The sequence below is a fragment of the Aegilops tauschii genome, chromosome 3 (genome assembly GCF_002575655.3).
Source record: "Aegilops tauschii subsp. strangulata cultivar AL8/78 chromosome 3, Aet v6.0, whole genome shotgun sequence".
Classification (NCBI taxonomy): domain Eukaryota; kingdom Viridiplantae; phylum Streptophyta; class Magnoliopsida; order Poales; family Poaceae; genus Aegilops; species Aegilops tauschii.
This window is the reverse complement of record NC_053037.3, coordinates 356,990,116-357,062,023: the sequence shown is the minus strand read 5'-3', so window position 1 is coordinate 357,062,023 and position 71,908 is coordinate 356,990,116. Positions and strand designations below refer to the sequence as shown.

General features: G+C 44.1%; 3 protein-coding genes across 4 annotated transcripts; 1 reads left to right on the top strand and 2 right to left on the bottom strand.

Annotated features, from left to right (window-relative positions):
- Positions 1-33,741: 33,741 nt before the first annotated feature.
- Positions 33,742-45,188, top strand: LOC109739046 (alpha-amylase 3, chloroplastic). Its single transcript, XM_020298124.4, has 13 exons — positions 33,742-34,335; positions 34,446-34,579; positions 35,099-35,153; positions 35,329-35,448; positions 37,751-37,850; positions 38,809-39,131; positions 39,781-40,412; positions 40,978-41,167; positions 41,766-41,872; positions 42,830-43,079; positions 43,474-43,596; positions 44,432-44,599; positions 44,704-45,188. Exons 1-13 carry the CDS (start codon positions 34,081-34,083, stop codon positions 44,860-44,862), a joined length of 2,616 nt encoding a protein of 871 aa, XP_020153713.1. The 5' UTR covers positions 33,742-34,080; the 3' UTR covers positions 44,863-45,188.
- Positions 45,189-45,363: 175 nt separating this feature from the next.
- Positions 45,364-49,182, bottom strand: LOC109739047 (mitochondrial outer membrane protein porin 2-like). The gene is made up of 6 exons (XM_073511856.1): positions 48,795-49,182; positions 48,571-48,642; positions 46,478-46,554; positions 46,291-46,380; positions 45,997-46,205; positions 45,364-45,893 (listed from the first exon to the last, which is right to left on the bottom strand). Exons 1-6 carry the CDS (start codon positions 48,979-48,981, stop codon positions 45,590-45,592), a joined length of 939 nt encoding a protein of 312 aa, XP_073367957.1. The 5' UTR covers positions 48,982-49,182; the 3' UTR covers positions 45,364-45,589.
- Positions 49,183-61,601: 12,419 nt separating this feature from the next.
- Positions 61,602-66,666, bottom strand: LOC109737939 (DEAD-box ATP-dependent RNA helicase 1). Of its 2 annotated transcripts, none has more exons than XM_020297055.4 (10): positions 66,277-66,666; positions 65,786-65,973; positions 65,463-65,515; positions 65,073-65,320; positions 64,378-64,529; positions 64,101-64,278; positions 63,781-63,968; positions 63,306-63,510; positions 62,822-62,927; positions 61,602-62,700 (listed from the first exon to the last, which is right to left on the bottom strand). In XM_020297055.4, the coding sequence occupies exons 2-10, from the start codon at positions 65,923-65,925 to the stop codon at positions 62,591-62,593; spliced, it is 1,380 nt and encodes a 459-aa protein (XP_020152644.1). In that variant the 5' UTR covers positions 65,926-65,973; positions 66,277-66,666; the 3' UTR covers positions 61,602-62,590. The 2 variants fall into 2 exon arrangements, with proteins under 2 accessions (XP_020152644.1, XP_020152645.1); XM_020297056.4 differs by having other exon boundaries at positions 64,378-64,430.
- Positions 66,667-71,908: the final 5,242 nt, after the last annotated feature.

The window sequence follows — 71,908 nt, the reverse complement described above, 5'->3', positions numbered from 1 at the left end:
AATTTCAGAGAGAAGGATTCATCACGTTTTACGATACGGAGCCGCCGCCAAGCCCTAAAACCTCTCGGGAGGGCTGATCTGGAGTCCGTTCGGGGCTCCGGAGAGGGGAATCCGTCGTCGTCGTCATCATCAACCATCCTCCATCACCAATTTCACGATGCTCACCGTCGTGCGTGAGTAATTCCATCGTAGGCTTGCTGGACGATGATGGGTTGGATGAGATCTATCATGTAATCGAGTTAGTTTTGTTAGGGTTTGATCCCTAGTATCCACTATGTTCTGAGATTGATGTTGCTATGACTTTGCTATGCTTAATGCTTGTCACTAGGGCCCGAGTGCCATGATTTCAGATCTGAACCTATTATGTTTTCATGAATATATGTGAGTTCTTGATCCTATCTTGCAAGTCTATAGTCACCTACTATGTGTTATGATCCGACAACCCCGAAGTGACAATAATCGGGACCACTCCCGGTGATGACCATAGTTTGAGGAGTTCATGTATTCACTATGTGTTAATGCTTTGTTCCGGTACTCTATTAAAAGGAGGCCTTAATATCCCTTAGTTTCCATTAGGACCCCGCTGCCACGGGAGGGTAGGACAAAAGATTTCATGCAAGTTCTTTTCCATAAGCACGTATGACTATATTCGGAATACATGCCTACATTACATTGAGGAATTGGAGCTAGTTATGTGTCACCCTATGTTATGACTGTTACATGATGAACCGCATCCGGCATAATTCTCCATCACCGATCCAATGCCTACGAGCTTTTCACATATTGTTATTCGCTTATTTACTTTTTCGTTGCTACTGTTACAATTACTACAAAACCCAAAAATATTACTTTTGCTACCGCTACCGTTACTTCCATATTACTTTGCTACTAAATACTTTGCTGCAGATATTAAGTTATCCAGGTGTGGTTGAATTGACAACTCAGCTGATAATACTTGAGAATATTCTTTGGCTCCCCTTGTGTCGAATCAATAAATTTGGGTTGAATACTCTACCCTCGAAAACTGTTGCGATCCCCTATACTTGTGGGTTATCACGTATCACCGATTTGCACTGCCAGCGGGACATGGAGCAGCAGCGCACCGACGCTCTGAGTCACGAGTAGAGCGCGCGCAACTGGGCCGACTACGTGGAGGCCGGCACCTGGCAAATAGCCCTGGAGGCTGTCGGGCACACACGTGTTCGCGATGCCGATTTTTACTACCAGCTCGTCAAGTGGGTTTCCCACTTAGAAGCCGAAGCTTCGGTGGACCACGCCGGCAAGGAAACGGCCAACGCGCGTGAGCACCGCGCCCTATCGCACCTCTGGCAAGTCCGAGGCGAGGCGGAGGACGCCAGTGCCGGCGTTTAGCGTGTACCACAGATGGCGGCCGGCATCGTCTAGTTAGCTAAGAGTAAGTTAGTACTTGTACGCTACTAGAGTATTAGTGGGAGTAGATAGTTAACTTGGCTATGATGGTTTTCAACGTGGAAGTTCAGTACTCTATATGTGGATCAGACCTGTTACTTTGCTCTGAATGTTGAACTTTCCGTTTGAACGTATGGAATGGGTTGTTATTTTTTAAAAATGGGTTGTATTTGTCCTCCATGGATTTAGAGGCTGACTTGTGGGCCTACCAAGTTGACGCATACACAATCAGGAGATGATTTTACATGGAGAGGATGACAGCAGGGACCCGCCAAGGTCATGGCAGTATGCAAGCAAGTGCCTCCTTATTTCAAGCCAATAAAAAATGACTCCTCCTAATGGATTTCTGACATCTGGGTCCCATGCCATTGTCAACGTAGTCAATAAACGAGAGAATTGCACAACGAGCGGCTGACACCAGGGACCCAGCAGCTCGCCCAGTTATTTTTGTTTTGGGTTAATTTGATAAATGCCACTCCAAATCTGGTGTTTTTGAGAAATGTCACTGCAATTTCCAAACTTTGAAAAATGCCATTTCATGCCATTTCCAGTGGCATTTTTCGAAGTCTGGAGTGGCGTTTTTCAAAGTTTGCAAATTGTAGTGGCATTTTCCAAAGTTTGCAAAAATTGCAGTGGCATTTTTCAAAGTTTGGAAATTGCAGAGGCATTTTTATGAATCGCCATAATTGGAGTGGCATTTATCTAATTTGTTTTTGAGACGGAAGCAGGGTGTCAACTGGGCTGTGCGGGGCACCCTGGCCTGTCTAGACAGCCTTCTCTTTTATGTTTACCACAGACCAGCCCAGTAGTTTTTTTTTCATTCCGAAAATGGCTAGCCCAGTTTTTTTGTGATTTGCCAAGTAAGTCGCTTTGTCAGGCTTGTTGGGCTGCAAATCTTTCAAGACGAGGAGAGCTTCATTTGGCTGGCCGAGAAAATGGCCTATCAGTAATGAGGAATGGGTTGTACATTTTTAAAACACATCAAACCGGCAATTAGTTTCAAATTTCTTTTTTTCATTTCGAGATTTTAAATTGCATTGATTTTTATGCGTGGACAATTTGTTGGATTTTATATTCATAAAAATTTATTTTTAAAATCAATTTGAATGTGACTCGAAATTTTGGGATTAAAAACAGTTCGGACCACACCGAAATATGCAAAATTTCGTATAATTTTTTAACCGTGGCCACAATATGGGTTGTAATGCTAACAAAAAGAATATGGGCTCCAAAAAAACCTTAAGAATTAGCAAATGGGCTATAAATTATTAGAAATAATGGCAGATGGGTTGTGTGCTGTTTTCCACAGATTTGAGGCTTTCCTAAAAAAAGGTTGACACACAAGCAGTGACTGTTGGATGTCCATCCAACGGTCGGCGTGCTTCTTCAATCTCTGCTCTTCCTGCTCCAGTCGCTCAAACAAGCGCCGGCGGGACTGCCTGCTCCCTCCTCCCCGCGGCCGGCTGTGCTGCCGCGCAGGTCTCACCGCCCCACCGTACTCTCATCGCTGGCCTAGCCATCCCTCTACTCACCCACACCTGCTGTTATTCTCCGGCGACGGCAGATGAACCAGTAAACCCTCGTACAGTCGTACTCCCCTCCGTGTGGGAAACAACTGCCGAGTCTTCCCTGGCTCCGTGTCGTTCCCTTCCTAGGCCTCGCCGTCGTCCACCGCCCTGGTGCTCTCGGCGCGGCCTGGTCAACGTGGTCAACGACCGACATGCATCTGAAGTGGACTGTACGTGGAGAGGCTGACAGCTGGGTCCACGGCTGCACGCAAGGAAATGCTTCCTTATTACGCGCAAAATAATGATTCCTCCACATGACATCTGGGACCCACCGAAAGGGCCTCTGTATTTCGTGAAAAAAAAGTTACCGCCGCTGACAGCTCGGACCCACCAGCTATATCTTCGCACGCAAGGAAGTGCCACCTTATTATGCACACAAAAATGAATACTCCCCCTGCTAGCGGGGACCCAGTATAGTGGCAGGCTAACTTGTGGGCCTACTAAGTTGACGGGGACGGAGGGCTTTGTCAACTTAGTCGATATGCACGATTCTAGATCCAGTGACCGTACGATGTCCATCAAACGGCCGTAGTGCTTCTTCAACCTCTGGTCTTCTTGCTCCAGCCGCCCAAACCAGCGCCGGTCGTGCCTCGTGCTCCTGCCTCCCGTGGCCGGCTGCGATGCCGCGGAGGCCTCACCGCCCCCTACTACTCCCACCGCTGGCCAGGCCATCCCTCTACTCACCCACACCCCCTGTTATTCTGCGGCGACGACAGCCTCACAATGCAGCGAACCAGTGAACCATCATACTCCTCTACGCGTGGGCATCCACTGCCGCGTCTTCCTCGGCTCCGTGTTGTCCCCTTCCTAGGCCTTGCCGTCGTCCACCGCCCTGGTGCTCTCGGCGCGGCGTGGTCAACATGGTCAAGGAACGGCTTCCATCGGACGTGGACTGTACTCTGAGAGGCTGACAGCTGGGTCCACGGCCGCAGCAAGGAAGTGCCTCCTTATTACGTGCAAAATAATTATTCCTCCACCTGACAGCGGGGACCCACCGGACGGACCACCGTATTTGTGAAAAAAAATGTTTCCCCCTGACTGCCGGGACCCACCAGCTACATCTTCGCACGCAAGGAAGTGCGTCCGGGCAAAAAAAAAACAATTCGCCCCCCTGACTGCTGGGACCCACCAGCTACATCTTCGCACACAAGGAAGTGCCTGACAGTCGGGACCCACCTGGTCGAACCGTACATAGCGTTGTCATTCTGGTCGCGAACGTGTACGTACATACATGTCGATGTAGAGGCGCGCATGTAGCTTGTACACGTACGTACAGCGGCCAGTGTGCAAGAAAGAAAATACGGCCACGTACGTACATACGGGCGAGGTCTCGAACGCCTACTCGTGCATACGTATGGCCAGGGCTCGTGTACATGGCTGGGTCGGAACGGATAAACAACGTCGTCGTCGTGTTCATGGGGAGCCAACCGGCTGGGTCAGAACGGAATGCGTCGTCGTGTTCATCGGGAGGGCTTGGACGGAACAGCCGATGGAAACGAGGCATGGCGTACTGCAGAACGGAGGGAACGGCCTTGTGTTCGACCGGCCACGTTCGAAACGGGGTCCTGTTCATTGGAAGGGGTCTGGCATACCGCAAAACAGAGGAAACAGACTTGTGTTGGACCTCCTACGGTCGAAACGGGGTCCTGTTGATCGGGAGGGGTGTGGCGTACCGCAAAACGGAGGAAACGGACTTGTGTTGGAGCGCTACGGTCGAAACGGGGGTCCTGTTCATCGAGAGGGGTGTGGCGTACCGCAAAACGGGACTCCACGGGATATTGTTCATCTCCACCGTCGACCCCCTCCAGCCTCCACGGGCTACTGTTCATCCACCGTTGACCTCCTCCAGCCTCCACCGGCGATTGTTCATCCACGGGCTCCTGTTCATCCAGCCTCCACCGCGCGCTACTCCACCGGCTACTGTTCAACCAGCCCTCTCCACGGGCTACTGTTCATCCAGCCCTCCACCATCTACTGTTCATCCAGCCCTCCACGGGGTCGTCCTGTTCATCCAGCCCCAACCGGCTCGATCGATCGGGGTCCTGTTCATCCAGAGGCAACACCACGGGGTCCTGTTCATCCACCCCCACCGGGAACTGTTCATCCAAACCCCCCCAGCAACGCTCACTATTCATCCAGAGGCAGCATTGATCGGCTTCAGTTAGCAGCAGTAGTGAAGGAATCACTCGGGTTCAGTAACGTAGCTAGTGCAATCGCTCGGGTTCCGTTAGAGCCCAGCGCCTCGCTCGCGTTCAGTTAGAGCCCAACACCTTGCACATGTGCGCGTACGTGTACGAGGGAAACGCGTCTCGCTCGGTCCCCAACCACTCAACGTAACCGGGAACTCCCAGAAATTTTGCTCGCCCTCGCTTCTACCATGGTTTTTTCCATCATGGACGGCCCAAAGAATGTCATGCAGCTGCGTCTCCGGCCCGCCCAGGACGAAAAGCCCATTTTCTGTCATGATTTTTTGTCATAGAAGTAGGAGCCCACCACATCTATGATGATACCGGGTTTTGTCACAATTATCGTCATAGAAGTGTCATAAGTATGACAGGAAAAAAATTCGTTCGGCCCAAAATGTCACGAATGTGTCTTTTTTTTGTAGTGGTGCCCAGAGTCTGGGTGAAGCTTCGCTGGATGACAGACGAACATACATCTTCAAAACTAGAAATAACGTTGATATCAAGAAGGAGAGGTATATAAGGCGACTGTTGTACCTGAAAGTTGTAGTATTTGACAGATGAGTAGCCCATCACTTTCAATTTCGGCGCAGAAATGACATTGATTCTTGTTGGACCTTGTTGATCAACTACAAGTAATCTCTCAAGTGAAGGTGTGTCCTGGATGACCATATTGTGGTCCACCTTTTGTGATCTCTCGTTGCAGCACCAGCAACACACATAAATAGTGCGGAGAGTCCTGGAGGTGATGTGCAAGGTACTCGACCAATTCATCGCCTGAAGACGAAGGAACTCGAGTGCAGTACAGCCGCGGAGCAGGCGCTCCATGTCATCCTTTGGGATGCGGACGGCGCCGAGCTCGAGGTGCTTAAGTCATGGTAGAAAAAGAGCGGGCGCGTCATTAAGCGGGGGGAATGGCAGTTCATGAACTTGGCAAGGCGCAGCATGGGCGCGAAGCGGAGCACGGACGTTGGCAACAAGCGCATATGCCATCATTATAACTTAGTTTCTCGAGCTGATCTATGGCGCGGGATCGAAACCACTCGTCAAGCTTGGCTCGGTCCTTGCCATTGGAACGGAACTTGCCCGCGATAAGGCCTTTGATTGGGCCATGGTGACTGCCGAGGATCTGGGAGAACGCATCCAAGCTTTGGCGATAGCCATGGCAGAGCTTGTGGGCGTGGAGGAGGTCGACAGGGGTGTGGAGCCATAGGGTGCGCCAGCGCCGGGAAAGGGCGGCTGTCCTCGCCCGATATTTTATTGGGAGGAGGGATATGATGACTATCAACATATCATCGGCGAGGTTGTTGATGAAGTCTAGGCCTGCTGGAGTCACTTGCAGTTCTTTCTCGACCCGCCTCCGCTTGTTGGCAGCCTCGTTCTCCACCTCGTCGGCGGGGACGAAAACCTCTGTCTCCATATTCACGCCGTGCTCCGGTGCTTCAGCAGCCCCGGCGTCGCCACTCCCTCCGATGGGGCGCTTTAGCGGCATCCTCGTACACTGACGGCTTTGAGGACTCAAAGTGGCGTCGAGGATGCGGGCGGAGAGAGAGGAATTGTGTGTGTGGCGAGGATGGGGGGTGCAGCCACTCGGCGGCGCCATTAATATAGACCAGTGGGAGCGAGGCGGGCGGCGGTCCAAGGTTGTCTCGCTTCCCGGTGAGAACGACTGCTTAATCTCTAGTATGAATGAAATCTATGCTTAATTACTGAATTTTAGTTGCAAAAAATAGATAGTGCTATTGATTTTTAGCTGCATATTTTGACAAATCGCAGTGTCTCTTGGCTTAGCGCCGAAGTCTGGCTTTAATTTGCATACCGTAATCTGAACCGTTTGCGTTGAAGAGATGCACAGATCCTGCGTTGAACAGCTTGTACGCTTCCCGGTGAGCCTGCGCACCGGACTGCGCTCGCACGCCTCCCGTTCAGTCAAGCAACTATCCACATGGCACCTCCTATAGCCATTAAAACCAAGACACGTGGCGTCACGTGAATGGTTAACCGAACGCACACGGTTTGAATTATACAAACGTTTGAGATATTAAAGTGGCAGCTATTTTTTTCAAAATGCCTTTGTTGGCTGTCATTATTCGAGTGCGCCTTCTCTCAAAATGGACACGAACAATACCACAGCATGTCGGGTGCCCTTCCATGATAGCATGCCAAGTTTCATGAATTTCAGACGAGTTTTTGATTTACTAGAATTTAAAAACAAACTATCTCAACGTTTTGCCGGCAATCAATGGTGCCCTGGTGTTTGAAATTCATTCCCATTTCTTGCATGGGACCTAAGCATGCACCCAATGACACAGATTTGATTTTTCAACCAATTTATATGCACTGGAGCATGTGCGTGTAGTTCAAATTTGAATTATGCACATAAATGCATTGAAAACTCAGTTAATGCATAAAAATGTCCAAACGAACCCCGACAAATCACAAAAATTCACACAACACTCCTGTTGTTCTATGTTGACACAAGAAAAAACAAATTGAAAGCAATAAGAGGCAATGGATATCGTTTCGTCCCCAAAGATGAGACGTTCCCTACCGAAAACCATCATGCTTGTTGTGAGAAGCTCCGGTTTGTGAGAAGCATATACCCAAACCTGCCCCAAATGGGACAAAAAAATTACCACGGCATGTTGATGCCGCTCCATGATAGCATGCTAAGTTTCATGAATTTCAGACGAGTTTTGGATTTACTAGAATTTAAAAACCAGGCATCTCAATGTTTTGCCGGCAATCAGCGGTGCCATGGTGTTTGAAATTCATTCCCATTTCTTGCATGGGACCTAAGCATGCACCCAAGGACACAGATTTGATTTTTCAACCAATTATATGCACTGGAGCATGTGCGTGTAGTCCAAATTTGAATTATGCACATAAATGCATTGAAAACTCAGTTAATGCATAAAAATGTCCAAACGAACCCCAAAAAATCACAAAAATTCACACAACACTCCTGTTGTTCTATGTTGACACGAGAAAAAAAATTGAAAGCAATAAGAGGCAATGGATATCGTCTCGTCCCCAAAGGTGGGACGTTCCCTACCGAAAACCATCATGCTTGTTGTGAGAAGCTCCGGTTTGTGAGAAGCATATACCCAAACCTGCCCCAAATGGGACAAAAAAATTACCACGGCATGTTGATGCCGCTCCATGATAGCATGCTAAGTTTCATGAATTTCAGACGAGTTTTGGATTTACTAGAATTTAAAAACCAGGCATCTCAATGTTTTGCCGGCAATCAGCGGTGCCATGGTGTTTGAAATTCATTCCCATTTCTTGCATGGGACCTAAGCATGCACCCAAGGACACAGATTTGATTTTTCAACCAATTATATGCACTGGAGCATGTGCGTGTAGTCCAAATTTGAATTATGCACATAAATGCATTGAAAACTCAGTTAATGCATAAAAATGTCCAAACGAACCCCAAAAAATCACAAAAATTCACACAACACTCCTGTTGTTCTATGTTGACACGAGAAAAAAAATTGAAAGCAATAAGAGGCAATGGATATCGTTTCGTCCCCAAAGGTGGGACGTTCCCTACCGAAAACCATCATGCTTGTCGTGAGAAGCTCCGGTTTGTGAGAAGCATATACCCAAACCTGCCCCAAATGGGACAAAAAAATTACCACGGCATGTTGATGCTGCTCCATGATAGCATGCCAAGTTTCATGAATTTCACACGAGTTTTGGATTTACTACAATTTAAAAACCAGGCATCTCAATGTTTTGCCGGCAATCAACAGTGCCATGGTGTTTGAAATTCATTCCCATTTCTTGCATGGGACCTAAGCATGCACCCAAGGACACAGATTTGATTTTTCAACCAATTTATATGCACTGGAGCATGTGCATGTAGTTCAAATTTGAATTATGCACATAAATGCATTGAAAACTCTGTTAGTGCAAAAAAAGTCCAAACGAACCCCGAAAAAACACAAAAATTGACACAACACTCCTGTTGTTCTATGTTGACACAAGAAAAAAATTGAAAGCAATAAGAGGCAATGGATATCATTTCGTCCCCAAAGGTGGGATGTTCCCTATCGAAACCATCATGCTTGTTGTGAGAAGCTCTGGTTTGTGAGGAGCATATACCCAAACCTGCCCCAAATGGGACAAAAAAATTACCACGGCATGTTGATGCCGCTCCATGATAGCATGCCAAGTTTCATGAATTTCTGACGAGTTTTGGATTTACTAGAATTTAAAACCAGGCATCTCAATGTTTTGCCGGCAATCAATGGTGCCATGGTGTTTGAAATTCATTCCCATTTCTTGCATGGGACATAAGCATGCACCTAAGGACACAGATTTGATTTTTCAACCAATTTATATGCACTGGAGCATGTGCATGTAGTTCAAATTTGGATTATGCACATAAATGCATTGAAAACTCAGTTAATGCATAAAAATGTCCAAACGAACCCCGAAAAATCACAAAAATTCACACAACACTCCTGTTGTTCTATGTTGACACGAGAATTTTTTTGAAAGCAATAAGAGGCAATGGATATCGTTTAGTCCCCAAAGGTGGGGCGTTCCCTACCTAAACCATCATGCTTGTTGTGAGAAGCTCTGGTTTGTGAGAAGCATATACCCAAACTTGCCCCAAATGGGACAAAAAATGTACCACGACATGTTGATGCCGCTCCATGATAGCATGCCAAGTTTCATGAATTTCAGATGAGTTTTGGATTTACTAGAATTTAAAAACCAGGTATCTCAATGTTTGCGGCCGAGTGACGGTGGTAGGGTGTTTGACATTCATTCTCGTTTCTTGCATGGGACCTAAGAATGCACCCAAGGACAAAGATATGATTTTTCAACCAAATTATATGCACTGGAGCATGTGCGTGTAGTTCAAATTTGAATTATGCACGTAAATGCATTGAAAACTCAGTTAATGCATAAAAATGTCCAAACAAACCCTGAATAATTCCAATTCTTTTATGATCACTGCAGATAAAAGGTCTAGCAATTCAAACACCGTCCATGGCCGCTGTGACCCCATTATGTAATTCAAATCAAGACGAAAAATCAAGTAGATCCCACACAGTTTATTATAACCAACCATGTGAGATGCAGCACAAAATATCTTTGGACCGTGTCTGAATAACGGACCGTGTGTGATGACACTTTGCGCGCCAGTTTTTTGGCTGAAGCTATTCCAAATTTTCGGCTTCCGCGGAAATATCTACCTCCTTGCTCCCTCCCCCTTACCAAAAGCCACATTTCCCCCCTTTCCGCCTTCCTTTCCAAGTTGAAACCTTCACTCCTTGCTTGCAGCGCCGCCTCCTCGCCGGCGACCCTCCTTCGTGCTGCTCGGCCTCGCCTATCCAGGCAGGTAATCCACACCCGACCCCCATACTCCTCCTCCTTCCACATCCCACATGCCCCGACTGCCGGCACGAGCGCGACACCTTCCACCCAAATGACCGACCCCTCCACCAAATAAGCGTCGGCCTAAGCCATGGTGCACGCAGTATAGCCAGGACCTCAAGGAGCATTGTGTGACGCCCTCGATTCAATCGTACACTAATCATACACGCAAATGTGTACGATCAAGATCAAGGACTCACGGGGAGATATCACAACACAACTCTAGACACAAATTTAAAAAATACAAGCTTTATATTACAAGCCAGGGGCCTCGAGGGCTCGAATACATAAGCTCGATTACACAACAGTCAGCGGAAGCAACAATATCTGAGTACAGACATAAGTTGAACAGGGATGCCTTAAGAAGGCTAGCACAAAAGCAACACGATCGAAGAGGCACGGCCTCCTGCCTGGGAGCCTCGTAAATACTCCTGGTCGTCGTCGGTCTCCACGTAGTAGTAGGCATCGGCGGTGGCATCTGGCTCCTGGGATCCGACATCTGGTTGCATCAACCGGAAAGAAGAAGAAAGGGGCAAAGGGGGAGCAAAGCAACCGTGAGTACTCATCCAAAGTACTCGCAAGCAAGGATCTACACTACATATGCAACATTATCAAAGGAAGGTTGTATATGTGGACTGGGCTGCAGAAATGCCAGAATAGAGAGAAGGCCTAGTCCTATCGAAGACTAGCATCTTCTGGAAACCACCATCTTGCAGCAACAGGAGGGAGTAGAGTAGCATAACTAAAGTAGTAGTAGTGTTATCAACCTCGGCCAGAGATCCTTTCTCGACTCCCTGCGAGAAAGCAATCCCAGAGCCATACTATCCAGTTATCATATCATATCCAAGTCTCATCTCAAGTATCCAGTTCTAGTTGTATCGATCGGGATACAACTCCAAGTGTCCGTTACCGTAGGACAGGCTATCGATAGATGTTTTCTTCCCTGCAGGGGTGCACCAACTTACCCACCACGCTCAATTAACTCCGGCCGGACACACTTTCCTGGGTCATGCCCGGCCTCGGCCAAACAATACGCCGCAACCCGACCTAGGCTTAATAGAGAGGTCAGCACGCCAGACTAAACCTATGCCCCCAGGGGTCATGGGCCATCGCCCCGGGAACTCTTGCATGTTGCGTGGGCGGCCGGTGAGCAGACCTAGCTACCTCCTTAAAAAGGTAGGAGCTTACCAGTCCAACCCGGCGCGCGCCACTCAGTCGCTGACGTCTATTAAGCTTCGGCTGATGCATACGACGTAGAACGCCCATACTATGCCCACGTGATGGTTAGTGCTATCAGGCCAGAGGCCCCTCGGATCAAATATCCAAATCGTAGTGGATTAGGAGCACGCGGTAACAAGCAGAGACTCGCGAAAGATGTGACCCCGTTGCCCCGTCTCGAGGACTTGCGGCAAGGGCTAGGAATGCCCGGCCACGCCTCGTAATTATCTCGCGGGCACCCTCCAGGTCAACCCGTCTCCACATCACTTGCAATTAAGCTCGCGCGGGTACCCTTCAGGGCCGACCCGTCTTTAGTAACATGGTTCAGTGTAAAGTCATAGTAACCATAGTAATGGTGTGTCCAAACATCAAGGGGAAAACCCGAGGAATCACCCCCGATGAATTCCACTCGATGTAATCATCAAGGTGAACGTAAGAGGAATCACCCCCGAGGTTCACACTTGAGGGGTTGCACGACAGAGTCGTATCGGAAGTGGTTAAGGCGGAATCACCCTCGATGACCACGACCGAATAGCTACACTACAGGGTTAACATCAGAAGTGCTGTAGAGGTCTCACCCTCGGCACTCAATAGTAACACAGTAGTGTCGAGCAACTAAGGGGAAAGTGATGCGCGGTGCCGGGGCCTGGTCTTCGATCCCGTTGATCGGGTCTTCAATGATGAAGCCGGGGCAACAAGGACAAGGTGGGGGTCACTGATGGATCACTAACCAACCTATAGTAAGCAGTTTAGGATAAGCAGGTAGGGTACAATGAGCAGGTTACAAAAGCAGGCTATGCATCAGAATAGGAGCAAACAATAACAGTAGCAAAATCTAATGCAAGCATGAGAGAATGGAATGGGCGATATCGGGATGATCAAAGGGGGGGCTTGCCTGGTTGCTCGGCTGAAAAGGAAGAGGTGTCGTCGTCGACGTAGTCGATCACAAGGGCGACATCGGTCTCGGGGTCTACCGGAGAGAAGAGGGGGAAGAAACAATAAATATAAACCAAACATAGCATCACAAAGCATAACATGGCAATATGCAGCGCTAGGAGTGTTCTAACGTAGTGCTGCACGATACAGGTGAAGGGGGAATTCAACCGGGAAGGTATTCCCGGTTCCGGACCTGTGTCAGGCAGATGACCGGAGGGGGAATGTTCCATATTCAGATAGTTAGAGGCATCTGACAGGTAAACGGACCGTGTATTCGGATTCGTCTCGTTTTTCTGAGCAACTTTCATATAGAAAACTTTTTCATCCGAGTTACGGTTTATTTTCTATGAATTTCTAAAGGTTTAAACATTTTCTGGAATTAAATAAATTATCAGAAAAGAAATACTACGTCAGCATGACATCACTGTGACATCAGCAGTCAACAGGATGACTGACCAGGTCAAACTGACCAGTGGGTCCCACCTGTCATAGACAGTGGACTAACAGTGGGTTATTTTAATTAAACGTGGTTAATTAGCAGCTGGGCCCCACATGTCAGTGACTATTTAGTTTAACTATTGATTTTAATTAGAAAACGTTTTAGGTAAATTAATTATGCGGTGGGGCCCGCACGTCACCGCCACTGGGCTGCCCAGTCAGCATGTTGACTGGGTCAACCCAGTCAACGGGGCCCCTAGGACCCACTGGTCAGCGACCCAGGGGCGGGGCCCATCGAGCCACGTCGGCATCGGCGCCGGAGAGAGCTCCGGCGACTAAAACCGCGGCGGCGCGTCGCCGAAGTCGTTCGGAAAATCGCCATAGGGGGTCGTTTCGTACGCGGCTACCCGCGTTCGAACGGGCGCACGCTTGCGCGTCGAACTGTGGGGGTGGCTTGGCCGGAAACGGCCGAAGACGGTGGTGGCGAGCGGCGGAGCGGACGCCGGAGTTCGGGCGTCGACGGATCTAGAGCTAGGGGGTACGGGGAAGCACGGGCTCATGCTCGTTAGGCTCCTGGGAGCACCAGGAGTTCGACCATGGCCTCAGGCAGTGGTGACATTGACCACAACGACGACCACAAGATTGTCGGCGGCGAGCAGAGCACGGACGCGGCGGCAGCTAGCTACGGCACGCGTAGAGGCTAACGAAGGGGAGCAGGAGACGGAGGATCTCACCGAGCGGCACACGGAGGCCGGTGATAGGCTTAGTAGCAGCAGGAGTCGCCGGAGAGGAGGAAGATCACCGGCGACCGAGGCAGAAGGGGGCGGCTCGATCCACGGCCTGCGGTGCTCCCCGGCTTGCGCTCATGGACGGGGACGAGGCAGTCGACGACGGCGGAGCTGCTGGACAGGTCGGCGAGGCAAGGCGAGGCTGCGACGGCGAGCGGCGACGGTCGCGTTCGGTGGTGGAGGAGAATGAGCGAGAGAGAGCGAGGGAGAGGGGCCGGTCGAGCTAGGGTTAACGGGGGGGTCGACGACGACCTTGTAGACGACAGGGAGAGGCCGGATGGCTGCCGCGTGGCCATCCACGGCCACGGACGCACGCCCGGCGGCCACCGCGTGCGGTGAGTAGTAGGAGGTAGGGGAAAGGCCCCCTAGTGGGCTGGGCTGGCTACTGCACGCGGCTGGGCCATAAGCACAGTAACAGTTTGGACTTTTCTTTTCCTCCTTTTCCATTTCCTTTTCTGTTTTTGCTTTTATTTTTTTAACAGAGAGAGAAAGGGAAATATTTGGTCAACTATTTCACTTAGGAAGAATTTGGGAGGTGTCCCATTAAATCCTTGGTGATTATAGACAGTGCCACAAATATTTTGGAGACCAGAAGAATTCATTTGGTATTTTTCATAAGTAGGATAGCATTCAAAAATGCTGAATTGGTGCTGTTATAATTGCTAATGCTCATCTTTGCACAAAATTGATGTTGTGTTCCTTAACAAATAATTGTTATGGAATTTTTGACAAATGATGAACATTTTTCTAGCAACTTTTGGGCAACTTCAAACTTCACTTGAATTTGAATTGGCTGGAATTTCAAATGGGATATTGAACAAAGGTTATTAATCACTATTCGTAAAAAATGATTAGCTTGATCACAGAGGGTTACTGTAGCATGACACTGGGGGTGTTACACATTTGGCACACGGCCGCACGGGCGGATGAGGTCGCGATGGCTGCCATTCGTGCCGACCCCCAGATCTTGGAGGAGCACCTCGCCGTTGAGGCCACCGTTGACGCCTCGCGCGCCGATGCCATGACACGGTTGGTTGCTTTAAACGACAGCCCGTGGCGTTTTCTCGAGGCCACCCTCGGCGCCTTCGACGAAGACTATGAGGTGTTTTCTCAGCGTGCACGTGCTTACGTCATCTCGAGAGCCAGTAGGTTGGTGCCCGAAGTGGCTCAGGCAACTCACAACTACAACGAGGGCACCCACGATGCGGAGGCCTCGTCCTCTTCCATGTCCAAGGAGGCAATCGTCATCGATATCTCTGCTACCTCTTGAGCATGCATTGGTTTTCCCTTGAAGAGGAAAGGGTGATGCAGCAAAGTAGCGTAAGTATTTCCCTCAGTTTTTGAGAACCAAGGTATCAATCCAGTAGGAGACTTCATGCAAATCGCCTAGTACCTGCACAAACAATCAAGAACCTTGCAACCAACGCGATAAAGGGGTTGTCAATCCCTTCACAGCCACTTGCAAAAGTGAGATCTGATAAAGATAATAAGATAAATATTTTTGGTATTTTTGTTGTATAGATTGAAAAGTAAAGATTGCAAAATAAACGGCCATAGAAATAGCTAGTTGACTGGAAACTAATATGATGTAAAGTAGACCCGGGGGCCATAGGTTTCACTAGTGGCTTCTCTCAAGATAGCATATATTACGGTGGGTGAACAAATTACTACCGAGCAATTGATAGAAAAATGCATAGGTATGATGATATCTAAGGCAATGATCATGAATATAGGCATCACGTCCGTGTCAAGTAGACCGAAACGATTCTGCATCTACTACTATTACTCCACACATCGACCGCTATCCAGCATGCATCAAGAGTATTAAGTTCATAAGAATGGAGTAACGCTTTAAGCAAGGTGACATGATGTAGAGGGATAAACTCAAGCAATATGATATAAACCCCATCTTTTTATCCTCGATGGCAACAATACAATACGTGTTGTTTCCCTTTCTGTCACTGGGATCGAGCACCGCAAGCTTGAACCCAAAGCTAAGCACTTCTCCCATTGCAAGAAAGATCAATCTAGTAGGCCAAACTAAACCGATAATTCAAAGAGACTTGCAAAGATATCAAATCATGCATATAAGAATTCAGAGAAGAATCAAATATTGTTCATAGATAATCAAGTTCATAAACCCACAATTCATCGGATCTCGGCAAACACACCGCAAAAGAGTATTACATCGAATAGATATCCAAGAACATCGAGGAAACTTTGTATTGAGATCCAAAGAGAGAAAAGAAGCCATCTAGCTAATAACTATGGACCCGAAGGTCTGTGGTAAACTACTCACACATCATCGGAGAGGCTATGGTGTTGATGTAGAAGCCCTCCGTGATCGAATCCCCCCTCCGGCGGAGCGCCGGAAAAGGCCCCAAGATGGGATCTCACGGGTACAGAAGGTTGCGGCGGTGGAAAAGTGGTTTCGTGGCTCCCGTGGATGTTTTCAGGGTATAAGAGTATATATAGGCGAAAGAAGTAGGTCGGTGGAGCTACGAGGGGCCCACGAGGGTGGGGGGCGCGCCTACCCCCCTGGGCGCACCCTCCTGCCTCGTTGCTTCCTTGACTTCCACTCCAAGTCTCCTGAATTGCGTTTTTTCCAAAAAAAGATCCTCACGAAGGTTTCGTTCTGTTTGGATTCCGTTTGATATTATTTTTCTGCGAAACACTGAAATAGGCAAAAAAAATAGCAATTTGCACTGGGCCTTCAGTTAATAGGTTAGTCCCAAAAATAATATAAAAGAGCATAATAAAGCCCATTAAACATCCAAAACAGATAATATAATAGCATGGAACAATAAATTATAGATACGTTGGAGACGTACTCCCTCCATTCCCTTATACAAGGCCACTATCAAAAATACATTTTGCATCAATACAAGGCCACCAACACTAACCGAGGCATGTTTCCTCGTACTAGCAACTTTTTAATAATTACATGCATGTAGTCATAATGACACTCAGCTATTTCCTTTCCATTCATTCGTTGCATGCTTATGGCGTATTAATGATCCCGGTTAACGAGAAAAAAAGTTGACTTGCAAAGCAGTCATTAAATTTAATCTTGGTACCTGTAATATGAGTTTGTGGCCTTGTATAAGGTAATGGAGGGAGTATCAAGCATCCCCAAGCTTAATTCCTACTCATCCTGAGTAGGTAAATGATAAAACAGATTTTTTGATGTGGAATGCTACCTAACATAATTTTCAATGTAATTCTCTTTATTGTGGCATGAATGTTTAGATCCAAAAGATCCTAGACAAAGTTTTATTATTGACATAAAAATAGTAATACTTCAAGCATGCTAACCAAGCAATTATGTCTTACCAAAATAACATAGCCAAAGAAAGCTTATCCCTACAAAATCATATAGTTTGGCCATGCTTCATTTTCGTCACACAAAATGCTCCCATCATGCACAACCCCGATGACAAGCCAAGCAATTGTTTCATACTTATCCTTTTCAAACTCTTTCAACTTTTACGCAATATATGAGCGCAAGCCATGGACATAACACTATGGGTGGAATAGCATATGATGATGGGGGTTATGTGAGAAGACAAAAAGAAGGAGAAAGTCTCACATTGACGCGGCTAATCAACGGGCTATGGAGATGCCCATCAATTGATGTCAATGCGAGGAGTAGGGATTGCCATGCAACGGATGCACTAGAGCTATAAATATATGAAATCTCATCAAAAGAAACTAAGTGGGTGTGCATCTAACTTGCTTGCTCACGAAGACCTAGGGCATTTTGAGGAAGCCCATCATTGGAATATACAAGCCAAGTTCTATAATGACAAATTACCACTAGTATATGAAAGTGACAAAATAAGAAACTCTCTATCATGAAGATCATGGTGCTATTTTGAAGCACAAGTGTGAAAAAAGGATAGTAACATTGTCCCTTCTCTCTTTTTCTCTCATTTTTCTCTCCTTTTTTTGTTTGGGCTTCTTTGGCCTCTTTTTTTTATTTGGGCTTCTTTGGCCTCTTTTTTATTTTTTATTTTTTCGTCCGGAGTCTCATCCCGACTTGTGGGGGAATCATAGTCTCCATCATCCTTTCCTCACATGGGACAATGCTCTAATAATGAAAATCATCACACTTCTATTTACTTACAACTCAAGAATTACAACTCGATACTTAGAACAAAATATGACTCTATGTGAATGCCTCCGGCGGTGTACCGGGATATGCAATGAATCAAGAGCGACATGTATGAAAGAATTATGAAGGTGGCTTTGCCACAAATACGATGTCAACTACATGATCATGCAAAGCAATATGACAATGATGGAGCATGTCGTAATAAAAGGAACGGTGGTAAGTTGCATGGCAATATATCTTGGAATGGCTATGGAAATGCCATAATAGGTAGGTATGGTGGCTGTTTTGAGGAAGATATAAGGAGGCTTATGTGTGATAGAGCGTACCGTATCATGGGGTTTGGATGCACGGGCGAAGTTTGCGCCAACTCTCAAGGTGAGAAAGGGCAATGCACGGTACCGAAGAGACTAGCAATGATGGAAGGGTGATAGTGCGTATAATCCATGGACTCAACATTAGTCATAAAGAACTCACATACTTATTGCAAAAATCTGTAAGTCATCAAAACTAAGCACTACGCGCATGCTCCTAGAGGGATAGATTGGTAGGAAAAGACCATCGCTCGTCCCCGACCGCCACTCATAAGGAAAGCAATCAAAGAACACCCCATGCTTCAAATTTGTCACACAACGTTTACCATACGTGCATGCTACGGGACTTGCCAACCTCAACACAAGTATTTCTCAATTCCACAATTACCCAACTAGCATGACTCTAACATTACCACCTTTATATCTCAAAACAACTATCAAGTATCAAATTTATCATAGTATTAATGCACTCTATATGAAAGTTTTTATTATACCCATCTTGGATCCTATCATATTAGGACTAATTTTATAGCCAAAGCAAATTACCATGCTGTTCTAAAAGACTCTCAAGATAATATAAGTGAAGCATGAGAGATAAATAATTTCTACAAAATGAAATCACCATTGTGCTCTAAAAAGGTATAAGTGAAGCACTAGAGCAAAATTATCTAGCTCAAAAGATATAAGTGAAGCACATAGAGTATTCTAATAAATTTTGATTCATGCGTGTCTCTCCCAAAAGGTGTGTACAGCAAGGATGATTGTGGTAAACTAAAAAGCAAAGACTCAAATCATACAAGACGCTCCAAGCAAAACACATATCATCTGGTGAATAAAAATATAGCCTCGAGTAAAGTTACCGATAGACGAAGACGAAAGAGGGGATGCCTTCCGGGGCATCCCCAAGCTTAGGCTTTTGGTTGTCCTTGAATTTTACCTTGGGGTGCCTTGGGCATCCCCAAGCTTAGGCTCTTGCCACTCCTTATTCCAAAATCCATCAAATCTTTACCCAAAAACTTAAAAACTTCATAACACAAAACTCAACAGAAAATCTCATGAGCTCCGTTAGTGTAAGAAAACAAACCACCACTTTAGGGTACTGTAATGAACTCATTCTTTATTTATATTGGTGTTAAACCTACTATCTTCCAACTTCTCTATGGTTCATACCCCCCGATACTAGCCATAGATTCATCAAAATAAGCAAACAACACACGAAAAACAGAATCTGTCAAAAACAGAACAGTCTGTAGTAATCTGTATCAAACACATACTTCTGTAACTCAGAAAAATCTGAAAAATAGGACGACCTAGATAATTTGTTTATTGACCTACTGCAGTTGGAATCAGTATTTTATCACTTTCTGGTGATTTTTAACAATTGTTTTCGTGAGCAGAAAGTTTCTGTCTTTTTCAGCAAGATCAAATAATTATCACCCAAGAAGATCCTATAGGTTTTACTTGGCACAAACACTAATTAAAACATAAAACAACATCTAAACAGAGGCTAGATGAAATATTTATTACTAAATAGGAACAAAAAGCAAGGAACAAAAATAAAATTGGGTTGCCTCCCAACAAGCGCTATCGTTTAACGCCCCTAGCTAGGCATAAAAACAAGAATAGATCTAGGTATTGTCATCTTTGGTATGCAATCCATAAGTGGCTCTCATAATAGATTCATAAGGTAATTTAATTTTCTTCCTAGGAAAGTGTTCCATGCCTTTCCTTAATGGAAATTGGAATCTAATATTTCCTTCTTTCATATCAATAATTGCACCAATCGTTCTAAGGAAAGGTCTACCAAGAATAATAGGATATGTAGGATTGCAATCTATATCAAGAACAATAAAATCTACGGGCACATGATTCCTATTTGCAACAATAATAACATCATTAATCCTTCCCATAGGTTTCTTAATGGTGGAATCCGCGAGATGCAAATTTAAAGAACAATCATCAAATTCACGAAAACCTAGCACATCACACAAAGTTTTTGGAATCGTGGAAACACTAGCACCCAAATCACATAAAGCATAGCATTCATGATTTTTAATCTTAATTTTAATAGTAGGTTCCCACTCATCATAAAGTTTTCTAGGGATAGAAACTTCTAATTCAAGTTTTTCTTCATAAGATTGCATTAAAGCATCAACAATATGTTTGGTAAAAGCTTTATTTTGATCATAAGCATGAGGAGAATTTAACACGGATTGCAACAAGGAAATAGAATCTATCAAAGAACAATTATCATAATTAAATTCGTTGAAATCAAAAATAGTGAGTTCATTGCTATGTAAAGTTTTTTGACCTCTTCAATCCCACTTTACCAATTTTTGCATCAATATCTAAAAACTCCGAATCATTGGGACGCCTTTTAACTAAAGTTGACTCATCTCTAGTCCCATCATTATCGAGATTCATCTTGGAAAACAAAGATTTAATAGGAGACACATCAATCACTTTTAGGTCTTCATCATTATTATCATGAAAACTAGAAGAACACGCTTTCACAAAGCAATCTTTTTTAGCGCGCATCCTAGCGGTTCTTTCTTTGCACTCATCTATGGAAATTCTCATGGCTTTGAGAGACTCATTGATATCATGCTTAGGTGGGATAGATCTAAGTTTCAAAGAATCAACATCAAGAGAAATTCTATCCACGTTCCTAGCCAACTCATCAATCTTAGGCAATTTTTCTTCAAGCAAAGCATTGAACTTCTTTTGCGAATTCATAAATTATTTAACACTAGTCTCAAAATCAGAGGGCATATTATTAAAATTTCCATAAGAGTTGTTGTAGGAATTACCATAATTATTACAGGAATTACTAGGGAACGGCCTAGAATTAAAGTTTCCTCTATACGCGTTGTTACCAAAATTGTTCCTACCAACAAAATTCACATCCATAGATTCATTATTATTCTCAATCAAAGTGGACAAAGGCATATCATTAGGATCAGAAGAAACACTCTTATTAGCAAACAATTTCATAAGTTCATCCATCTTTCCACTCAAAACATTAATCTCTTCAATTGCATGAACCTTTTTACTAGTAGACCTTTCGGTGTGCCATTGAGAATAATTAACCATAATATTATCTAGGAGTTTAGTAGCTTCTCCTAAAGTGATTTCCTTAAAAGTTCCTCCCGCGGCCGAATCTAAAAGATTTCTAGAAGCAAAATTCAATCCGGCATAAATTTTTTGTATAATCATCCATAAATTCAAACCATGTGTAGGGCAATTACGTATCATTAATTTCATCCTCTCCCAAGCTTGTGCAACATGCTCATGATCAAGTTGCTTAAAATTCATAATATCTTTTCTAAGAGAGATGATCTTGGCGGGAGGAAAATACTTAGAGATAAAAGCATCTTTGCACTTATTCCATGAATTAATACTATTTTTAGGCAAAGAAGAGAACCAAGTTTTAGCACGATCTCTAAGCGAAAACAGAAATAGCCTCAATTTAACAATATCATTATCCACATCTTTCTTCTTTTGCATATCGCACAAATCAACAAAGTTGTTTAGATGGGTAGCGGCATCTTCACTAGGAAGGCCAGAAAATTGATCTTGATTCAACAAAGCAGCATTAATTTCACAAGATTCAGCATCGGTAATAGGAGCAATCGGAGTGCTAATAAAATCATTGTTGTTGGTATTGGAAAAGTCACACAATTTAGTATTGTCTTGAGCCATCGTTACAAACAATCAATCCAACACACAAGCACAGAAGAAGCAAGCGGAAAGAACCGAATGGAAAAAGGGCGAATAAAACGGCAAAGGTGAAGTGGGGGAGAGGAAAACGAGAGGCAAATGGCAAATAATGTAATGCGAGGGATAAGAGTTTGTGATGGGTACTTGGTATGTCTTGACTTGTGCGTAGATCTCCCCGGCAACGGCGCCAGAAATCCTTCTTGCTACCTCTTGAGCATGCATTGGTTTTCCCTTGAAGAAGAAAGGGTGATGCAGCAAAGTAGCGTAAGTATTTCCCTCAGTTTTTGAGAACCAAGGTCTACTCCCTCCGTCCGCGAATAAGTGTACATCTAGTTTTTGTCCTAAGTCAAAGTTTTGAAACTTTGACCAACTTTATAGAAAAAAGTAGCAGCATTTATGGCACTAAATTAGTATCACTAGATTTATTTTGAAATATATTTTCATAATATACCAATTTGATGTCATATATACTACTACTCTTTTCTAAAAAGTTGGTCAAAATTATAAAACTTTGACTTATGACAAATGGTAGAAGTACACTTATTCGCGGACGGAGGGAGTACACGCAAATCGCCTAGTACATGCACAAACAATCAAGAACCTTGCAACCAACGCGATAAAGGGGTTGTCAATCCCTTCACGGCCACTTGAAAAAATGAGATCTGATAAAGATAATAAGATAAATATTTTTGGTATTTTTGTTGTATAGATTGAAAAGTAAAGATTGCAAAATAAACGGTGATAGAAATAGCTAGTTGATTGGAAACTAATATGATGTAAAGTAGACCCCGGGGCCATAGGTTTCACTAGTGGCTTCTCTCAAGATAGCATATATTACGGTGGGTGAACAAATTACTGCCGAGCAATTGATAGAAAAGTGCATAGTTATGATGATATCTAAGGCAATGATCATGAATATAGGCATCACGTCCGTGTCAAGTAGACCGAAACGATTCTGTATCTACTACTATTAATCCACACATCGACCGCTATCCAGCATGCATCTAGAGTATTAAGTTCATAAGAACGGAGTAACGCTTTAAGCAAGATGACATGATGTAGAGGGATAAACTCAAGCAATATGATATAAACCCCATCTTTTTATCCTCGATGGCAACAATACAATACGTGGCGTTTCCCTTTCTGTCAATGGGATCGAGCACCGCAAGATTGAACCCAAAGCTAAGCACTTCTCCCATTGCAAGAAAGATCAATCTAGTAGGCCAAACTAAACCAATAATTCAAAGAGACTTGCAAAGATATCAAATCATGCATATAAGAATTCAGAGAAGAATCAAATATTGTTCATAGATAATCAAGTTCATAAACCCACAATTCATCGGATCTCGGCAAACACACCACAAAAGAGTATTACATCAAATAGATCTCCAAGAACATCGAGGAGAACATTGTATTGAGATCCAAAGAGAGAAAAGAAGCCATCTAGCTAATAACTATGGACCCGAAGGTCTGTGATAAACTACTCACACATCATTGGAGAGGCTATGGTGTTGATGTAAAAGCCCTCCGTGATCAAATCCCCCTCCGGCGGAGCACCGGAAAAGGCCCCAAGATGGGATCTCACGGGTACAGAAGGTTGCGGCGGTGGAAAAGTGGTTTCGTGGCTCCCCTTGATGTTTTCAGGGTATAAGAGTATATATAGGCGAAAGAAGTAGGTCGGTGGAGCTACGAGGGGCCCATGAGGGTGGGGGCGCGCCTACCCCCCTGGGCGCGCCCTCCTGCCTCGTTGCTTCCTTGACTTCCACTCCAAGTCTCCTGGATTGTGTTTGTTCCAAAAAAGATCCTCACGAAGGTTTCGTTCCGTTTGGATTCCGTTTGATATTCCTTTTCTGCGGAACACTGAAACAGGCAAAAAATAGCGATTTGCATTGGGCCTTCGGTTAATATGTTAGTCCCAAAAATAATATAAAAGAGCATAATAAAGCTCATTAAACATCCAAAATAGATAATATAATAGCATGGAACAATAAAAAATTATAGATACGTTGGAGACGTATCAATCTCCGACAATGAGGAGTAGCTTGTCTTATTAGCTCACTATAAGGACCCATGTTCAGTTTGCTAGCTATTGTCTTTCCTTAACAAACTCTAGTGAATTGTGCTATCTACTTTTACCATGCAATCTTCTGCTATAGTGTATATGTTCTATATGTCGTGCAATGTGGTGTTCAATTAACTGCTTGGTTCAATTCTGCAAATGTGATGTTCAATTCTTCAGGGTGCAATATTTCCAAGTTGTTAAGCGTGCATGGTTTGGTTAACTGTCAAATCTTCTATTAGGAGTACGTTATATTGTTCAATTGGTGTTTAGTTGCCTGCTTGGTTCATTTGTTGTGGCTTGGTTCACTTGTTGTGGTGTTTAGTTAACTGCTTGGTTCAATTCTGCAATGCGATGTTCAATTGTTGTGGCTGCATTCAGTTATTGTATACCATGTGAGGAATAAATCGAATTTGGATGTACTAAAGACATGAGAAACAAATACAATTGCTATATTTCCAAGTTGTTAGGCATGCTTGGTTTGGTTAACTGTCTGATCTTCTATTAGGAGTATGTTATATTGTGCAATGTGGTGCTCAGTTAACGTTTGGTTCATTTGTTGTGGTGTTTAGTTAACTGCTTGGTTCAATTCTGCAATGCGATGTTCAATTGTTGTGGCTGCATTCTGTTATTGTATACCATGTGAGGAATGAATCAAATTTGGCTGTACTAAATACATGAGAAACAAATACAATTGCTATATTTCCAAGTTGTTAAGCATGCTTGGTTTGGTTAACTGTCTGATCTTCTATTAGGAGTATGTTATATTGTGCAATGTGGTGCTCAGTTAACGTTTGGTTCGTTTGTTGTGGTGTTTAGTTAACTGCTTGGTTCAATTCTGCAATGCGATGTTCAATTGTTGTGGCTGCATTCTGTTATTGTATACCATGTGAGGAATAAATTGAATTTGGCTGCACTTAATACATGAGAAACATATACAAGTGCTATCTTTCCTAATTCTTAATCATGCTTGGTTTGGATAAATGGGTTTTCCATGTGGCTTGAATTAATCTGATGAATCTGCAATTTGCTTATTTTCCATCAACATATTTTACTGATAGCATGCGAACCCTTACTTAACCTGATGACTAACTACCTTATATGTGTTGCAGGGAAACAATGGGAAGCACTACGGTTTACAAGATGGTACTAACTATTATACCTTGCCTTTTTTATTCCTTTGCCCCGTTTCCAATATAGAGAAGATATTTATACACATCCTTATTTTCAGGCTTCACTGATGATTACCTCTCAAACCACCTCTGTGGTCAGGAGGCGAGGAAAGTTTTCATACAACACCCACGGTTCAATATTGAAGTGTTCCTGAAGAGGTCGAAGGATGGACGGTCAATCATCCACATGCACTAGCCTAAAGTTGCAAAGACCTTCAACATGAATGAAGGCTCAATATTCGCCTTCCGCTTTAGCAGTTTTTCAAATGAGATGCATCTCTCTATGTACGTCTATGATGCTAATTTCGAAAGGTTCTAAATGTTGCATGTGAAACTTGCTGCTGGTGCAGTTGTGTAATGGGGTAGCTGAGTGCTGAAGCTATATCATGTTGTACTCCGATGTATTTCAATTATGAAATCATGCTTCCTTAATATGAAAATGGAATATATTATGTGCTTAATATGAATGTCAATTAGATTAGTAAATGGATTATTAATAATATGGCAATTAGCCCTCTAATTGGCCAATTAGCTTGCTAATTGGGTTTTCCTATTGCAAACAGTTAATGAGAAAACACCGTGGGCGATGACCTCAGGCAACGCACACAATTTCCAGGAATAAACCGTGTTGGATCAATGAACAATCACACACGACATTCTCTTCAAAACTGTTTGCGTTACGCCACCTTGCACAAACGTTTTCCTTGTAGTGACTGTGTGGGATGTATATACGAACGAAAACGTTTAGTGGTGACTGACTGTGTGGGATGTACTTACGATCGAAAATGATTTCGCCTGTATAATTGTATTTTTAGCACTACTGTACGTATTTTTCTGTATTTGAGTGCTCGCGGGTCGCACACGACCTCATCTTGCCGAGCGTGTGTGCGAGGAGGGCATATCCCCAACGGTTTCTGGGTCGTGTGGGAAGGGCCCCCCTATCGCCCACACTCACTTGGCGATGGTTCCGAATGCCGCCGCGGAAAGGGGTTAAAAACCGTTTATTTAGGACCGACGCGTACCAGTGAATAAGGCAAGTTAAAAATGACCTTGCATTAGCCCCCAAGTGTCATGGTGCATGCTTACAACGACATGGGACTTCCATATTTGATATAATCATGATTTGAATAATGTAGCCCCCAAGTGTCGGGTCGTAAGCCTGCAGCGACTCGGGACTATTCCTTCCATTGTAGAATAAATCATATCCATTGATAAAGAAATAATAGCCATTGCGCTGAAGCGACTTTGAAAACCTCAATCATAATACTGGTTATTGATAACCATAATAAAAATCCAGCCATGTTGGCTATTCAATATTTGAATAATATAATCCGGTATGAAAACCTCAATCATTCAATATCATCATGAAAATCCAACCAAGTTTGGCTATTAAAGATTTGAATACCTTATCGGTTGACAAGTAAATCCAGAGTTTAAATACTTAGCGGCTCTTGGCTGATGGCAACTTAATGCACATTCATTGTAATCCGGGATTTTTGTAACCCGGCGGCTTATAGCCTTTGCAAAAAATCAGGAATTGATAACCCCATCCATGGCGGCTCACAATCATGTCCAGTTTTTGAAAAGATCACTTTGGCGGCTCATAGCCTCAATAAACTCAATATTGAGCAATATAACCTGGAGCTGGATAATTCGACAATATCTTCATACGGCCAGATGATGGCTTTAAACACAATGATTCATATGAGCAATAGCAGTAAAGCTCTGCATGTTCTCCACATATTTTAAACAACATATGCCCTGGCGACTTATCGTCAAAAGTCGGGGCGGGTAACAACCCAAACATTATATAGTCTTATGCAATTATAGAAAAGACTAGAATTAAGGCCATTCAAGCCAAAATATACTGGCGACTTAAAGTCCAAAGCCATGGCGAGTTATCAAACCTCGCACACTTATATAACCAGAAAAACATACCTGTAGAATTAATTTATATTACCGGCTTACATCGCCATATCCAGTGAGGGTGATAACCCAAAAATTTATAAGCGCATGATTCCAATGGCACAATCCAAAATATACTGGCGACTTAACGTCCAAAGCCAGGGCGGGTTATCAAACCGCGCATATTTATACCATTATTGAAAAACATACCTGGAGATTGACATCATGGTGATACCTCAATAATTATAATCCGTCGCGGGTATTGACCCGTAGGCATGCAATATCATGATTTTGATTGCTCAAGGCAAAGATATCCCGGCGACTTAACATCCGCTATCAGGGCGGGTTATCAAACCCAAAGATGCTCCATAATGAGTCATATAATCAAGGCTATGTGGCCTGTGAAATCAATTCATACTGCCGGCTTACAGCGCCATATGCAGTAAGGGTAACATCCCAAAATTTTAGAGCGCATAACTCCAAGTGCACAATCAAAATATACTGGCGACTTATCGTCCAAAGCCAGACCGGGTTATCAGCACTCCAGATATACTCAAATATGAGTCATAAGGATTAAGGCTACATGGCCTGAATCATTTTAAAACCATATATCAAAAAAGGTATGAACTCAAACATCGTTCAAAAACAAATAACAAAAAAATCAAGGCTTTCATAGGCTGCCAGGCCTCAATTATCAAGTGCTTTTCATGGGCTTGCACAACTATTAAGTTAATCCTTCATTCAAGCCTTGTAAACCGGGCCTCAGATGACCAACCGCCGTTTTAACCTTGACAAGTTCAGGGTCTTAATAAGATTGACTGTCAAGAGTTCGACGGGTCATTCCAGGATTACCTGGGCGGAGTGGCAGACGTACAAGGCAAGGATCAACTGAATTTTTTTGGTGTATACACCTGGCGTTTCAAGCCAATCAAAAGGGTTATCAAAGCTATGTTCAATGAACGGGGAGCCCCCAAGTGATATATATTGAACCATCTAGGTAGGGTACCTATGTTTGAGTTGTGCTCTACAACACACTCTCTTTGGTCCCTTTAACCCAGGCATCAAGCCTCCAAGTAGGTTGTAGTAACGACGTTCAAGTCGGATCAATAGGGTAGTCACAGTTATGCTCAATAAGGAGGAAGCCCCCAAGTATTTTGTAATCATGGCATACAAGCCGGATCAGTAGGGTAGTCATAGCTATGCTCGGTGAGCAGGAAGCCCTCAAGTGACCATAATAAAATGAGCCCATAAGGCAGGATACCCATGTTTGAATAGCGCATCATGGCAGCAAGTTCTCTTTGGCAAACTTTAATTTTTTTTGAGAACTCGAACTTGCGAGAGATGAATTCTTTTTGAACCGGAATTTTAAACCGGATATTGAGATCTTCAAAGCTTTGTGAGAAACAGTTTTCCCTTGAGCCGGATTTTAAACCGGAATCCTTCATGTTAAGCCGGAATTTTTTTGACGGCCTTTAAATTGTCACCAATAGGACAGTAGCCTCCGGGCCGGGTTATTTTTCCCTCCCATGACTCGGAGTTCTTGAATTCACTGAAACTGGCCAATTCTGCCGAGTCATGTCATTGTAGCCCCTTGAGTCGTCTTGAGATTCTTCATATTTAACCATGGCATAAACCGGCATATAATTGAACAGCGAAACGCTGGAATTTATATAAATCGGAAGCTTGAAGCGAGTTGATAATCCTCGCAATATTTGCTATATATTCCCGGTATGAGTCATTCAGCCACTCAGTGCCATAAAGGTCCTTTTTGCAGTAGACAATTTGTCCTGCATTTAAAGAATTTTGCAAGCCAGAGTAGTTATGTAATATAAAAACACTGGATGGATTTCACCTGATATGTTAGGCCAGAAAATATCCACCGCGGAGTTGATGATCACCACGGTGAAGCTGAAATCAATCACGGCCGAATCGGTCGCGGGAGCAGATAGATGAGCCGGTCGCGGCATTGTAAGCCAGCATGGATGGGCGAGTTAATCACAAGCGTGGTAAGCCGCACGGACACACAAGACAGGGGTTTAGACAGCTTCGGGCCCCGGGAAATATCATCCGGTAATAGCCCTACATGTTGTTTGTGGCTAGGTCTCATTATGCTCATGAGGGAGTTGCTGTATAAGCCGGCTCCCCTTTTGTTGTGTCTAGCCTTCGAGATTACTTCTCCCTGTCCCTCTTGAGGTGCCCTGCCTCTCCTTATATAAGTTTAAGGGGCGGGTTACATGACTAGTCCTAGTAGGATTAGGATTACTCTATTACAAGTAGAGTCCTAGTCTTGCTTCCTTTGTAAGGGAAATATTCCTTATGCCTTTCCTCTTAAGCCGGCCCACCATCACATGAACCGGCCTACTGGGCCTTGGGCCTTGTCGTCCATCTGACCCGCCCGCTGGGTCACCAGTGAGTCGCAATGTTCAGGCGGGTTGCCCGTAAACCACCAGGTCCGGGCGGGTCGCCAGTGAGTCGCCAAGCTCCAGCCGGGTCATACATCCAGCGGGCTACACTGCGGGGTATATCCCCGAAAATCGCCGCCTCTCTTCCGCCTCATTTTTGGGCTGAGGCTGTCTCCACCTCCACCTATCTCATCAACCTTCAGCCATCCGCTGCTCTACAGGGTGGTGTTCCTTCTGAGCGTCTCTTTGATGTTCTCCTGATTATTCAGCGCTTCGTTTGTTTGGTTGTGTTTGCTATGTTCTTCTTGCCCCTCGTAAACGCACCAAACTGTCCGCTCACTCTGTCGAGTGTGTCTTCTTAGGCTATAGTGATGAGCACAAGGGCTATTGTTGTTGGGATCCTGTCGGTCGCCGGATGCGTATTTCTCGGGATGTGACTTTCAATGAGTCTCGTCCCTTCTACCCGCGTCCATCTTCATCGATCTTTGCAGTAGAGGACATCTCTTTCCTCACTTTTCCTGACACACCTATCACCCTGGTTGAGCCCTTGTCCGTCCGTCATACTCCCCCTGCTTCTCCGACTATTGCACATCCAACTTCGCCATCTCCGATGGTTTCCTCACCTCACTTGTCACATGATTCTGCACCTTCCTCTCCGGTGACATCTCCTTCTCCCTCACTTGAGTCTACCCCGATGGTTCCTCCTGGCATTCTTCCATCATTCTCTCACTTTTATACACGTCGTCCACGCGTTGTGGATGCATCTACTGACGCGCCACCTGCTTCTGATGTGCCATCTTCCTCCTCTCAGCCTACTTATGGCTTACGTCCTCGTCCGCTTCCGCCGTTGATCGTCTTGGTTTTCCAAGCGCTGGTGCTGCTGTTCTTGAGCCGACTTCTTATCATCAAGCTGTTGTTCATCCCGAATGGCAGTTTGCAATGGCAGAGGAGCTTGCTGCTCTTGAGCGCACCGGCACGTGGGACCTTGTTTCTCTTCCTCCCGGTGTTCGTCCAATCACTTGTAAGTGGGTCTACAAGATTAAGGCTCGCTCCGATGGATCTCTTGAGCGCTACAAAGCTCGTCTTGTGGCTCGTGGCTTTCAGCAGGAGCATGGTCGTGATTATGATGAGACTTTTGCTCCTGTGGCCCATATGACCACTATTCGCACACTTCTTGCCGTGGCCTCTGTTCGTTAGTGGTCTGTGTCTCAGCTCGATGTTAAGAATGCCTTTTCTTAATGGTGAGCTGCGTGAGGAGGTTTACATGCAGCCCCACCTGGGTATTCTGTTCCTGATGGCATGGTATGCCGTCTTCGTCGCTCTCTCTATGGACTTAAGCAAGCCCCTCGCGCCTGGTTTGAGCGTTTTGCCTCTGTGGTGACTGCCGCTAGTTTTTCAGCGAGTGCTCATGATCTAGCGATGTTTGTCCACCTTTCTGATCGTGGTCGGACTCTTCTTCTTCTCTATGTCGATGACATGATCATAACTGGTGACGACCCTGAGTATATTGCCTTTGTGAAGGCCCGTCTTAGTGAGCAGTTTCTTATGTCTGATCCTGGCCCTCTTCGATACTTTCTTGGGATAGAAGTCTCTTCTACCTCTGATGCCTTTTTTATTTCCCAGGAAAAGTATATCCAGGATCTTCTTGCTCGTGCTGCTCTTCCTGATGAGCGCACCGTTGAGACTCCTATGGAGCTCAATGTTCACCTCCATGATACTGATGGTGACCCCTTGTCTGATCCGACGCGTTATCGTCATCTTGTTGGCAGTCTTGTCTATCTAGCTGTCACTCGTCCGGATATCTCTTATCCAGTCCATATTTTGAGTCAGTTTGTCTCTGCTCCCACTTTGATTCACTACAGTCACCTTCTTCGTGTTCTCCGATATCTTCGTGGCACGATCTCTCACCGTCTGTTCTTTCCTCGCTCCAGTTCATTACAGCTTCAGGACTATTCGGATGCTACGTGGGCTAGTGATCCCTCGGATCGCCGTTCACTTTTTGCTTACTGTGTTTTCCTTGGTGGTTCTCTCATTGCCTGGAAGATGAAGAAACAGACCGCAGTTTCCCGTTCGAGTGCAGAGGCTGAGTTGCGAGCTATGGCTCTTTTGACGGCAGAGGTGACTTGGTTACGGTGGTTACTTCAGGATTTTGGTGTTTCTGTCACTACACCTACTCTGCTATTGTCTGACAGTACATGTGCTATTAGCATTGCGCGCGACCCTATGAAGCATGAGGTCGCCAAGCATATTGATGTTGATGCTTTTTATGTGCGTGCTGGTGTGCAGGATCAGGCTATTGCTCTTCAGTATGTGCCTTCCGAGTTACAGTTGGAGGATTTCTTTACGAAGGCCCAGACTCGAGCACAACATGGCTTCTATCTCTCCAAACTCAGTGTTGTTCATCCACCTTGAGTTTGAGGGGGGTGTTAGAGTAGTATATATAGTCATGTAGCCTTTTGTCTTTACTCCATTGTATAAGGGGTTTTCTGCATATTTCCTGCACCTATACATGTATATATACTGGCCTATGGCCTCACGGGAATACAAGTTGCATATTTCCTAACAAACCTTACTTTAGAAATATGAGATCAACAGGTCGATCATATCCCAAACTTGCAAGAATACAAGAAATTTATGTTGAAGGATATATGTGCTTTCCGATTCTTTAAGCTTGACATTTTATACTCCGTAGAATCACCAAAAAATACACACGCATGAAACTGCTATGCTTGCTCTACTTTATCAATGCACACTCTTGTTGCTGCTGTTCTATTGCCATGTTTTGTATTTTTAACATCAACATACAACTATCGCTCTCTTGGACTATCTGTCTTCTCGCTGAAGTAAGAATCATGTCATACAAAGACGTTAACTAATACACCAACTTGATCAACACGCACAATCCTGTCTCAAGAGGCGCCACAAGGTGGCACCCTAGCCACTGGTATGATATTATGGCTTCAAAAGATTGTGTTGAAAGACTAACATCGATCTATGCTAATTGCTAAACAATTTCTTTTGTAGGGGGCAGCAAAGAATTTCGCAGATACAACTCTACTTGCACCCTATCCAAGGGTATTTTACACGTGAACAATCTAACTATAACTCATATGTAGAAAAATAACAGCAGACGTATTCAAAGATCATTCATCTATTTATAAACTATAGTACCAACAAGATGACATAAAAGTGAAAAAGGCTTACTTCAGTAGAAGGTATAGCCATCTTGTCGTGCTCAGGAGTGCTCATCTTGGTCTCTTGGACGAAGTAGCAACAAATGGCGGTCTTAATGGACAAAAGACAATAAACAAAGGTACATATGCTTGGGAACTTTTGCCAAAAACAACGAGATATATAATACAGAGAGATGCTAGACATACACACACAAATTTTTACAGACTCAATAAAGGGGCACATGTCTCATCTTTGGTTGGGATTAGGGAGAGGCAGCCCCACCACCCTACCCGAAATTCAGGGGATGGAGATTAATTACTTTAACTATCCATAAAAGCCTGTTAGTTGTCACTGCGTGTAGTATTATTGTTTAACACACCGTTGGTCAAGTACCATAATAAGGCCTAAATTTTCTTTGCACTTAATTAAGCTTGCATATTTGCTAGTAAATAAAATGAAAAAAACGTAGACATCATATATATATATATTAATAAATCATCATATTTCCATTTAATGTATGGCATTATCATTTAACATTATGATATTATGCCGAGCTTTCGAGCTAAAATTGAGTGACCTAGTGTTGACTCAACATCGGCTCGTTTTGGCTACATAAGTATTTATCTCATTTTTTTGAGTCAATCTCGAGTTGATCTAGAAAAATAAATCGATCTCGAGCGCTCACCAGTCTGAAGATTTTTTTTCCCTAGACCGGACAAACCGCATCGTTGCCGAGAAAACCCATGCGGAGGGGCGAGCCAAGGACATGTGGCCCCATGCTCTGACTCCACGCTTCCGCGCGCCATTTCCTTTTGTCTTCCCCACTCATCCGTTAGTTAAGGCCGGACACGTAATCAGTCGCTTGTTTTTTAGAACACGTAATCAAACGCTTATTAATACCACACCACGGCACACCGCTGCGCACGGCTAGTCGGCGAGAGAGCCGTCCGTCCGCTTTGGGATCCCAAAATTAGCAAATCGAGCTTCGGGAGGAGGAGCGACCACTTTCCCCCCTTCCCAATCCGCCTCGACGCGGCAGCGATTTTCCACCGGTCGTGGCGAGGCCCTCCCCCCATTGACGCGCGGGCCCGGGAAACCATCTCCCGACGACGACGGGCCATTCCTTTTTAAGCCCACCCTTTATTTTTCCCGTCCCACCCCGTTTTCCGTTCCCGTCCTTTTCCCTTCCCTTCCCTTCCCGTTCACAGACACACACGCACGCGCACACGCAGACGAGAGCGTTGGACAGAGAGCGAGAGACCGTGACATGTCGGCGGTTAGCTGGAGCATTCCGGCGATCCCGCGGGCGATCCCGCCGGCGAGGTCCGGCCCGCCCGGGGAGGCCTTCCTGGTGGCCGCGCGCCCGCGGGCGGCCCGATCCCGTGCCGCTCCCAGGAGAGTCAGGCTCGCCCGGGGCGGCGTCGTCGTCGCCCACGCCGGCGCGGCGGAGGTGCCCGTCGCTGATTCCGGAGAGGCCGCGGTGGTCTTCTCCGAGAAGTTCCCCCTCCGCCGATGCCAAACTGTAACCTCTTCTATGCCCCGTCGCGTGAAACTGTGGATTGTGCCTCTCTTTTTTCTTCTTCATTTTATTCTGGCTGGTACATATTTGATTCTGTGGTGTGGTGTGTCCAGGTGGAAGGGAAGGCGTGGGTGAGAGTGGAGGCGGAGCCGGATGCGGACGGCAAGTGCAAGATCGTCATCGGGTGCGACGTAGAGGGGAAGTGGCTGCTGCACTGGGGTGTCTCCTACCACGGTGAGACCGGCAGGTATGCACGCCTTGTCACCTGTCAGCGAGGTAGGTTTCGCTCGCGATACCAATGCAGCCCGCTTCACTGCACCGGGTTCGACTTCGTCTCTTAGTGAATGCCTTGGGAAACTATGAACATGTTCATTCCAGAGTAGTACGTAGTAAATAAATCAGGTGGGCAATGCGGTTGCTCCTAACTAAGCAGAGGAAATTCAGCACAAAACTCGATACTACATTTTGTTGTATAATACTGGTATTGGAACTATCCAGCCTCTTTTCTTCTGGAATATCATTAATGCACATTCTAACTAATAATCACATGTTTGCACAACTGGGTGGAGATGTTCACATTTTCTCTTTTATTTGATTGCATGTCAATGTGTGTTATGTCTCCTTGTCTCCCATGTCATTGTCTTGATACGCACTTCTGTCTTTGTTGCTTGAACAAATAATAATTTTTCAAGGTAGGTTTGTTGTCGATGTTCTGCCCCCTAAAAGAACTGAATTCATCTTATCCTCCTTATCTATATATTTGCAGTGAATGGGATCAACCTCCTTCGGAAATTAGACCTCCCGGTTCGGTTCCAATCAAGGTTGTTCTAAACTTGTGAAAACTGTTCAAGCACTTAAGACAGTTTTCAGCTATTGAAACACGGGTGTCTGTGCGACACTAACTTCTAGGAACCGCTTCCTTATTTATCATTTAGATATAATTCTAGTAGTAACTATTTAGGATTCAAATTGCTGAACAATATTTGAAACTTTCAGGACTCTGCGATTGAAACACCATTGGAGACTTCACCCAATTCAGAAGGACATATACTTCATGAAGTGCAAATCAAATTTGATAAGGACACTCCAGTTGCCGCTATCAATTTTGTTCTCAAGGTTCGAACTTTACACGAGTGCATTGCTTTCAATCTATTTCCCAGGCGTTGCGTGTTTCTTAACTTACTACTCCCTCCGTTCCTAAATATAGGGTGTATAGTTTTTGGCACGGAAATTAAAGAACGCATATGGAGGGAAAATTTCACAAGTTTTGGGCGAGATTACACCGGACTAATTGACATTAGAAAATAGAGGAGCTTGCCTAATATAGGGAAATGTAATCAAATCCCTAAAAAAAATATCCAAACGAGTGGTGCAACACAATGCACCTTATATTTTGGATTTTTTCTCAAAAATCTATACACCTTATATCAAGGAACGGAGGGAGTATATTATATTAAAACTCTCACCATAAATATCGGACTTGCCCACTCAATTCCATTCCATTTATACTACCACTGAATGCTGCTATGGAAAGTTGCGTCTGCATTCTCTAGTTGTCTAACCAAAAGATATTGTACACCACAAACATGCATATCTGCATACTAAAGGCAATATGAAACACATGCCTCATCCGAGCTGATATTTTAATAGATCCATAGGACAGACCCAGAGCTAGAAGCTCCCACACTAGGTGGGGTCTGGGGAAGGATTATACGAGGTAGGCCTTACCCACACAGCGCAATGTAGAGAGGCTGCGTCGAACCCAGGACCTCTTGGCACAACTGGGGAGTACTTCACCACTGCGCCAGGCCTGCCCTTCATATTTTAATACTCCCTCCATTCCAAAATGTAGTGCTTCCTCTATTCCCGTGCTTCAACTTTGACCATAAATTTAACCAAGGAGACCGACTGCGGCGGGAGCAAAAATTATACCAGTGAATTCGTATTCAAAAGAAGTTTTCAATTATATAATTTTTTCTCCCGCCGCAGTCGGTCTCCTTGGTTAAATTTATGGTCAAAGTTGGACCTCGGGAAGCGCGGGCACACTATATTTTGGAATGGAGGGAGTATGACCCATCGGCAGAGAACTTGGGCGAAGAAAATTCCTCCCGGGTCGCTTCCGCCCGAGCGACTCCGGAGGCACCTCATCTCAATCCCGCTGGTCCCGTCCCCCCGCCCTCTGATCCTGGCCGGTGCCGCTGCCGATGCCAGCAGCGGTGGCGGCGCCCTTCTCGTCAAATGACGGAGGGCAGGGGAGTGCATCGCAGCATTGCTCCACGGGCGGTGGTGGGCCGGTGGCGGCGGTGCAAGGCAGCGCGGTTTTGGGGGCCGGGGCCTGGAGACGGAGTGGAGAGGTGGAGGCGAGCGGCGCGCTACTCCTGCAGAGATGCCTCCAGCGGCGCAGGCAGCGGATCCGATCTGGGCCTCTGGGCCTGCTCTGGATGGAGTGTTGCGCGCGTAGAGGCGCTGCGGCCGTTTTCTCCTCTGCTGCTCTGACTGTCGGCGTGGGGGCCTACTGGTTTTGCTCGCATAAGGAGGCGGTCCTTGTGCTCTTCTCGCATCACGGCAACGGCCTGCATGACCGGTCTTCCTCGATCTGGCCATCGGCATGTTCCGGAACAGCCGCCGGAGATCTTGCTCAGGATATCTGGATCGGTTAGATTCCGGTCGTGCACGTCCATATCAGCCTACGAGGTTCTAAGGGCGTGGCGCGAAGCTCTGTTGGTTGATGACACCTTGGGACATGTCGGCTTCTCGATTTCCATGGTGGAGACAGCGGTGGAGAAGGTCATGGTGGCCGAGATCGGAGGATCAGTTAGACGGACGGAGCCTTGGAGTCGATGGAGTCAGCCAGGTGTTAGATAAATCTCAGGAGCAGCAGTGATGAGTGGGGGTGGCAACACTGGAGAATTCATTTTTGGTGGTGCTCCTCGGATGCCGAGCCGGGACTTTCAGGGCGAAAACCTAAGGTCTGGCCTTCATTGGTTGTGCCTAGCAATTGCCTTGCTGAAGGAATTGTCTTGAGAGCTCGGACTTCTCCAGGGTGAAAACCTAAGATCTTGGATCGGGCAACAACGGCACTTGTGGAGGCGTTGCTTCTGGAGACCTTTCATGTTTTCCGGGTGTTGTATTTGGTGGTGGTTTGTGTGCGGCTGCTGAGAGGAGTCGATCTTTGTGGCGGGACCTTTGTTTTTTTTCCTTTCTTTTTAATTTTTTCCTTGGGCTGTGTGCATCCTCGATGTCTTTGCGACATCTTGTACGTGCAGAGGCTGGGTGTAATTGATATCTTCGCAATATTAATATATTCCCCTTTTAAAAAATAATTAGTAAAATTATGTGCATTGCTCTGGCTCTTTTAGGTTTGAAGGGCTTATTCAGCTTCCAGTTTTAATGTCTCAATTGATTGTTGCTTTGTTAGGAAGAGGGAACAGGTGCATGGTTTCAACATAAGGGTGGGGATTTCAGAATACCCTTAAGTGGGTCCCTCAAGGATGGAGATCCGTTAGGAGCAAAACAAGGTATTGATGTCTACCCAGGTTATTTTAGAGCTTCAAGTACTCTGTCCTATTCGAGTGGGTTTAGGTTAGATATAAATATTTTTCTTCTACGGAAGTACTTAACAATACACAACTATTTAGCATTAGAACCCTGAGCAATGTAAAAGGAAATTTTAGATGCAACCACTGGTTATCCTTGCCCGCTACAATGAATTACAGGGTTGTGGATGAGTTTGCTTAGCCCCAGGAGCGGAATTCGCTCCTCCTGGGGGTAGCGCAATGGAAGACGATGGGCAGTAGTGCCTGAAGAGAGGCGACGGCAGTGGCAAATACAGGACCTGTAGCCTGAACATTCGTGCTATACTACCATAGTGCCATGTTATGACTAGACTTGTTGTATTGCACTGCCCAAAGGGGCAAATTATATTACAAGGATTCAAGGACACTCCCAAACCCTAGACCAATAAGAAAAAGCCACAACACCCTTAGCAGAGTAAATACTGCTGCATCGACAATTTGCTCCATTTTTACCTAAGTTCATGGCAAAAACAACATTTCTGGAAGTATGTTTCAGCACACACGCGTAAAATGGACTCTCCATGTCACGCCATCTGATTATTATCTGAGTGTAATAACATTAGCATACAAGCAATGAATTTCACTTGCATAAACCAAGGAAATCCTGTTTTAAAGCAATCATAGTTGCAAGCAACTGCTATAAAAAAATGCTGACTTGTATAATGTGGTTCTCCTTGATAACTTTGCACCCTTTTTCCTGCTATTATTGTTCTTTGGATGACAACCTGTTTTGTCCTCAAGTCAATTACTGAACTGCAGTAGTCAGTAGCATTCTCAGAGAATTACATGGTATGTTCTGACCAAAAAATTACATGGTATTGGCTTTCACAAGCTGAAGAATCTGATTTTTTGGGGCGTTCAAGGAATGCTATCTAACATATTGGATTTTCTTGTGTCTTAGGAGTGAAACCTGAAGGATCTAATGCTCAGCTAAAAGAAGCAGTTCCTGGGGAAAAAGGTCCAAGCACAAAATGCATTTCAGAGTTCTATGAGGAATATCCCATCTTAAAATCAGAGTATTTTGAGCATTTTGTATCTGTTGCTGTGACGGAGAACAGTGAAACAGATAAAAGTCTCGTGGAATTCTATACTGACATTACTGGAGATGTTATCATTCATTGGGGAGTTTGCAAAGGCAATACCATGACTTGGGAGATCCCACCAGAACCGCATCCACCAAACACGAAGATCTTCCGACAGAAAGCTCTTCAGACCTTGCTAGAGGTAAGGAGATAACTTTGAGCCCTTTGTAGAAAGAGAGATGAACAAACTTGGAGCCCGCTGTAACTCCACTAAAGGTCTGGTTAAAACTTAATTTTTTCTTCAAACAAATTGGATAATTTGGAATTTCATTGAACCTTCTGTAGAAAAACAGTGAAGTATAAAAACTAGTCTGATATTTGGCAAATCTCTGAAGACCTTGGGGATTGTGCGTTTCAGCAATTCAAAACATATATACCACTACACTATATATTAACTGTACTTGACTTTGAGAACCTACATAACACATCCAATGTGGACTCCTGTGCGTCTAATGACAAAGGAGATTGGTGCCATGGCTCCATGCCCCCATGGAGCTAAAAATGTGCTTCCTTTCTGGGTGATTCCTGCTTTGGTTGGTCAAGTGAGGACAAGCTCCCTAGTCTGTTTAGGAGTGGTTCTCTCTTATATCTTCAAAGCAGAATGCACACACAAGCAAGTTTTACTCTTTTGAGTTGACAATAGGTGTTTCTGGGGTGCTGCCATTTTTCTTTCTTTCTTGTTTCCTTCCATTCATAGAGCATTTACATGTATTATTCTTGAGATCCAGTAACTTAAGCTGCCTGAAAATTTGTTAGCTATTCCTATTCACACATCTTACCTGGTGCTGCAGCAAAAAACTGATGGTACAGGCAGCGCTGTATCATTCCTACTGGATGCAGACTACTCGGGTCTTGTTTTCGTGCTCAAACTTAATGAGCATACTTGGTTGAGAAATCTGGAGAATGGATTTGATTTCTATATTCCTCTTACGAGGGTGGAGCAATTTGGCAGCACTCAAGAGCCTCATAGGGCTGGTGAACATAAACTTGATGATAAGTCTGCGCAAACTGATGGCCTAATCAGCGATATAAGAAATCTGGTGGTTGGCCTGTCGTCTAGAAGAGGTCAACGAGCAAAGAACAAAGTTCTGCAAGAAGATATTCTACAAGAAATTGAGAGGTTAGCAGCTGAAGCATATAGCATTTTTAGGAGCCCCACTATTGATGCCATAGAAGACCCTGTTTACATCGATGACCCAGAAAGTGTGAAGCCAGCTTGTTCTGGCACTGGATCTGGATTCGAAATAGTGTGCCAAGGATTTAACTGGGAGTCACATAAGTCAGGAAAGTGGTATGTTGAACTTGGTACAAAGGCCAAGGAGTTGTCATCCCTGGGTTTCACCATTGTTTGGTCACCACCACCTACTGATTCTGTATCACCTGAAGGATACATGCCAAGGGATTTATACAACCTAAATTCCAGGTATATTTACTTGTGAAAAGCCATTATATTCCTTAAAATGGTTCTTTGAGAATTGGATACATTTCGTAATGTTATCTTACTTTATTTTGTTAGTTTCTGTTTTCTGCCATAGTATCTCCTTTGCTGGTCCCTTGAACTCGATGTCAGTGTATAATGTGCAAACTAGTTCCATGTGTTGATGCTAGCTGTTGTCCTGCTAGTGTAATGCATGCCAATGTGCAAACTGTGGAAAACTATTTGGTGGTTGTTGAGTAAATGATGAACTGACCAGAAGTTTTCCTCCTAATGAATGAACAAGGCAGGTGATGCGTGTTCTGTATTAGGTGACTGATGAGGCTATGTAGTAGATGTTGTGTCTCTCTAGTGTATATTTGTTGTTCTGGATATCTTGCTACTATCAGTGTAGACTGTAGAAACATGACCTTGCGAGCACTTGGGTAGTAGTTGGGTAATAAATGAGAAAAGCATTGCTAATCTTGTACTGAGCTTGTTCTCCTTCCAAATTTCTCCCAACCTCATCATGCGAGCTGTGCTAAGCATTACCATGATATCATCAATGTTTCAGATATGGAACCATGGCAGAGTTGAAGCAGCTTGTGGATATTTTTCATGAAAATGGTGTGAAGGTTCTTGGCGATGCTGTTCTAAATCACAGATGTGCTCAGTTTCAGAATCAAAACGGGATCTGGAATATTTTTGGTGGGCGTATGAACTGGGATGACCGAGCGGTCGTTGCTGATGATCCACATTTCCAGGTGAGGCTTTTCCGTGCTAACTAAACCTGATTAATCGACTTCGAGTATGTCGTTCTTCAAAGTTCATTTTGATTCACTAATATCATCACCGATTGTGGTTATTTGGTTCTTCCACTGTGCTGCTATAATTTGTGTTGAAGACACAAACATAAAATGGGTAGCATCATTCCTCCGCATGGATATAGTAATGAAATTTCAAATATTTACCCTCGAGTGTGGGCTTACTGAAGTTACGAGATAAACTTAAGTCAACCAACAAAATGATGCTTAAAGGTAGTCTGGCTGAGTGACCTGCAAATTCTGACTAACTCTTTGCCTTTTTGACTTTTATTGTTTTACCTTTTCAGTATTGAAAGTAAAATGCACTAATTTGCATTCATACTTAAGTTGTGTAAATAACTTAATGGAACTTGACCTGTGTTGTGAAATAGAAGGAAATAAATATCCACCTCCAGAAGTAAACTTAGAAATTACAAGGTTGTTCTACATTCCGTTCAAAAAGATTGTTCTACATGTTTTTACCATTTTATTTTGCTTGTGCAGCATATGATATCTGGTAAACCTTTGTACGTTCACGGTGAAATTCTTGTGCTTGTAGGGAAGAGGAAACAAAAGCAGTGGAGATAACTTCCATGCTGCACCAAACATCGATCACTCACAAGATTTTGTGAGAACTGATATTAAAGAATGGCTTCGCTGGATGAGGTCTGCCACCCTTTCATTTCTTGGCGAAAGTTCCTACGTTTTCTTATTCTTAACTGTCTGTTTATGCATGAGCTGTTCAAATGTGCAGCATCCATTAATAGACTACATGTAAATGCATCATTTATGTATCTAATTTGCAGCTGTGTGTTATATGACTTGTATTCTCAACTCTGACGATCAAATCTCTCAGTGAATTGGTCTGGATAATGTGTGAATTCACCAGAGAGTTGGGGATCAGGGATATGATCTGAGAAGAAGATAAGAGAGGCAGATAAATGGATATGGAATTCAGAGCTCCGTTCATTCGATGCCCTTCCTCTCATACAATGTTCCTATAAAAAACGCGCCATACCACCACAACTTTGTTATGTATATTATATCTCCTCTTCATATCAGATCGGTCTTTTGGGATAGTTGGTTGATAGGAATATCTAACATAATATCAGACATGATTTCTTTTTTCTCAGTCCCTGTGTTTTCCCCAATCACTTATCTCCTCTTCCTATCAGATCAGTCTTTTGGGATAGTTGGTTGATAGTATATTATATTATATCTCCTCTTCCCATCAGATCAGTCTTTTGGGATAGTTGGTTGATAGGATGTCTAACAAACTTAACATGGCCTGCTTCCTTGAGAAAAGAAAGAGGAGAAAACTCAAGATGGCCTGACACATGGCCCACACAACACATTCCAGAATAACTCCTCCCTCCAATTTTAATACATAAATAGTTTGTTGAATGAGCGGCACATTATTAGGGAATACTATCTGTTCCTTCCTTTGGAGATAGAACATTTGATGTTCCCACTACTCCAATATGTGAGAAGCTGACAAATCCTAATGTGTCGGTATATTTTCCATTAACTTTAGGATATAAATTGAATTATAGACCATTGGACCTGAATTTTGCGGCAGTGCCAGCACCACATGTTTTCATAGTTATTCTCCTCGAATTGCAGAAAGGAAGTTGGATATGATGGATGGAGACTTGATTTTGCTCGTGGCTTTTGGGGTGGATATGTCAAAGATTACATGGAAGCAACTGAACCATACTTTGCAGTAGGAGAGTACTGGGACTCTCTCAGTTATACTTATGGTGAGATGGATTATAACCAGGATGCTCACAGGCAGAGAATTGTTGACTGGATAAATGCTACAAACGGAACTGCTGGTGCATTTGATGTCACTACTAAGGGAATACTTCATATGGTAAGATTTCAGCGAAATTCGTTCAAGCAACTTTTGTTGCCATATGCGTCATGAAGCATTGCCTGCCTGCTTGGTTGAATCATGTCTTATATATTTTTACTATTTTTTTTACAGAAAGATCATGTAATGTTATTGATGATTGAGCATTTTTCTCTACAATCAGTTCTTGCTATTATGTTTAACTAAACTTGCTTTTACATAGTTTTCCCATGCCAGCAAGTGTTGATAAATCTGTTCTGAAGTGGTTTCCTGATGCTATTTAACTCATGAATGATTTTAGTGCTTAGTTTCACCCATTGTTTGTTTTTGTACCGGTGGACCTTGTGTACTCTTCTCCTAGGTTTTCTTCTTTTGTTTCTACGACTGTAATATGGAACTTCCTTGCGTTGCACAGGCACTGGAAAGATCTGAGTATTGGCGCTTGTCTGATGAAAAAGGAAAACCCCCTGGAGTATTAGGTTGGTGGCCTTCACGTGCAGTCACATTTATAGAAAATCATGACACCGGCTCTACTCAGGTACAGTACATTATCTCTATATATGCACGGATCAATGTGTCATGGGCATGGACCCCGAAAGTTTAGCATGTGACACAATGTTAGCCATATCTCCCTAATATTAGTCTTGCACAGAACCTTGGACAAGTGGACATTTCCTGGCTTAATTGTATTTGTGTAGGAAATAGTCAAAAGGTTTTGCCATTCTATGCTGGGTATCCTGCCATCTGATGTATCTTAGTAAGAAACACTGTGTAGCTGCCATTTTCTTATTTGCTTAATGTTGCCCAATTTCCCTTTTATTTATTTTTCGAAACACGGTTTCTAAAAATAACCTGTCTTACTCCATCGCTGTTGAAATTTGGAATCCTGAGAATTCTTGTATAAATGAATTATATTCTAAGATACCCCCCCCCCCCCCCCCCCCAAATGCAAGAATCTGCTCCAAGAGTGAGATTTTGTGCTCCCAAGCTCGTTTGCACCCTTCAGTTTTTTTTAAAAAAGAGGATATTTTAAAGTTTCATAAAATTCAGTCATGTGCATGTTGCAAATTTTCATGACAAAGTATTTTTTTACAGCAATTCATGATGAAGTTTTTTTTTACAGCAATTCATGACAAAGTATGTTAGTAACTGTTCTTCACAAAAAGGAAGAATGAGTTGCTAGAATAGCAACTTTGTATGCATTGAATTTGCTCTTTTTTCACAGGGCACAAGATAACAAGTGTTTGCAACATTTTTGTCAATAATTTTGACAATGTAGAATGTTTTATATTAAGCCGGAAGCACGTGCTCCGGGGTTCAACTCTGAGTTACCAATCTTGATACTCCTAACATGGGTTTTGGTATAACTGTAGGGTCATTGGAGATTTCCCTATGGTATGGAGATGCAAGGCTATGCCTATATCTTGACACATCCTGGCACTCCTGCAGTCTTCTATGATCACATCTTCTCACACTTACAACAAGATATTGCCAAATTAATGTCTATCAGATGCCGCCTAAAGATTCAGTGCCGCAGCAAGGTATAAAATGTGTACCTTTTTTTCTCCCTTCCACTTGATGATGTCCATATATGCAATGAACAAATTTCTAAAATTGCTGGTCATATGTATATGTCGGTATGTAGATCAAGATACTCAAGGCAGAACAGAATTTATATGCCGCCGAGATTAATGAGAATTTACTGATGAAGATTGGCGCGGGACATTTTGAACCAACTGGTCCCGTAAACTGGATTGTTGCAGCAGAGGGACATGATTACAAAATCTGGGAAGCGGCGTCCTAGACTTTGTCGCACCGCTATTCAGTATAATTAATCTACTAATAGCATACAGGTAGGAAGAGATGGCATCATTATGGAGTGGCTGACTTGGTCACTAGTGGTGCCGAGAAAAGGCTATTGCGATGGCAGTGGAAGCATTTTCCCTGCAGCAACGCTTTAATATGTACGCACTCCAACATTTTTTGTATCTATGTGCAGAAACATTTGCTACTGAAGGCAAATTGCCTGCTGCTTATTTGCAGTGGTTACCCCACTCTGTCTGATATATGTAAGACAGTGCATTTACAATAAGGTTGAAGTCCACTTTGTTGGATTTATACAAGAACAAATGAAGCATATCATGTTTTTCTAGTGTATTCAAGTATTAAGTTGTACACTTGCACAGCATGTTAAGTAGCAAGAGGGATCCAAGAATTTTGTGGGGAAGCATAATAGCATAACGGAAAGGGGCTTGAATTTTCTAGATAGAGGCATATTAAGGCCAAAAGCATTTACGAGATTCAGTTCAATACTTGGAGAATCACTGATTTAGCTCTCGAACGTCTAAAACAAGCTACTGGACATTGGGCAAGTAGTACTAATTCTCAAAATAAGATGACGCCAAGCGAGGACAAGTTTGCAGAAACGAGATGAGTCGGACCAAACACGACCTCCTCAGGTATATGTGATATGGAAAGCTACCAGTCTACCACCCCCATCCTAAACCTAGAAGGGATCGGCATCATCATCATCAGGGCTTAAGGAGCAGCGAGAGCCCGATCTTGGAGCTCTTCTCGATGGCCTTGGTATCGAACTCGCTGGAGATGGTCAGCAATGACTTGGGCCTCAACTCGTGCTGGATGAGGGCACTGACCATGCCGTGGTTGTCGTAGCGCACCTTCGTGGTGGTCAGAGGGTCCAGGGAATACTGAAACCCCAAGGTGGTGGTGGTCTCATTACTCGACAAGCTGTGGCTCACCTCTCCTCCAACAGCGGCCTGGCTGTTGCTCACCATTTGGTAGTAAGACGCAGATAGGCTGTCCCCTTTGTTGTTTCTGAAAAGGGAAATCATCCACCATTCATACACACCCCCATCAGTTCATGCAAGATTACAGGAAAGGTGAAGTGGCCAAGAGTCTTCTAGAAGCAAAAACTTACAGCATCGCAGCAGCATAAAGATCGTCATTGGTGAAACTCGCTCCGAAATTGCACTTGGTGAAATCCCCAGTTGCACTATCATAGGCAACATCAGCACCAAGAGCAAGAGCTTTGTTGCCAACCAGAGCTGAAACGTTAATCAGAGGTTTTGAGTGTAGGCCAAAACCCACACTGATTCCAGCGTAATCATGCAAGTATTGCAACTCAGCCTGCAAGAAGAAGAAGGTAAGAGTGTAAAAGACAACATTTTTATTGAGCTATAAAATACTTAACCAATCTGGAAAATGATGGTACCTTAGCAGGAGTGTGGTTTGTCAAAGGAATGGTCACAATTCTCTTCAAGCCTGGTATGCACCGAGTCTCGGATGTGGTTGTGATTAACACCTAAAGGGAAACATTGAAACAATTGATTAAGCTTGGTTCATCATCAGAATCTGAGACTTACAATAAGATTTGACCAGAAAAGGACACGGCCACTTACTTGAGAGTCTGAATTTGCTTTCACATCAACTTTGACATTGTTGTAATTAAACTGGGTCTGGATCTCGCTAAGGATAGCTTATTTTTTCGTTGTGCTTGTACCAGTGATTACCTATAGGGATAAATTTCAGAATATAGTATCTGATTTATAGTTCACACCTAGAATTGAAAGCTCAAGACAGCGGGAGCTGAACTTTACAAAAATATTAAAGATGATACAAGTATGGACAGAAAATGGATAAAGACTAACAACTGGTCATAATTTTAGAGCAGACCAAGTATCAACAAAGAGCTGTACTAGCAGGTTTTAGGATTTTGACAGTTTCAGTAAACAAAGGACTGTAAAAGAACTGAAAAAGTGTGACTGGATCAGTTGTTTGTCGGTCTGCATCACATAGTGAGCAAACACATATCTATAAAACAGTAGACAAGGTGATTTAAAATATCGACAATGGCCCCGCTACAATAAAACCAATACAAATTCTAGAATCTAGTATTACTGTTATTACATTCTAATTGCTAACTCCTTCACGACTATCTATGTTCATCTACCTATTCTCACCGCAAGCCTTCATTTACAATTAATAATAAAGATCAAGTTCATAAATACACGTTAGAAATCCTACATTGGTAATAAGGGTTAGCAAGCCAAGTGTCAACAAGAGCAAAACATCTAGTTGTCTGGGTGAAAACACAATCTTTGACGCCAAAAATAAGGATTTCTAGCAAGGCAAGTGTCAACAAGAGCTGAACTATCAGGTTTTGGATTTTTGCAATTAGAATACAAACCCAGTTAAAGAACATAACATGAAGTTTGTCTGGGTGAAAACACAATCTCTGAAGCCAAAAATAAGGATTTCTAGCAAGCCAAGTGTCAACAAGAGCTGAACTATCAGGTTTTGGAATTTTGACAGTGTCAGTTAATAATGGACTATAAAAAAACTGAAAAACTGTGACTGGATCAGTTGTTTGTCAGCATGTATATCTATAAGGGAGTAGTAGACAAAGTGAACTAACATATTAACAAATATAAATAATATAATTAGTATTTACTGTTACATTCTAATTGCAAACTCTCTCATGATTATCTATCTTAATCACCTATTCATTCAGTGCGTGCCTTCAGTCATAACCAACAAAGACCAATTTCATAAATACACGTTAGAAATCCTACACTGTTTAGTAACATGAACGTAGTTCCAGTTAAAGAACATAACACGAAGTTTGTCTGAAACCCAAAATAAGGTCAAGTAGGCAGAGTGCAAGCAGATCTACAACCAAAATGTTGGACGCCCAAAGGTACGAAACAGTTCAATATTAACACGTACTTTTAGACACTAAACCAGGAGGCCAAGAAATGATGAACAACGCACAGAATGCAGGGAATGTCACCTAGTTAATATCAGGTTTGTTCATTAACTTGGTGAAAATGCTAAAGCATCATCCTACCCACTAATTATTACAACCAACCCCAAATGCCACTTTTATCAAGCTAGTAGAACCCATGAAAACCATAAATATGTGTATCACAATGCACGCACACCAAAAATACTTGCATACAGCTTCACATCAAATCAGAAATCAAACCATAAACATGTGTGTAACAATGCACGCACACCAAAAATACTTGCATACAGCTTCACATCAAATCAGAAGCCAGGCATAAATAATTGCAGGTTCTATCCAAACTGTAATCTACATTCTATATGACATAACATGAACACAGTAATTTCCATCTAAAGATGACCACATGTATCGTTAATCCACCACAATAAGACCCACAGAACTAGCACCATCATCCACCAACTACTCTAAGACAGTCTGAGATCTTGCACTCAATTCAACTCAAATCGAACCATCCCCCAAAACCCCAAATCTGCATAATTAAAAATGCAGAAAACAAAAACAAAACCTGAATCCTCCAAAATGCACGCTAAACAACACCTCACTTCAAACGAAAACCCCAGCAGCCATCTGGAATCCAACTCAAACAATTATAAACTGACACATACAGGAACGAATCATGCGAGGCAAGCATTCCACGGGATGACAGGAAACCACGAAAAGCGAGCAGAGATCGTTACTACTCAGTACTCACAGTTCCATTTGCGGCGTAAGTGGTGAGGGTAAGCTTCTGGTCCGTGGTGAAATCCTTGTACAGAAGATCTGCAAAACCACCAAGGACAGCAACCAGAAATTAGTAAAGGGGGAAGCGACTAGTCGCCTAGAAAGCTCAAATCGAGAATCATCACCACCAAATTAAATCCCATAAAACCCCTGAAAGTTAACCAAAAAGGGAAGCGCGCGCTCGTCCTGACCTCTGGCCTTCTTGCCGATCTCGGAGTAGAGACCGGGACCGGTGGCCGGCTTGGGAGGAGCGCCACACTGGGCCGCCATGGAAGGGCCGTCGACCGGGGCCGGCTTGGAAGGAGCGTCGACCGGGGCCGGCTTGGAAGGGCCGTCGACCGGGGCCGGCTTGGAAGTGGCGTCGACCGGGTCCGCCATGGGAGGAGAAAGGGTCGGCCCGAGGACCTGAGAGCGGCGGAGGCGGAAGGAAGCGAGGCCGGCGGGAAAGGTGGTGGTGGCGTGGGTGTGGTACAGATGGAGGGAGGACACTACTTATAGCGGCGTGGAGAGGGGGGCGGTGGGCGCCGTATGGCGGCCTGTTGTGAGATGAAGGGTGTAGATCCCTTGCCGCGGGGTGTTTGGTTGTGTCTTTCTCTTCAAGAGAAAGAAGCTGGGGATCGGAGGGGATGGTCTATGTTTGCTTGGAGAAAGGGTTGATGAGCCAGTCATGGACTTTGAGCTGATCCCTGTGGACCAAAAGCTGGAGTACTGCTTTCTAAGATTAACCCTGTCGGAGACGCCCCACGCCAAGATTGTGTTGATCCGTATGGACATTTGGCATTTAAGATCAAGCTTACCTCATTTTGCATTTAAGATGAAGCTTACTCATCAAACCATCTTTTAAAAATAGTAATATTGCATCCGCAGTAACATACTTCTAGTACCTATCAAACGTGATGCCACGTTTCTCGGGGAATGCACAATGCATCCTAAGCCTTAGTCAGCCCTTTAGACATATACAGTAGCATTTTTAAGTATTGATGATGAATAATTTCCAGACTACTCCCAATGTGTTCATCTTTTAGATAGCGCAACTGCGCAATCCCCTCTTTTTACAAAAAAAATTATCATGTCCATATTTCCTGAAGCGGAATTATCATGATTCATGTCCATCCTCTCTAGAGTATTGTATTGTCAATAACTATCCTTTAGCATCAACTTTAATTAGTGGATCCATCGATAAAACCAGGTTGTCCAACAAGCAAACACTAGTACTCCCTCCGTCCGGAAATACTTGTCGAAGAAATGCATAAAAATGAATGTATCTAGAACTAAAATACATCTAGATACATCCATTCCTCCGACGAGTATTTCCGGACGGAGGGAGTAGAAAAAGGGCCATTTGTCCCAGTTCGTAAGGGCCTTCTGTCCCGGTTTTGGAACCGGGACTAAAAGGTCGTTACTAATGTCCTTGGCCTTTAGTCCCGGTTCTTACACGAACCGGGACAGATGGGCCTCCACGTGGCCGCTGCGGCCAGCCCAGGCCTTTGGTCTCGGTTGGTGACACCAACCGGGACCAAAAGGCATCCACGCGTCAGCAGCTGGCTGGAGCTGAGGTTTTGTTTTTGAAAGGGGCTGGTTTAGGGGTTTTGGGGGTTAATTTAGGTTGTTATTAGCTAGCTAATAGAGAGAAGTGTCCTCTCTTATATCTCCGTGCTTGGTTTACCAACGCTACTGCTATGCCTAAACATGGCTTAGATTGAAGTGAAGGCAACATGTGGTGCATGTCGAAAGTAATACTAATCCTAACTTTGATCAAGTTTGGATTGTACTACTTTCGACATGCAGCACATGCATGTTGCCTTCACTTCAATCCAATCCATGTTCATTTCACCCGCTGATATATAATAACTCTTCATGCTTGCATCATGCATCATCATATATAATAACAAGTCCTACTAATCATCATCATACAACTTCTACTCGTTATTAATAACAAGTCATACGATCATCATCCTCATAGTCATCGAACGAACCCTACTTAATTGTTCTTAGCACATGATCATCAGTATTAGGTAGGACCTAAATACCCTCTTTAAGGTAAAATAGCAAAAACAATATAGACCCTGACTCTCCATTATGGAGAATGAAGATCATCCTGTCTCCAATTCTTGCGCTTCGCTTCCTTTTGCTTCCAAGAACCTCCTTACGACTGTCCATACATTTTTTCCATTTTTTGATTAGCATGTCTCCACTTCTTTGAGAAATCCGGTATGGACAGTTGAGATTCGTAGGATGACCTGGATATATGTTCAAAACACGAAGGCTGCCATTCTGATACATCAAATGAGGCACACAATCCTCTCGGATTCTCTATTGAAAAACATAGTAATAACTTCATAGTTAGCAATGATGTACTAGTTTTAGAAGTATGCAAAAGATGCACGGATGTCGTAATAGTAAAAAATCTTACCAGGGTATCTCCATGGTAGTTACCGTAGTTCAACACATGCACTAGTGGCACGTATTGACCATAATGTTGAGGAGTTTGATTGTACATATTGTAATTCTCAATATCAGTACAAAATCCGACCAGATGATTTTTCTCCTGAAAAGTTAATTCGGAGCCATCGGTGTAGTGAGTTTTGTCTACCATGTTCCACACATTATTTGAACAATCAAAATAAGCTGTCAATGGAAATGAGATGTCAACTATTTTGAAATAAACAATATAAATTAGCTAATAACTATGTTTGAGGAACTCACATAGCGGTAGAATTGGAGGCGTATCAACAAGGACCCAAATGTCCATATTGTCTTGCTCGATTTCAGGATCACCAAGATCCATGGTGACAAGCATACCCTCATCAAAACCATACATCTTGCAAAGTGCTTCCCATTTTTTGCAACCAAAATGGGTTACGCTCTCAGAATTGTACAACTTTACTTTAAAATCCACACCATGATGGGTCCTTAGGTGAATTCTCTTTGTTTCGAAACTTTCATGGTCTTCAAAACCCATCCTCTTCAAGACATAGCGTCTTGCATGGCATGGGATAAGCTAGTCGAATTGTAAAAGATGAAAAGTACATGTTGAAATATTTGAAGTCGTGCTTAATTACGAAAAAATAACACTTGTCGTTGTTGCGTACCGTTTCAACATCGAAGGTCTCCTCCAGCTTAATGCTGAAGCGCCGATCTTCGTCCAGGTAAGGCATGTCGCACAGACCTCGGTCGTCGTGGCACCAGTCGCACTCCCCCGGGAGACTTTCGTCGTCCGAGTACGACATTTCCTATGTTCATAATTCAAATATTAAACATCTACAATTAAATATATGTACTAAAAAACCTAAGTTAGATCATTATTATTCATCATGGGTTGACTATCGGTCTGTCGAGTCTTTTCTTGAAAACTCTCAGCTCACGTGGTGTATACATTCGACCGTTGGTGATGGTTGCTCCTCCTTTCATTCCCGAGTGCATTACACCAAAATGTCTAGCACACGGGAATGAAGGAGAAGCGACCCCCACGACAACAGTCGGGATTCTTCGTCCTCTCATATATATATGGTGGAACTCTTCCTCACTGATTAATTCCTCTCTGACATTTGCGACCGTCGGTGATGGTAGCTCCTCCTTTCGTTCCCGAGTGCATTACACCAAATTGTGTAGCACACGGGAACGAAGGAGAAGCTACCCCCACGACAACAGTCGGGATTCTTCGTCCTCTCATATATGGTGGAGACTCAAGAGACTTAAAGTCAACCTGAAATATCGTTTAATTATCTTTCTAAAACCGGTTCGTGGCTAGTCTCACCTCGAGGTCGGAGGGGGTCGGTGACGGGGACGACGGCGGGGATGATGGAGGGGGTCTCCTAGATTTCTGCGAAAACAAAAACCCTATAAGCTATCAACTATCATATGCGTACGCCTTGCATAGTGCTCTCCAATTCGAGCATTCAAAGTAGGAGTAGTTTTCCAATTTGAGCATTCAATAAGCAAAATCAAATCACAAAATAAAGTAGTATTCAAATTAGGATGCATTCAATTATAAGCAAAACTACATCATCTCCATGCGTCCGTACATCGTCGAATATTATCACTAATACACCTCGAATACATATAGTACAGCTAGAACCGTAGCGCCCGATGGGTATCGGCGCGGGCGGTGGACACCCAAAGAGAAGGAACCATCACAGGATCACAGCTCCAGTGAGATCCCTGAAGAACCTGCCAGGTATTGTCGAACCTGCCCTCCAACGCAACCATGTAGCGACGGACGTGCTCGTCCTCCTCGCTGACACGGTGACGTACCACCTCCGCGGTGTCCGGAAGTCTCGGCACCGTCACTGGCCCACGCGACCGCCACCAAACAAGGATCGGGTCAACGACGGGCTGGCTCCTCACCAACCTACGCCCCTGGAAGGTAGCACCTCCCAAAACCAGCCCGGCGGAGCCCAGTCCCGGACATGGCCCCTCTGATCAAGCCGGCCTCCTCCGCCGAGTCGACGACGAGGATGCGGGATTGGCATCGTCGACGTCGATGCGGGAATAATTGCTTTAACTAAAAAAATAAACTAGTTCTATTAATTTTCTTGCTAAAAATAAACTACTTCTATAGTAAAATAAACTAGTTTTATTAAATCAACTAGTTCAACTACTAAGCACTTACTATAAATAGAATAAAGTAGTACTTACTAAAAATAAACTAGTTTAACTAGTTCTATTATTTTTCTAACTAATTCTATTAAACACTTTCTCTTCTTATTCTATGAACAAAATTACAACACAAAAAAATCATAAAAATTCTATGAACAAAATAAAAATTATATGAACAAAATTACAACAGAAAAAAATCATAAAATTCTATGAAAAAAATTGACATATTCTTTGCATATGTATGAACACACGAACATTTCATTATTCAACAATAATGTCACCAAAAAAATCTATGAACAGAAAAAATTCTAACTTTTGCATATTCATTTATGAACAAATTACAACAACTCAACTAACTACACATCTAAATTAATTACACATCTAAATTAGGAAAATTCATATAATGAGCTCATACTGCGCAAGGGGGCGGCGATCGACGAGGAGGCAGGGCACGGGGGTGACGGTGAGGGGCGCGGCGACGGGCGACGAGGAGGCAGGGGGCGGCAACGGCGACGGTGAGGGGCGCGGCGATGGGCGACGAGGAGGCAGGGGGGCGCGGGGCGGTGCGGGACGGCGTCGGAGGCAGGGCGACGACGGCACGGCGAGGCGCAGAGGGGCAGCCTGGCGGCGTCGTCGGGGCGGGGAAAGACGAACTGAATGAAAAATTTCACAAGTGCTAGTTATATAGACGAAGCATTGGTCCCGGTTCATGACAGCAACCGGGACGAATGCGACCTTTAGTCCCGGTTGGTGCCACCAACCGGGACCAAAGGCCTCTTTTCAGCAGCCCAAAGGGCGGGAAGCGGTGGCCTTTGGTCCCGATTGGTGGCACCAACCGGGACTAAAGGGGGGGCATTGGTCCCGGTTGGTGCCACGAACCGGTACCAATGCGCCCCTTTAGTACCGGTTGGTGTCACCAACCGGGACCAAAGGCCTTGTGCTGCTGCGCCCGCGTCAAAACTTTAGTCCCACCTCGCTAGTTGAGAGGGGCGCACAGTGGTTTATAAGCCCCACTGCCGCACCCCTCTCGAGCTCCTCTCCATTGCAGGCTTACGGGCCTAATTGTCACTGCTATGCCTGATGGGCCTACTGGGCCTTCTGCGGGCCTGAATCCTGACCCATCGATGGGTTTCTAGTCGTATTCAGGCTGTGGTGGCCCAGTAGGTGGCATATTTTTTATTTTTTCCTGTTTTTTGTTTTCTTTTTTGCTTTATTTACTTTGTTTTGTTTCTACTTACAACAAAAAACTTATTTATTTTATTTTGTTTCTAATTACTTATTTATTTTACTTTATGATAATTCTTTTTGCTATTAAAGTTTCTAACAAAAGAAGTTCTTTATGAAAATTCTTTTTGCTTTTAATGATTTTGAACAGAAAATACTTCGATAATTTTAGTTGCATCAATTTTATATAATTTTAGTTTCAATAATACTAGAGGTTGCTTATAATGTTTTGAAGAGAAAATACTTTGATAATTTTAGTTTCATAAATTTTATTTATGTTATTAAAGTTTATTTTATTTTGTTTCTACTTATATATTTTATTAAAGTTTATATTTTTTTAAACTTATTTGAACTCCTGACTTTTTGTGTGTTCAAAATGCACCATTCAAAGCCACATCATCAATTTTCAACCCTTTCTGACTTCATTTGTTATTTTTCATGCATTTACTGATTATTTTGAGCTATAAGACCCTAAAATTGAAAAACATTTCAAATGAACTATGAAAAGGTTGAAAGTTGGCATGGTATCATCATTTCATCCACATAGCATGTGCAAGAAAGTTGAGAGGGTTACGACAAAAACTGGATGCACTTCGTGTACAAAACGGACAATCTCTTTCGAAGTATCAGGATTTCATACGGAAACTCGTCTGTTACAAAGGGATTTCAAATGAACTACGAAAAGGTTGAAAGTTGGCATGGTATCATCATAATAGTTGTGGACAGAAAGTCTTCAGTTTTTCTTCGCTTGTGTCCTTTCCTTATTGCGCCGTAACCATGGATAATCTTCATCATTTATCAGGATGCTTGGGTCAGCCTTGACTTTGAAGGGAGGAATTTCATGAATTTTTCATAATCTTCGGACATGTCTGACTTGCCCTCCACTCCCACGATGTCCCTTTTTCCTGAAAGAACTATGTGGCGCTTTGGCTCATCATATGATGTATCCGCTTCCTTATCTTTTCTTTTTCTCGGTTTGGTAGACATGTCCTTCACATAGATAACCTATGCCACATCATTGGCTAGGACGAACGGTTCGTCAGTGTACCCAAGATTGTTCAGATCCACTGTTGTCATTCCGTACTGTGGGTCTACCTGTACCCCGCCTCCTGACAGATTGACCCATTTGCACTTAAACAAAGGGACCTTAAAATCATGTCCGTAGTCAAGTTCCCATATGTCCATTATGTTACCATAATATGTGTCCTTTCCCCTCTCGGTTGCTGCATCAAAGCAGACACCGCTGTTTTGGTTGGTGCTCTTTTGATCTTGGGCGATCGTGTAAAATGTATTCCCATTTATCTCGTATCCTTTGTAAGTCAATACAGTCGAAGATGGTCCCCTGGACAACGAGTACAGCTCATCACAAACAGTGTTGTCACCTCTGAGACGTGTTTCCAACCAACTGCTGAAAGTCCTGGTGTGTTCACATGTAATCCAGTCGTCGCACTGCTCCGGGTGTTTGGTGCGCAGACTGTTCTTGTGTTCATCGACATACGGGGTCACCAAGGTAGAGTTCTGTAGAACTGTGTAGTGTGCTTGAGACCAAGAATATCCGTCCCTGCATATTATTGAGTCCCCTCCAAGCATGCCTTTTCCAGTCAGTCTCCCCTCATACCGCGATTTAGGGAGACCTATCTTCTTAAGGCCAGGAATGAAGTCAACACAAAACCCAATGACATCCTCTGTTTGATGGCCCATGGAGATGCTTCCTTCTGGCCTAGCGCGGTTACGGACATATTTCTTTAGGACTCCCATGAACCTCTCAAAGGGGTACATATTGTGTAGAAATACGGGGCCCAGAATGACAATCTCATCAACTAGATGAACTAGGATGTGCGTCATGATATTGAAGAAGGATGGTGGGAACACCAGCTCGAAACTGACAAGACATTGCACCACATCACTCCTTAGCCTTTGTATGATTTCTGGATCGATCACCTTCTGAGAGATTGCATTGAGGAATGCACATAACTTCACAATGGCTAATCGGACATTTTCCGGTAGAAGCCCCCTCAATGCAACCGGAAGCAGTTGCGTCATAATCACGTGGCAGTCATGGGACTTTAGGTTCTGAAACTTTTTCTCTGGCATATTTATTATTCCCTTTATATTCGACGAGAAGCCAGTCGGGACCTTTATACTAAGCAGGCATTCAAAGAAGATTTCCTTCTCTTCTTTGGTAAGAGCGTAGCTGGCAGGACCTTCATACTGCTTTGGAGGCATGTCGTCTTTTTCGTACAAACGTTGCAAGTCCTCCCGTGCCTCAGCTGTATCTTTTGTCTTCCCATACACGCCCAAGAAGCCTAGCAGGTTCACGCAAAGGTTCTTCGTCACGTGCATCACATCGATCGAAGAGCGGACCTCTAGGTCTTTCCAGTAGGGTAGGTCCCAAAATATAGATTTCTTCTTCCACATGGGTGCGCGTCCCTCAGCGTCATTCGGAACAGCTAGTCCGCCGGGACCCTTTCCAAAGATTATGTGTAAATCATTGACCATAGCAAGTACGTGATCACCGGTACGCATGGCGGGCTTCTTCCGGTGATCTGCCTCGCCTTTGAAATGCTTGCCTTTCTTTCGACATTGATGGTTGGTCGGAAGAAATCGACGATGGCCCAGGTACACATTCTTCCTGCATTTGTCCAGGTATATACTTTCGGTGTCAGTTAAACAGTGCGTGCATGCGTGGTATCCCTTGTTTGTCTGTCCTGAAAGGTTACTGAGAGCGGGCCAATCGTTGATGGTTACAAACAACAACTCGTGCAGGTTAAATTCCTCCTGTTTGTGCTCATCCCACGTACGTACACCGTTTTCATTCCACAACTGTAAAAGTTCTTCAACTAATGGCCTTAGGTACACATCAATGTCGTTGCCGGGTTGCTTAGGGCCTTGGATGAGAACTGGTATCATAATGAACTTCCGCTTCATGCAAATCTAAGGAGGAAGGTTATACATACATAGAGTCATGGGCCAGGTGCTGTGATTGCTGCTCTGCTCCCCGAAAGGATTAATGCCATCCGCGCTTAAACCAAACCATACGTTCCTTGGGTCACGTGCAAACTCATCCCAGTACTCTCTCTCGATTTTTCTCCACTGCGACACGTCAGCGGGTGCTCTCAACTTCCCGTCTTTCTTACGGTCCTCACTGTGCCATCGCATCAACTTGGCATGCTCTTTGTTTCTGAACAGTCGTTTCAACCGTGGTATTATAGGAGCATACCACATCACCTTCGCAGGAACCCTCTTCCTGCGGGCTCGCCGTCAACATCACCAGGGTCATCTCGTCTGATCTTATACCGCAATGCACCGCATACCGGGCATGCGTTCAAATCCTCATACGCACCACAGTAGATGATGCAGTCATTAGGGCATGCATGTATCTTCTGCACCTCCAATCCTAGGGGGCATATGACCTTCTTTGCTGCATACGTACTGTCGGGCAATTCGTTATCCTTTGGAAGCTTCTTCTTCAATATTTTCAGTAGCTTCTCAAATCCTTTGTCAGGCACAACATTCTCTGCCTTCCACTGCAGCAATTCCAGTACGGTACCGAGCTTTGTGTTGCCATCTTCGCAATTGGGGTACAACCATTTTTTGTGATCCTCTAACATGCGATCGAACTTCAGCTTCTCCTTTTGACTTTCGCATTGCGTCCTTGCATCGACAATGACCCGGCGGAGATCATCATCATCGGGCACATCGTCTGGTTCCTCTTGATCTTCAGCAGCATCATCGGGCACATCGTCTGGTTCCTCTTGATCTTCACCAGCTCCCCCCGTTGCAGCATCACCATATTCAGGGGGCACATAGTTGTCATCGTCCTCTTCTTCTTCGCCGTCTTCCATCATAACCCCTATTTCTCCGTGCCTCGTCCAAACATTATAGTGTGGCATGAAACCCTTGTAAAGCAAGTGGGCATGAAGGATTTTCCGGTCAGAGTAAGACATCGTATTCCCACATTTAGGGCATGGACAACACATAAAACCATTCTTCTTGTTTGCCTCAGCCGCTTCAAGAAACTCATGCACGCCCTTAATGTACTCGGAGGTGTGTCTTTCACCGTACATCCATTGCCGGTTCATCTGCGTGCATTATATATAATTATGTGTGTCAAAAGTAAGAAAATCAGACAAGTATCTATCTAAAGTAAGAAAATCATACAAGTATCTATCTAAAGTAAGAAAATCATAAAGAAGATAAGAACAAGAGGCTCACCACGGTGGTGCCGGCGACGAGATCGGCGCGGGCGATCAACGGCGGTGAAAACGAGGACGGGGCGTGACGGACCGCTAAACCTAGACAAATCTCGGGAAAAATGGAGCTCCGAGGTCGAGCTTCGAGAGGAGAAAGCTTAACTAGTGTGGCTCGAGCATTTCATCGAACACCTCATGTGCATAGGAGGTGAGCTAGAGCACCCAATGCCCTCTCCCTCGCCGGCCAGCAAAAAACAGAGCACCGTGGAGTGCTCTGCTGCGGCGATGGGGTATATATAGGCAACTTATTTGTCCCGGTTCGTGGCAGGAACCGGAACTAAATCCCCCTCCTGTACCGGTTCTTGGCACGAACCGCTACCAATAGCTGTGAGCCAGGAGCGCGGCCCATTGGTCCCGGTTCGTGCCTAGAACCGGAACAAATAGATCTAGACGAACCAGGACCAATGCCCACGAGGCCCCGGCCGGCCCCCTGGGCTCACGAACCGGGTCTAATGCCCCCCATGGGTCCTGGTTCGTGAAGAACCGGGACTAATGGGCTGGCCAGGCCCGAACCAAAGCCCTGTTTTCTACTAGTGAAACACAAGGCATGCATCCACATTTTCTTTGCGGCGTGGGAGAGCTCCTCACCTAAAGTTCCTCGTATTAAAGAAGGCCCTAAGCCAGCAGTTCCATACAAGGAGAATATCTCATTCGCTGATGAAGCTAAAGGGGAGAAGAGTTACATGACTCGAGTCAAACAAAGAGGCATCACATCCATGCGTGAACTTCACCATGGAGCGCCACATGTAGCCTACACCACCAGAGGACAACATTCATTCTTAAGACTGATGCTAGCGTCTTAGGATCAATGCTCATGCAAAAAGGACACTCGGTGACACTCTTAAGCAACATTGGGGCCAAAGAACCAGACGTTGTCCACATACGACAAAGAGTGCTTGGCATTTCTGCTCACCATCGACCAATGGAAGCAATATCTGTAGCACAAGCCATTCGTCATCTATACAGATCAGCGAAGCTTGCTGCACTTAGGAGACCACTACATCACGACACAAATTTAGCAAGAAAAAGATTTTTCAAACTGATGGGCATGCGGAATAAAGTAGTGTACAAAAGAGGGTGTGAAAACAAAGTTGATGATGCTCTGTCTCGTAGCTCACCTACATACCAAGCACATGGGATATCGGTGATCACAAAGATGGATGAAGATCGTGGTAGAACATTACAACTCTGATGAACAAGCAAAAAAATTGTTGGCCGAGCTAGACAGGCAGCAATGAGCAAGTGTACTATTTGCATGAAGGGGTGATTCGTTTCGAAGGACGGATTTGGTTGGTATCTCACACTGAAGCTCATCAGGCAGTGTTGGCAGCTTTGCACAACAGCAGGCTGAGAGGGCATTGTGGAGTCCTGGTCATGCTAAGACGCGTCAAACAACTGTTTTATTGGCCCAACATGTGAAGGGATGTGGACAACTTTGTGAAACACTGCACTGTCTATCAACAGGCAAAGCACGAGCGATGCAAAATGTCGGGTCCGCTTCAACCTCTACCAGTCCCTCCTGTGCCATGGCAAAATGTTGAAGGACTGCCCACTCCAATGGGTTTGATACTATCTTCGTCGTCATCGACAAATTTTCGAAGTATGGACACTTCATACCTCTCAAGCACCCATACACGACAACCTTGGTGGTGACTATGTTCCTAGACTCTGTCTATCGACCGCACGACATGCCTCAAGTCATCATGTGGCAGCGGCTCTTCAAGTTGGCCGACGCAACACTTTGCGCTCTTCCTACCACCCGCAGACAAACGATCAAACCAAGAGGCTCAATCAATGCCTCTAGACCTACCTCGGATGTCTAGTGCATGATCAGCCACATGAATGGGCATCCTGGCTGCCACAAAGCTGAGTATTGGTATAATAAGTCGAATCTATTGTCAGGTTGCTTTCAAGTGACAATAGATTCGACTTATTATCATGCATTGCATCCATAGATGAACCGGGGACGCCAGCCACCGATGTTCATCCAGCACTACCATACCCGGTAAGCATAGCTAGCACGATTCTAAAAAAAAGAGGCATAGCTAGCACATGTGTTGTTTCACCTTTGCAGATTCTTGCTGACTGCTACCTCTTGAGCATGCGTTGGTTTTCCCTTGAAGAGGAAAGGGTGATGCAGCAAAGTAGCGTAAGTATTTCCCTCAGTTTTTGAGAACCAAGGTATCAATCCAGTAGGAGACTACACGCAAATCGCCTAGTACCTGCACAAACAATTAAGAACCTTGCAACCAACGCGATAAAGGAGTTGTCAATCCCTTCACGGCCACTTGCAAAAGTGAGATCTGATAAAGATAATAAGATAAATATTTTTGGTATTTTTGTTGTATAGATTGAAAAATAAAGATTGCAAAATAAACGGCAACAGAAATAGCTAGTTGACAGAAAACTAATATGATGTAAAATAGACCCGGGAGCCATAGGTTTCACTAGAGGCTTCTCTCATGATAGCATATATTACGGTGGGTGAACAAATTACTGCCGAGCAATTGATAGAAAAGCGCATAGTTATGAGAATATCTAGGCATGATCATGAACATAGGCATCACGTCCGTATCAAGTAGACCGAAACAATTCTGCATCTACTACTATTACTCCACACATCGACCGCTATCCAGCATGCATCTAGAGTATTAAGTTCATAAGAACAGAGTAACGCATTAGGCACGATGACATGATGTAGAGGGATAAACTCAAGCAATATGATATAAACCCCATCTTTTTTATCCTCGATGGCAACAATACAATACGTGTCGGTTCCCTTTCTGTCACTGGGATCGAGCACCGCAAGATTGAACCCAAAGCTAAGCACTTCTCTCATTGCAAGAAAGATCAATCTAGTAGGCCAAACCAAACTGATAATTCAAAAAGACTTGCAAAGATATCAAATCATGCATATAAGAGTTCAGAGAAGAATCAAATATTGTTCATAGATAATCTTGATCATAAACCCATAATTCATCGGATCTCGGCAAACACACCGCAAAAAGTATTACATCAAATAGATCTTCAAGAGAATCAAGGAGAACTTTGTATTGAGATCCAAAGAGAGAGAAGAAGCCATCTAGCTAATAACTATGGACCCGAAGGTCTGTGGTAAACTACTCACACATCATCGGAGAGGCTATGGTGTTGATGTAGAAGCCATCCGTGATCGATTCCCCCTCCGGCGGAGCGCCGGAAAAGGCCCCAAGATGCGATCTCACGGGTACAGAAGGTTGCGGCGGTGAAAAAAGTGTTTCGTGGCTCCCCTGGATGTTTTCAGGGTATAAGAGTATATATAGGAAGAAGTAGGTCGGTGGAGCTACAAGGGGCCCACAAGGGTGGGGGGCGCGCCTACCCCCCTGGGCTGGATTGCGTTTGTTCCAAAAGCAATCCTCGCGAAGGTTTCATTCCGTGAAATAGGTAAAAAAACAGCAATTTGCACTGGGCCTTCGGTTAATAGGTTAGTCCCAAAAATAATATAAAAGAGCATAATAAAGCCCATTAAACATCCAAAACAGATAATATAATAGCATGGAATAATAAAAAGTTATAGATACGTTGGAGACGTATGACTGACCCTCGTTTAGGACAGCGCCTAGCGATGGTAGCAAGCCCATCCAAGACTGCTTGCTACCCCTCCCGGTGCGACAAAGGCCTCCGTCGCTCAGCAACTCAACCCACCACCGCATATGCAATCGCGGTCGCTAAGCTACAAAAAATGCAATTACAAATGTGTACCTATAGCTTCCAGGTTTACGAACAAATATTCACTCTAAATAGATCAACCCCGAAAACACTAAACCACATGCTTTATCCTCGCACCATTATCAAATCACTGTCGTGTCATCCCAAATATATGTACCAGATGGAGATTTAAGATGTTAGGGAAAACCAACTAATCTATTGATTCACGTTTGTTTGCTTCTCTTTCTTTTCAAAGATCCCGGCGCTTTATCTCCCGACTTATTAGACTTCTTTGATGCTTCTGGTTCCACAGACCCGTTCAGTTTCTCCAGAGCTTAAATTTAACAGCCCAGCAAGGAAAAAAAAACAACAGAAACAATATATTAGGATGAATAGGAAGCATCAAAGGATGGCACACCAACATAATCTGATTAAAATAGGACTGTTTGACTCACCAGCCTCAAAAAGTGGGCGAAGGCTTTCTATTGGTTCCTCGGGCAGGGAGCGTAGGATGCAGCTAGAACCACCTGCCTTCTTCAGCATATTGTCAAATTTTTTAACCTACACAGGATTTGATTCAGCAACCCAAATAACAAGAGAAGAAGTATCACACTGAGATTAATTTATACACCTGGTAGTAGAACATCTGTTTTAACTCCAAAACAAATATCAAGGTGATTCATTGTTGATGCATTCGTAAGTAGAAAGTCCCAATAGTAACAGTTGTCTACACCAAATTCAATATAATCAATATACTCAATTTGCTTGTTCCCCAGCAATCTAATTAGCCAGCAGCAATACAAGGATGAGATCAGTTGTTCTGCATATTCTTTACACATTTAGTCATGCAATGTACATTATCATGGTGTATTAATCAATCAACCAAAGCAAGCATTGTACCAAAATGCTAACTATTATTATCGTTAAACAGAGCATTGCCTCATTTTTCCTTAAAAACGTGAAGCAAGAACCAGATTCGCCTGCCCTGGCAGTCCGGCCTGCTCGGTGGATGTATGTTTTCACATACTGTGGCATCTCGTAGTTGATAACATATTTTAAACCATCAATATGTATTCCTCGAGCCATTATATCTGAGCCAATCAGAACATCTATTTTCCCTTCCTTGAAGGCTGCCAATGTCTTCCTGCAGCAGAGTTTGATCAATATGACAAGGTGAGATTAAGTTTAACATATCAGTATCTCATTCCACCATGAACATGAACAAACTTAACAAGTAATGCCGCTTTCTTAAGTTTGCACCCAAATGCTCTAAACAAAGATGATCCATGGAACTTGTATAAGGCATATTCAGTCAGAGTTGATTATTTGTAGTGACTTATTTTTGTGGCTGTCTGCAACCAACTAAAGAAAATGAACTCAGATTTACAACAGGAAACAAACATCAGTAAATTACCTTCGAGTAGATTCACGCTGCAAACTTGAAAATTTACTAAACTTAAAGGGCAACTCTTCGAAAAATCCCAGGAAAGTGCTTAGTCTGTGACTATCATCTACAGATTTAGTAAAAACCAAGCACTTCTCCCCGCACAGCTCTTGGAGAAGAACAATGAGACATAGCGGCTTTATGTTTGATGTACAGATCTGCAATAACAGCAAGGATAATGAGAACACACGGCATAGTTCACAATAGCCTTTTCACATTTTGGGTGTTTCAGGCCTCAGCATTGATAAAAGTAACAATCAGTAAATTTGCCCAGAGTGTTGGAGACAAACCAGCTTGTAGGACTCCAGCTTTGTAGGAATTCTGTAACGCTTCTTCCCACTATTCAACAGCAAAGGATGATGCAGCTCAAGTTGAGAAAGTTTGCTGGGATCTTGCGTCAGTGTAGCAGAACAGACTATCTTTGCCAGTCTTGGATAGCATTTACCTTTAAACCCTCGCTCGACACCCCTAAATGCCATAGCATAGATTAAGTCCTCAACTGAAATATAAAGTGATAAAAGAGGGCAAGAATAATATGAGAAATTGATTTAGCAGGACAGGGCTTACGATCTTCTAATGGTAGTCAATGGATGCAGTAGAGTTCGTCCAGCAGTGTCATCCTGGAAATGATCTTGATTAGTTGGGAGAGTAAACTGGATAACTGTTGGTAACCAGGACTGATATGCCTCTCTTAACATCCTATCTGTCTCATCAACAACCTGGAACCGCAAGTTTCAAAAAAATAAAAAAAATCACAAGCAAGTACGCAACAATAATAAGATGCAAAACTATAGTGCTATGCTAAGTTTCATATCATCATATGCTAGAAAAATTGTACAAACAGCGGGCCCTGTTGACTGAATAATTCTTTGGAAAGAACAGAAGCAGGGCATGCCAAACTTGTCGCAACTAGAGGCAACACTCGCATGGTTTTGAATGCCATCCATAGCAAGTGTCTAATTGAACTGGATCTAGAAAATTGTTTTAGTCGTCCCAAAATGCCCCAAAAATAACCATGAATTGCTGCTAATTGGATACAAACCAGCTAAAGTAAATCATATACACTTGGTCCAAACCCATTGCCAGCATTATGTTTGACATTACATGGTACTATGGTACTATGGCACTATGCACACACAAACAATAATACCTCAAATATGTATAACAGCACCTATCAATGCATCACATATGAACTCGGCCGTGCATTGTATGGAGAATGGTGCGTAGAAATAGGAGACAGAAATTGTTGCCAATAAGCCTACCAGGTATTGAAGATGCTCCAGACTAAAACCTTTTGTCATTTTGATATGATCCATCAATCTTCCAGGAGTTGCCACCAATATATCAACTTTAGTCTGTGGTTCCATTTCAACATATTCATCATCAAGAGATGGGTAAAGCTCTTGTTTGGACTTCTTGATCAGATCTGAGATTTCATCCGCGATGGACGATTGACCAACTGCTGATGCTACTGCCAAGCCCACCACAGGAGCAATAGCATCAAAAACCTCTTTAACCAGAAATCGCATAAACAAACAGAAGAAACTCCCATTTGTTATGATGAACTGGAGAATATTTAATGGATAAATTGCTGGAATTGCTATTGAAATACAGACTAGCATACACAAGTTTCTAGAAGGTAAAAAGAAAACCTGCAATGCTAAATCCCGTGTAGGTAGCACAATCAAAGCACGCAAGCACCTTACTACAAAATAGACCAAATTGAACAGTAAAACAAGTGAAATTACTAGTTCATATGAGACTGAACAAAATTGATGCAGCCAATGCTAACAGAACTTCTAGTAGTTATGGTTAGAACCTGCCTAAATGCTAGGAGCGCAAGAAGCTATTCAGTGAAGCGCAACAGCACCATTGTTCTAAAAGTGCAGGATCAAGCATCACAGATTCAGCAGGCCATAATAACTGAACAAAATACTGCACATCACAGACAGGGAGTATGAGTATGGTATGGTACCTGGGGTCTAGGCGGGGGAGGCTCATCACAGGGCAGCCCAAGAAGGAGTCGATGTCAACCGGGTGCCGCATCCATGGCAGGTGCGGCACGCGCTCCTCGGGCACCCCGTCCTCCAGCTCCTTCGTCTTCATGGTCACCATCAGACGCCAACAGTGGCAGATCTAGGATTTGAAAACAGGGTGGTCCTCCTAAAAAATATTACAACAAATATGAAGTGTGAACGTTGTAGTAACTAATTAGCCTTCTTCTCTATCTTCATAGCATGTCTCCGAGAAAAAGAAAAGGAGAAGCAATGTCCCTGGTCCTCTTCATTCTTCAATAGTTATGCAATAATAATCTTCTTTCTATCAATCATAATGACATAACTGAACACAAATGATGTGCAATAATATTTGTATGTGTTTGTTGGTTCGTGCACTAGACAGTGGATAGCACAGCAAAGAGCAAACCGTAAATCAAAATTAGGGAATGGACAGTGGACGAGCTGGTACCTTAAATCGAGCTAACTGCTGAGCAACGGGAGTGTTGGAGTGCGGACTGGGCGGCGGGCGCCGGCTTGCAGCTTCCAGGGGCGCCAGGCGGCCGGGGCAGGGCCGCAGGGGGCGGGAACGTGTGGTGGGCGCGGCTGGCGCCGAGCGCCGGGAGGGACTGCTGGATGGGGAGGCGGGAGGGAGAAGGCTCCTGGGCGGCTGGGCGTCCGGCGAGGCAGGCGGGGTCGCGGGGAGCGGCGGGAAAGGGCGTCGTGGTCGGGAGCGTAATTCCCTATTCGCCGCATTTTGCGGCAAAATGTCGACCTGCCGCACACCCATCGGGAGGACTCGAATCTCAAACCTCCCACTTCTGGAGATGCGAGTCTAGCCACTCGACCTTAAAAACACTACTGTCCTATAAGTGCAAAGAGGTCTGCTATTATATGCTCCTTTCTTTCACGTTTTTTCTTTTTCGTTTTCCTGTTTCTTTTTTTATTTTATTTTTGCTTTAGAAATATCGCAATTTCAAAAAAGTTCAATATATTCAATAATTTATTTGGCTTTTTATAAAAAATGTTTTATTTTCTTTGTCCAGGTTTCAAATAACATTCCGTTCTTTTCAAAAAAAGTACAAAATTTGTTTGTGTTTCAAAATGTGTTCGGTGTTTCAAAATTTGTACGTGATTTTCAGAAAATGTTTGCGTTTTCAAATTTGTTCAAATTTTTAAAAAGTTTTGGAATTTCACATTTGTTCCCATTTTTCAAAATTTGCTCGTGATTTTCAAGAAATCTTGCAATTTTCAAAATAGTTTTGGAATTTCAAATTTGTTCCCGATTTTCGAAAATTGTTCGTGTTTTTCAAAAAATTATTCACATTTTCAAAAAATGTCCACGTTTTCAAAATTTGGATAGAAATTTTAAAAATGTTCAAGAATTTTTAAAATTGTTTGTGGTTATAAATTTTTGTTCATACTTTCACGAAATTTTCCATTTTCCATTATTTTTGTTCACCAATTCAAAAAAAATTCGCTGTTTGAATTTTTGTTCGGAATATCACGAAATGGTCCATTTTTCAAATTTTTGTTCACAAATTCAAAAAATGTTCGCGGTTACAAATTTCTTTGGAATTTCATAATTTGTTCACACGGTTACAAGTCAGGTTTAGTTCTTTAATACATGCGCTGCTAATTAACCAACTGTGCTAGTCTACTGTGTTGGCGACATGTGCGCGGTCGCAAGCACTTTGTCACAAGTTCGAACCCCCGTCGCGCCTGACTTTTTCTTTTTGCCATTTTTTCGTCCCGCGGTGAAGCTTCATGGGCCGGCCCAGTCGAGCTGCCCTTGTGCGTCTGGCCACCAATTTGACGCAAAGAGGGTCCAATAGGAGGTCTCGTCGGGAGCGACTAGGTCAAGTGTTATTGGGCTTTTATTTTTCTCCGCCCATGTCCAATTGCATATGCTTATAGGCCGGTCCAAATCGCAGGGTGGGCCGCTGTCCAGCTCCGCCCCTGGCTGGCAAAAACAGTGAAGAGTCTGATCTAAAAAAAAAGAGACAGTGAAGAGTCGCGAAGTATCTTTCTATGCGCACGAGTGGTGTGTCGTATGTGGGAGATTTTTTTAATGTTTTATCTCTTAAACCGTGTGGTCAAATCACGAATTGTTTCATCGTTGGATTTCTCATGTTAAGATTTTCAAAAATAGATATCATATTAATAGATTTCGAATAACTCTTTTCCACGACAAAATCGAAAAAACCAAGAATATAAGAGACGAAAAATAACAAAAAAAAACTCCGAAATCCGGGAAAAGAACGCAACCGGAAAAAAAGAACCCGGAAGCACATGTGTGTTTTTAAAAAAAAAAAATTGTAAGCACAGATGTGCGTTTCTTTTTTCCGGAGACATGATTGTGCTTCTCGTGAAATCACAGATTGTGCTTTCCCATTTCGTGAAGCACAACATAAGGTATTTTCTTTCTTTCTTTTTGAGAAGCATAGTTGTGCTTTTCATGGAAGCACGTGCTATAATTTTCCTTTTTTGGAAAGCATTGTTGTAATTCTCACGAAAGCTCACGAGCACTGCTTCCTAAAAAAAAGCAATTTCTGCCAAAACAAATAGAAAACGAATCAAAAACCGAAAAGCAAAAAAAAAATCTAAAACCAGAAAACGCGTACAGAAAAATAAAAATGTCGAAATCCCGAGGGTGCGCCTAGAGCACGACATGTGGCAGCGACTAGACACACCATTTGATGTGCTCGTAGGCGAAAAAAGTGGCTTCTACGGGAGCCCCCAAAGAAGTCCCGTTAACTAGTTGCTCCCCAGAAGTCGACGCCGGCAAGGAAGGGCAGAACTATGGAGAGGAGTGATACGTCTCCAACGTATCTATAATTTTTTATTATTCGATGCTATTGTATTATCTATTTTGAATGTTTTATATGCATTAATATGCTATTTTATATTATTTTTGGGACTAACATATTAACCTAGAGCTCAGTGCCAGTTTCTGTTTTTTCTTTGTTTTTGAGTTTTACAGAAAAAGAATATCAAACGGAATAAAACTTTTGCGATGATTTTTCTTGGACCAGAAGACACTCGTAGGACTTGGAGATGAAGTCAGAAGACCCTCGAGGAGGCCACAAGCCTAGGGGGTGCGCCCCGCTCGGAGGTCTCCTAACCCTAATTTTTGGCCTATAAATTCCCAAATATTCCCCCAACATCAGAAGTGTTGGGGAACATAGTATTTCAAAAAAAAATCCTACGATCACGCAAGATCTATCTAGGAAAAGCATATCAACGAGCTGGGAGAGTGTGTCCACGTACCCTCGTAGACCGAAAGCGGAAGCGTTAAGTAACGCGGTTGATGTAGTCGAACGTCTTCGCGATCCAACAGATCAAGTACCGAACGCACGGCACCTCCGCGATCTGCTCACGTTTAGTTGGGTGACGTCTGTCGTGGATCTAAGACTGATAGTAGAATGGGGGGTAGGTATGAGGAGGCAAGATCCTAGCTATGGTGAAGTTGTACACACGAGTTTTACGAGTCCAGGCCCTTCGCAGAGGAAGTAACATCCCTATGTCTCGGTGCCCGGAGGCGGTCGACTGGATTATGTGTGTGAGTGTCTTACAGGGGGTGCGAACCCTTGTGCCAGAAGAGGGGGGTGGCTTATATAGAGTGCGCCAGGACCCCGGCCCTCCTCCGTTACCAAGAGTTCAATGTACATAAAGAGGAGGCATTACTGATAACGCCAGCCTTAAATGCCTTAATGGCCTTAAAGGCTATAGAGTGAACGCTTGTCCGTTGCTGTTCTGGATGACTCCTGGTCTTCAATAAGTCGAATGGATTCTTGTACGGTCGAGTGGTCGAGTGACTTCAGGGAGGGGGGGGGGGTCTCCGAGTAGTGTTGGAAATATGCCCTAGAGGCAATAATAAAATGGTTATTATTATATTTCCTTGTTCATGATAATTTTCTATTGTTCATGCTATAATTGTGTTATCCGGAAATCATAATACATGTGTGAATACATAGACCACAACATGTCCCTAGTGAGCCTCTAGTTGACTAGCTCGTTGATCAACAGATAGTCATGGTTTCCTGACTATGGACATTGGATGTCATTGATAACGGGATCACATCATTAGGAGAATGATGTGATGGACAAGACCCAATCCTAAGCATAGCACAAGATCGTGTAGTTCGTTTGCTAGAGCTTTTCCAAATGTCAAGTATCATTTCCTTAGACCATGAGATTGTGCAACTCCCGGATACCATAGGAGTGCTTTGGGTGTGCCAAACGTCACAACATAACTGGGTGGCTATAAAGGTGCACTACGGGTATCTCCGAAAGTGTCTGTTGGGTTGGCACGAATCGAGACTGGGATTTGTCACTCCGTATGACGGAGAGGTATCTCTGGGCTCACTCGGTAATGCATCATCATAATGAGCTCAATGTGACCAAGTGTTTGGTCACGGGATCATGCATTATGGTACGAGTAAAGTGACTTGCCGGTAACGAGATTGAACAAGGTATTGGGATACCGACGATCGAATCTCGGGCAAGTAACGTACCGATTGACAAAGGGAATTGTATACGGGATTGATTGAATCCTCGACATCGTGGTTCATCCGATGAGATCATCGTGGAACATGTGGGAGCCAACATGAGTATCCAGATCCCGCTGTTGGTTATTGACCGGAGAGTCGTCTCGGTCATGTCTGCATGTCTCCCGAACCCGTAGGGTCTACACACTTAAGGTTCGATGACGCTAGGGTTGTAGAGATATTAGTATGTGGAAATCCGAAAGTTGTTCGGAGTCTCGGATGAGATCCCGGACGTCACGAGGAGTTCCGGAATGGTCCGGAGGTGAAGAATTATACTCCCTCCGTTCCTTGATATAAGGTGTATAGATTTTTGAGAAAAAAATCCGAAATATAAGGTGTATTGCGTTGCACCACTCATTTGGATAATTATTTTAGGGATTTGATTACATTTCCTTATGTGAGGCAAGCTCCTCTATTTTCTCATGTCAATTAGTCAGGTGTAATCTCGCCCAAAATTTGTGAAATTTTCCCTCCACGTGTGTTCTTTAATTTCCGTGCCAAAAACTATACACCCTATATTGAGGAACGGAGGGAGTATATAGGAAGTCCAGTTTCGGCCACCGGGAAAGTTTCGGGGGTCACCGGTATTGTACTGGGACCACCGGAAGGGTCCCGGGGGTCCATCGGGTGGGGCCACCTATCCCGGAGGGCCCCATGGGCTGAAGTGGGGAAGGGAACCAGCCCCTGGTGGGTTGGTGCGCCCCCCTTGGGCCTCCCCTGCGCCTAGGGTTGGAAACCCTAGGGGTGGGAGGGGCGCCCCACTTGACTGGGGGGGGGGCAAGTCCCCCCCTTGGCCGCCGCCCCCCCTTGAGATGGGATCTCTGGGGGCCGGCGCCCCCTGGACCCCTATATAAAGAGGGGGGAAGGAGGGCAGCCGCACCGAAGCCCCTGGCGCCTCCCTCTCCCTCCCGTGACACCTCTCCTTCTCGCTGAGCTTGGCGAAGCCCTGCCGAGATCCCCGCTGCTTCCACCACCACGCCGTCGTGCTGCTGGATCTCCATTAACCTCTCCCTCCCCCTTGCTGGATCAAGAAGGAGGAGACGTTTTCCCCAACCGTGCGTGTGTTGAACGCGGAGGTGTCGTCCGTTCGGCGCTCGGTCATCGGTGATTTGGATCACGACGAGTACGACTCCATCAACCCCGTTCACTTGAACGCTTCCGCTCGCGATCTACAAGGGTATGTAGATGAACTCTTTTCTCTCTCGTTGCTAGATGACTCCATAGATTGATCTTGGTGATGCGTAGAAAATTTTAAATTTCTGCTACGATCTCCAACAGTGGTATCAGAGCCAGGTCTATGCGTAGTTTCTATGCACGAGTAGAACACAAACTTGTTGTGGGCGTAGATGTTGTCAATTTTCTTGCCACTACTAGTCTTATCTTGTTTCGGCGACATCGTGGGATGAAGCGGCCCGGACCGACCTTACACGTACGCTTACGTGAGACAGGTTCCACCGACTGACATGCACTAGTTGCATAAGGTGGCTAGCGGGTGTCTGTCTCTCCCACTTTAGTCGGATCGGATTCGATGAAAAGGGTCCTTATGAAGGGTAA

Bases quoted from the DNA above. Each gene is read 5' to 3' on its own strand.
- LOC109739046 (XM_020298124.4), top strand. From the start codon at position 34,081: ATGTCGGCGGTTAGCTGGAGCATTCCGGCGATCCCGCGGGCGATCCCG. The intron at 41,873-42,829 runs GTCTGCCACCCT...CTCGAATTGCAG, and splicing joins GAATGGCTTCGCTGGATGAG to AAAGGAAGTTGGATATGATG. The intron at 43,080-43,473 runs GTAAGATTTCAG...TGCGTTGCACAG, and splicing joins CTAAGGGAATACTTCATATG to GCACTGGAAAGATCTGAGTA.
- LOC109739047 (XM_073511856.1), bottom strand. From the start codon at position 48,981: ATGGCGGACCCGGTCGACGCCACTTCCAAGCCGGCCCCGGTCGACGGC. The intron at 48,643-48,794 runs GTCAGGACGAGC...GTGGTTTTGCAG, and splicing joins GATCGGCAAGAAGGCCAGAG to ATCTTCTGTACAAGGATTTC. The intron at 45,894-45,996 runs GTAAGTTTTTGC...TTCCCTTTTCAG, and splicing joins CTTTATGCTGCTGCGATGCT to AAACAACAAAGGGGACAGCC.
- LOC109737939 (XM_020297055.4), bottom strand. From the start codon at position 65,925: ATGGTGACCATGAAGACGAAGGAGCTGGAGGACGGGGTGCCCGAGGAG. The intron at 65,321-65,462 runs GTTTTCTTTTTA...TTCTGGTTAAAG, and splicing joins CACGGGATTTAGCATTGCAG to AGGTTTTTGATGCTATTGCT. The intron at 62,701-62,821 runs GTGAGTCAAACA...GTTAAATTTAAG, and splicing joins TCGCCCACTTTTTGAGGCTG to CTCTGGAGAAACTGAACGGG.